We start from the raw sequence: 55,196 nt of genomic DNA on the forward strand, positions 1-55,196 counted from the left end.
AGGTCATTCAGAGAGAGATAGCGGGAGAGCTGGCCAAGGACGGCACGTTCAAGAGTTTTGATACTGGTCTGTAATGACATCGGAGGGATCGAGTGTAGGTTTTTTCAGAAGGGGTGCACTCTCGCTCTCTTGAAGACGGAAGGGACGTAGCCAGCGGTCAGGGATGAGTTGATGAGCGAGGTGAGGTAAGGGAGAAGGTCTCCGGAAATGGTCTGGAGAAGAGAGGAGGGGAAGGGTCAAGCGGGCAGGTTGTTGGGCGGCCGGCCGTCACAAGACGCGAGATTTCATCTGGAGAGAGAGGGGAGAAAGAGGTCAGAGCATAGGGTAGGGCAGTGTGAGCAGAACCAGCGGTGTCGTTTGACTTGCAAACGAGGATCGGATGTCTCGACCTTCTTTTCAAAATGGTTGACGAAGTCATCTGCAGAGAGGGAGGAGGGGGGGAGGGGGCGGAGGATTCAGGAGGGAGGAGAAGGTGGCAAAGAGCTTCCTAGGGTTAGAGGCAGAAGCTTGGAATTTAGCGTGGTAGAAAGTGGCTTTAGCAGCAGAGACAGAGGAGGAAAATGTAGAGAGGAGGGAGTGAAAGGATGCCAGGTCCGCAGGGAGCGAGTTTTCCTCCATTTTGGCTGCCCGGAGCCCTGTTCTGTGAGCTCGCAATGAGTCATCGAGCCACGGAGCGGGAGGGGAGGACCAGAGCCGGCCTGGAGGATAGGGGACATAGAGAGTCAAGGGATGCAGAGAGGGAGGAGAGGAGGGTTGAGGAGGCAGAATCAGGAGATAGGTGGGAGAAGGTTTGAGCGGAGGGAAGAGATGATAGGATGGAAGAGGAGAGAGTAGCGGGGGAGAGAGAGCGAAGGTTGGGACGGCGCGATACCATCCGAGTAGGGGCAGTGTGGGAGGTGTTGGATGAGAGCGAGAGGGAAAAGGATACAAGGCAGTGGTCGGAGACTTGGAGGGGAGTTGCAATGAGGTTAGTGGAAGAACAGCATCTAGTAAAGATGAGGTCGAGCGTATTGCCTGCCTTGTGAGTAGGGGGAAGGTGAGAGGGTGAGGTCAAAAGAGGAGAGGAGTGGAAAGAAGGAGGCAGAGAGGAAGGAGTCAAAGGTAGACGTGGGGAGGTTAAAGTCGCCCAGAACTGTGAGAGGTGAGCCGTCCTCAGGAAAGGAGCTTATCAAGGCATCAAGCTCATTGATGAACTCTCCGAGGGAACCTGGAGGGCGATAAATGATAAGGATGTTAAGCTTGAAAGGGCTAGTGACTGTGACAGCATGGAATTCAAAGGAGGCGATAGACAGATGGGTAAGGGGAGAAAGAGAGAATGACCACTTGGGAGAGATGAGGATCCCGGTGCCACCACCCCGCTGACCAGACGCTCTCGGGGTGTGCGAGAACACGTGGGCGGACGAAGAGAGAGCAGTAGGAGTAGCAGTGTTGTCTGTGGTGATCCATGTTTCCGTCAGGGCCAAGAAGTCGAGGGACTGGAGGGAGGCATGGGCTGAGATGAACTCTGCCTTGTTGACCGCAGATTGGCAGTTCCAGAGGCTACCGGAGACCTGGAACTCCACGTGGGTCGTGCGCGCTGGGACCAGTAGAGGGTGGCCGCGGCCACGCGGTGAGGAGCGTTTGTATGGTCTGTGCAGAGAGGAGAGAACAGGGATAAACCGACACATAGTTGACAGGCTACAGAAGAGGCTACGCTAATGCAAAGGAGATTGGAATGACAAGTGGACTACACGTCTCGGATGTTCAGAAAGTTAAGCTACGTAGCAAGAATCTTATTGACTAAAATGATTAAGATGATACAGTACTGCTGAAGTAGGCCAGCTGGCAGTGGGTGCGTTGTTGACACTACACTAATCAAGTCGTTCCGTTGAGTGTAATAGTTTCTGCAGTGTTGCTATTCGGGGCTAGCAGGCTAGCTAGCAGTGTTGTTTACGTTACGTTGCGTTAAAAGAACGACAATAGATGGCTAGCGAACCTAGAAAATCGCTCTAGACTACACAATTATCTTTGATACAAAGACGGCTATGTAGCTAGCTAACAGCTAGCTACGATCAAACAAATCAAACCGTTGTACTGTAATGAAAATGAAGTGAAAATGTGATACAACCTGTGAATGCGACCGGGTAGTTGAGTTCTATACAGAAGACGTTGGCTAGCGTTGGCTAGCTGTTGGCTAGCTAGCAGAGTCACCTACGTTAAGGACGACAAATAGCTGGCTAGCTAACCTCGGTAAATTAAGATAATCACTCTAAGACTACACACTCTAAACCTAAACAACACAATTATCTTGGATACGATGATACGATGATACGAAGACAGCAAAGACAGCTATGTAGCTAGCTGACACTAAACTAATCAAGTCGTTCAGTTGAGTGTAACAGTTTCTCCAGTGCAGCTAATCAGTGGACGTTAGCTAGCTGGCTAGTGAAGACTAGTGAAGACTACGTTAGGACGGTGAAATACGATAATTACGCAATTATCTTTTGATACAAAGACGGCTATGTAGCTAGCTGAGAAGAAATTGCTAAGATAAGACAAATCAAACCGTTGTGATATAATGAAATATAATGAAATATAATGAAAAAGTTATACTACCCGTTGGAGCGACGTGCAGATGCGACCACTCGCTCCAACCGGAACCGGAGAGTGGATAGCACATCAACTAAGACAAGGTGCAGCCAAATTAGACACCAGAAATAATATCTAGAATATTCTGTTTCTAGTACTAATGAGAGACAACACTGACAAAGCTCACATATGGAATTGTTTTTAGATGGTAATACCATGAATTTTAGGACCCCTTTAGGTTTTAAAGAAAATATTTAATTTGTCATTTAATAATATAGCCCATTGAAACACATTGAATAACACATCCAATGGAAAAAAGCATCTAGGATATATAAGAAAGCTCAGGAAATCTATATGTTGTTTTTTTGGGATACTTATTGAACTTTTTGTTTTACACATGCTGGCTCAAAGCTACCTCCATACTTCCATTCATTTGTATGGGTTACCTTCAGACAAGCATAATGGAGAAGACCATCGTGTACGTGAGAGTCTCCCCTTTCCACAGTGGGGTCATATTCGTTTGTAGCTCATACGGTTCGAATGCTACAGACAGAGGTTGGCACATCAGCATTGGTGACTTCAGATGAGTCCCGTGACACTACCGTGTTCATGACAGTCTCCCATTTGTTAATAGAGAGTCATGAGAGTCTCCCCACTGTTAATGGAGAGTCATGAGAGTCTCCCCACTGTTAATGGAGAGTCATGAGAGTCTCCCCACTGTTAATAGAGAGTCATGAGAGTCTCCCCTCTGTTAATGGAGAGTCATGAGAGTCTCCCATTTGTTAATGGAGAGTCATGAGAGTCTCCCCTCTGTTAATGGAGAGTCATGAGAGTCTCCCCACTGTTAATGGACTTCTTCATGGATACATACAGTGCATTCGGAAAGTATTCAGATCCCTTCCCTTTTTCCACATTTCGTTAAATTACAGCCTTATTCTAAAATGGATTAAATAAAAAATGCCTCATTAATCTACACACAATACCCCATAATGACAAAGTAAAAACAGGTTTTTAGACATTTTAAGACAGAAATACCTTATTTGAATGAGTATTCAGACCCTTTGCTATGAGACTTGAAATTGAGCTCAGGTGCATCCTGTTTCCATTGATCATCCTTGAGGTGTTTCTAGAACTTAATTGGAGTCCACCTGTGGTAAATTAAATTAATTGGACATGATTTAGATAGGCACACACCTGTCTATATAAGGTCCCACAGTTGACAGTGCATGTCAGAGCAAACACCAAGCCATGAGGTCAAATGAATTGTCTGTAGAGCTCAGATACATGATTGTGTTGGGGCACAGATCTGGAGAAGGGTACCAACATATTTCTGAAGCATTGAAGGTCCCCCAAAACACAGCGATCTCCATGATTCTTAAAATGAAGAAGTTTGGAACCATCAAGACTCTTCCTAGAGCTGGCCGCCCAGCCAAACTGAGCAATTGGGGGACAAAGGCCTTGGTTTGGGAGATGGTCACTCCGACAGAGCTCCAGAGTTCCTCTGTGGAGATGGGAGAACCTTCCAGAAGGACAACCATCTATTCAGCAATCCACCAATCAGGCCTTTATGGTAGAGTGGCTAGACGGAAGCCAGTTTGTCAAAAGGCAAAGGTCTCTCAGACCATTCGAAACCAGATTCTTTGCTATGATGAAATCAAGATTGAAGTCCTTGGTCTGAATGCCAGCGTCACGTCTGGATAAAACCTGGAACCATCCCTACGGTGAAGCATGGTGGTGGCAACATCATGCTGTGGGGATGTTTTTCAGCAGCAGGGAATGGGATACTTGTCAGGATCGAGGCAAAGATGGGTGGAGCAAAGCACAGAGAGATCCTTGATGACAAACCTGATCCAGAGTGCTCAGGACCTCAGACTGGGGCGAAGGTTCAACTTCCAACCGGACAACGACCCTACGCACACAGCCAAGACAACGCAGTAGTGACTTCGGGACAAGTATCAATGTAAAACTAAATACATGCTCTTCAACTGATCGCTGCCTGCACCTGCCCGCCTGTCCAACATCACTACTCTGGACGGCTCTGATTTAGAATACGTGGACAACTACAAATACCTAGGTGTCTGGTTAGACTGTAAACTCTCCTTCCAGACCCACATCAAAAAAAAGATCTCCAATCCAAAGTTAAATCTAGAATTGGTTTCCTATTTCACAACAAAGCATCCTTCACTCATGCTGCCAAACATACTTTTGTAAAACTGACCATCCTACCAATCCTCGACTTTGGCGATGTCATTTACAAAATAGCCTCAAATACTCTACTCAACCTATTGAATGCAGTCTATCACAGTGCCATCCGTTTTGTCACCAAAGCCCCATATACTACCCACCATTGCGACCTGTACGCTCTCGTTGGCTGGCCCTCGCTTCATACTCATCGCCAAACCCACTGGCTCCATGTCATCTACAAGACCCTGCTCGGTAATGTCCCCCCTTATCTCAGCTTGCTGGTCACCATAGCATCACCCACCTGTAGAACGCGCTCCAGCAGGTATATCTCTCTGGTCACCCCCAAAACCAATTCTTTCTTTGGCCGCCTCTCCTTCCAGTTCTCTGCTGCCAATGACTGGAACGAACTACAAAAATCTCTGAAACTGGAAACACTTATCTCCCTCGCTAGCTTTAAGCACCAGCTGCCAGAGCAGCTCACAGATTACTGCACCTGTACATAGCCCACCTACAATTTAGCCCAAACAACTACCTCTTTGCCTACTGTATTTATTTTATTTTATTTATTTATTTTGCTCCTTTGCATTTTATAAAAATAAAATAAATGTCCTTGAGTGGCCCAACCAGAACCCGGACTTGAACCCTATCTAACATCTCTGGAGAGACCTGAAAATAGCTGTGTAGCGACGCTCCCCATCCAACCTGACAGTGCTTGAGAGGATCTGCAGAGAAGAATGGGGATAACTCCCCAAATACAGGTGTTCCAAGCTTGCAGCGTCATATCCAAGAAGACTTCAGGCTGTAATCACTGCCAAAGGTGCTTTACTTATGTAAATGTTATTTTTAATTATATACATTTTTTATATATACATTTTTTTTTTTTAAATCTAAAAACCTGTTTTTGCTTGGTCATTATGGGGTATTGTGTGTAGATTGAGGGGGAAAAACAATTGTATCAGTTTTAGAATATGACTGTAACGTGGAATACTTTTCGAATGCATTGTATGTTAGGAGGTCCATGTGATTTTCAGAGGTAGGCCACGTTTGGTTTACACCTGCTTGTCCTCACAATGGCGCCCATGCTGATGGGCATTACATCAGTGGACATCAGTGGACAGAACTGAGCTGAGCTGAGCTGGAACAACTCATTTGTCTGCAGCTTCCTCTTCCGTTCTTTCCCAGATTAAATCCTGCTCTGACGGATGCCGTTAATAACCAAACAGCTTTCTCAACACACTCATTCACTAACAAAGAAGCCCATCTGTGAAACATTTCCAGTAAGAACCCACTCTTCCTTGATTCATCCCATGTGTGCATATTTGGTTTATAATGCATTGATTGGTCACTATTTCAATATGAGTAACACGTTCCTCTGACATTTTTATTGGATTTTCTTCTTACACCTGTTGTAGATTAGAGATGGAAATAGAAGTGATCGACAGTGTAAGACTGCCGTGATTCTGGAGGAAGACCTGGGAGTCACTCTATTGCGGAACACCTGCTCTCCATCTCCAGAGATGGGTTCATACACCATCAAACTGCATTGTCAGATGCAGGTGCTATTCTAATGAGCAGGAAGAGGAGAGGTAAAGAGACTGACTGACACATTCTGGAGACAGATCTCCATCGGGACATGTATGTTCATGTTTTAATAAAAGTTACTTTGATCAAAGCTTGCTCCAAGAGATTAGCTTGTAAAATAGTAGTGATATAAAATACCATTTGTCTTGGTTCCTTTGTCTTCTTCTCTTCCCCAGTCCCTTTGTTTCTGCACAGACAGTTGTATATTCTCAGTATAAGGAAAGATGCCTGAGATTTTTCCATTGACATTTGGAGGAAAAATAAGGGTCACTCTTGGAATGACATTCATTAAAGTGATCAATAATGATGAACACACTGTCAGTATTGTAAAACACTTGCTCTAGCTCAGTGAGGGATGGCACTTGGAATTTTATGAGAATGCTAAGTTTGGTAGATGGATCTCATGCAGTCTTCAAGTGAGTGAGAAGAAACCCTCTTAAATGAGTTGGTTTCTGTGAGCTGCAATCCAATGGGCACAGATGTCACTTCAACTTGTAGTTTTGATTTACATTTGGTTGAGTTGTCAACTAAAGTAAATTCAATGTGAAATCAACAAAACATTTCACTATGTCATTTGATTTAGGTTAAAACTTGGGTGAAAGAAAGACGAAATTCCCTTACATTGATGACTTTTTGCAAATCTAATCAGTTTTCCCATGTTGATTCAACATCATCTCATTGAATTTTGGAAACAAAGTTGATTCAACCAGTTTTTGCCCAGTGGGAAGCTTTCCAGTCAAAGCCGAACTGCTACTTTCTCTTAATGGCTTTGCGATATTGTCATTTATTTTCAATACCTTTCAATCCACAATATGCATTTACTTTTATATACAAAACATTTTCCAGGGATTTTTCCAGCTAGTAAAGCTAAAGCCAAGAAGAACGTCAGAGCACTCTCTATCTTTTCCAAATAGCTTTTTCCTGTGCTATCTTAAAATGCATAAGTGCAAACTATTTCATTCATTGATACAGGCCTACTGCACTTTCACAGTTAAACAGAAAATCAGTATAATCCCAATATAGGCAGGGTCTATTAGGTTTCTTGTTGGCTGTTAAAATAATAACTTCAGTGTTATAAGCGATTGACGTGAAAGCAAAATACCTACTCTAAATTGAACAAGGTGGTAAGCTATGGCATTACACATAATTTATCAGGTTACAGTCAAGTTATAACCTGGCCATTTCATTGTTGTCAGTATCACATTAACTCGGGCTCGCAAACAATGTTTTTCGTGTTTAAACAATAGAGGGTTATAAATGTAAGTCTTGTGTTTGACTATTTGGTGGATGAGAGGTTAGGGCAGGCCTGATGGACGGGAGGCTTCTAGCCTATACTAGGGCTCATGTATACCCATACCCTTTTAGAAAAAAAGCTAAGGGTTTCAAAACGGTTCTTCGGCTGTTCCCATAGGTTAACTATTTTTGGTTCCAGGTAGAACCCTATTTCAGGTAGAAATTGAATCAATCAAAATTGTACACATATTTATCAGATGTTATAGCGGGTGTAGCGAAATGCTTGTGTTCCTAGCTCCGATAGTGCAGAAATGCACAACAATACTCACAAATCTAAAAAGTAAAATAATGGAATTAAGAAATATAGAAATATTAGGGTTAGTAATGTTGGAGTCCAGAGTATAAAAACAGTACCAGTCAAAAGTTTGGACACACCTACTCATTCAAGTTTTTTAATTTAAAAAAATATTTTCTACATTGTAGAATAATAGTGAAGACATCAAAACTATGAAATAACACATATGGATTCATGTAGTAACCAAAACATGTAAATATATTTTATATTTGAGATTCTTCAAAGTAGCCACCCTTTGTCTTGATGGCAGCTTTGCACACTCTTGGCATTCTCTCAACCAGCTCCATGAGGTAGTCACCTGGAATGCATTTCAACTAACAGGTGTGCCTTGTTAAAAATTAATTTGTGGATTTTCTTTCCTTAATGCATTTGAGCCAATCAGTCATGACAAGGTATTGCAGGGTTGGTATACCTAAGATAGCCCTATTTGGTAAATGTCCATATTATGGCAATAACAGATCAAATAAGCACAGAGAAACAACAGTCCATCATTACTTTAAAGTCATGAAGGTCACTCAACAACTGTTCAGAGGAGACTGCGTGAACCAGGCCTCCATGGTCGAATTGCTGCAAAGAAACCACTACTGGAGGACAATAATAAAAATACACTTAAAATGTTATATCCAAAACATACAATATACTTGCTGTGAAGCCACTCACCAGGCCAGAAATTGTGAACCCGAACCCTCCAAGATCCTTCCACAGTCCCCCCTCCCCAAAAAAAGACAATTCATTCCATTCTCCACCCCCAAGAACCCCCCATTGCACCAACAACCAAGAAAATGAACTAAAGAGAAAAAATAAAGACTGAATTAAAAATAGATTTTTTTTTAGAAAAAAACAAAGGACATCAAGGACAACTAAAATCATAACAGCAATACCAACTGTATACGTTTGAGTGCATGTCTGGCACTATTACATGTGTGTGTGTCTCTGTATGTGTGTATTTGAATGAGAGTGTGTGTATATGCATGTGTACAAACACCTGCACGGCATCAGCCTCAGGCAAACCAGCATTAACTGTAAAAACACTGCCCCTCAATGTCATTCAAACTTACTTTTTATTATGTTTAGACTTGCTTGGGCCAAGAAACATGAGCAATGGACATTGAACAGGTGGAAATCTGTCCTTTGGACTGATAAGTCCAAAATTAGAGATTTTTGGTTCCAACCACCGTGTCTTTGTGAGACGCAGAGTAGGTGAACGGATGATCTCCGCATGTGTGGTTCCCACCGTGAAGCATGGAGGTGTGATGGTGTGTGGGTGCTTTGTTGGTGACACTGTCAGTGATTTAGAATTCAAGGCACACTTAACCAGCATGGCTACCACAGCATTCTGCAGCAATACACCATCCCATCTGGTTTGCTCTTAGTGGGACTACCATTTGTTTTTCAACAGGAAAATGACACAACACACCTCCAGGCTGTGTAAGGACTATTTTACCAAGAAGAAGAGTGATGGAGTGCTGCATCAGATGACCTGGTCTCCACAATCACCCGACCTCAACCAAATTGAGATGGCTTGGGATGAGTTGGACCGCAGAGTGAATGAAAAGCAGCCAACAAGTGCTCAGCATATGTGGTAACTCCTTCAAGACTGTTGGAAAAGCATTCCAGGTGAAGCTGGTTGAGAGAATGCCAAGAGTGTGCAAACCTGTAATCAAGGCAAAGGGAGGCTACTTTGAAGAATCTCAAATATAAAATATATTTTGATTTGTTTAACCATTTTTATGTTTGTTACTACATGTGTTATTTCATAGTTTTGATGTCTTCCTTACTATTCTACAATGTAGAAAATAGTAACAATAAAGAAAAACCCTTGACTGAGTAGGTGTGTCCAAACATTTTACTGGTACTGTATGTGATGGGATGTATAGACAACATGGACAGTATATGGATAGAATATGCAGTATATCTGTCGAATAGTATATGTACAGCAGAATTGTATTGTCCAGAGACTGAACATTAGGGAGTAATATACTCAGAAGCGATGGATGGATGGAACCCAAAAGGGTCCTACTTGGAACCAAAAAGTGTTTTTCAAATGGTTCTCCTATGGGACAGCCAAAGAACCCTTTTAGGTTCTAGATAGCACCTTTGTAGCAGTGAGAGGCAACATCTGAATCACATTTGTAATGGATGCAGCTCAAGGGAAAAGCCAGACATCCTGTACATGGTCAAAACCCACAGTTTAACTTAATGATTATATTATAACACCAACCAATAATAAAAAGCAGAGAAGTAACATCTTTACATAACCTGGTAGCATTTAATAACGTCGTAGCCTGCTGTTTCAGTTGACCAACTAGCCTAGGCCCTTACATCTGAAGTCATCTTTGATCATGTATCACAAACCAAGTCTGAACAAGTACAATGGCAACTGCTTACATTTAGTTATTATTTCACTTTTTCTCGATTGCTAAGACACAATTCCTGGAACAACTCACCATTTCTCAACTCTTCACACTCAATTTTAAGAACTCACCCAACGGTACAAACATCTAACTTCTGTGTCCCAATTCAAACTTTGCACTCAGACAACACACAAGCTGTCAAAAACACAGACTACATGATTGTTTGTTACACACTGGATGGATTCATTCAAAACACTGCTACCAAAATGTTTAGAATAGGTTCAGACAAATAATTTGGAACTTTGTAAAATCACAGCACTGACTATCCAGATAACCCTTTCAGGATACCCTGCAGAGAGAAATTCAAAACAGTACTGTAATAAATACCTCTTACAATAGTGAATAAGGGAATACTACTGTAAATGCTGTTTGGTCAAAAACCTCACCTTTGAAATGTCACACTGACAAAACATGTAAGGAAGAGTTCATGCTCAGTAAAATACTGCAATTTCCAAAAGCTTTATTTCCAAGTGCAGGAAATGTACAGGGTACTCAGCATCAACATCAGCGTTCATCATCTTGTCTCAGGTCTGGGTCATTCCATAATATCTCATCAACGTCATACATTATGTTTGCTCTTGCCAGTCAGCATGGGAAAAATGCCCTTGTGTGACTTAGAAAACCCTGGATAGACTCCACAGACACATCACCACAGGCGTCCACCATTGCCTCCAGGAGGTTTTGCTGTGCGTAGGGGTTGCGGTCATACACTCTCCACTACCATGCTGAGAAAAATTCCTCAATCAGATTCAGAAATGGGGAATATGCTGGAAAAAAAAGAATGGTGAACCTGGGGTGGTCATTGAACCAGGCGCAAACCAGAGCAGCCCGATGGAAACTCACTGTATCCCAAATGACAACATATTGGGCTTGCTCTGGTTGCCCTGGCTCCCCTTCCTGTTGAATAATTATTGTGCAGCTGATCTAGAAATTGAAGGAGTTGTGTCGTGTTGTATGGACCCACTTTGACATGGTGGTGGAGGACGCCACAATTTCTGATGGCTGCACATAGGGTGACGTTGCCTCTCCTCTGGCCAGGAACTTGTATGATGGCACGGTGACCAATGATGTTGCCTCTCCTCTGGCCAGGAACTTGTATGATGGCACGGTGACCAATGATGTTGCCTCTCCTCTGGCCAGGAACTTGTATGATGGCACGGTGACCAATGATGTTGCCTCTCCTCTGACCAGGAACTTGTATGATGGCACGGTGACCAATGATGTTGCCTCTCCTCTGGCCAGGAACTTGTATGATGGCACGGTGACCAATGATGTTGCCTCTCCTCTGGCCAGGGACTTGTATGATGGCACGGTGACCAATGATGTTGCGCCACCTTTTGCGCCTTTTGGTTAGAAGGTGAAGATGTCGTCCTGTGGGTCAGCCATGGCATCCAGCTCAAAGATTCTCTACAGAAGTAAAATATGTCAAATTAAAATTAAAACACACATTTTACTGTACTACAAATACAGTACTATAGTGTACTACTGTACTGGAATTAAATATTGTATACTGCATATACTGTAACACATTACTATACAGTACTGAATTGATATGCTGGAGAGATGGGTCCAACTCTACATACTGTAAAAATTCTGTACAGTATAGCAATTACCTGCACATATTGGAATCCTTGCTCCTTAACTCTGTTTGAATTCCTTTCAAAAGGCACACGGTACAGCTGCTTTGTCCTTGTGTGGTTCTTCTGAACAATCTGGTCAATGGTGGAAATACTGATGCTGTCAATTCCTTGGAAGACTACCTGGTTTTCAACGGTTTGGGTTTGAATTTCCCTCAAACGGATGGCATTACTGGCAATCACCATATTCACTAGAACAGTCTCCTGCTCAGCTGTGAGAAGTCTCCGCCCACCTCCAATAGATGGCCGCCTCTCAGTTCTGCAAAAATGACATTTGTCCATTACTGACCTATGGTCATCCATTACTGTGGTAAAAACTACACAAAGAACAAAGTGGAGATTCAGTCTATACGCACTACAACATTACATGTATCATAGTAACAACAAGGCAAATGATCTGTTTTCGCATGATGAACTAGGGTGGCACGGATTTCATCTGAGATGACTTGTCTTTGTTGTTGTCGTCGTCCTCTTCCTCTCTGTTGTCTTGCAACATCAGCATTGTTAGGATCCATTGTTCCAAAGCACATGGACATGCCTCTATGCCCTATTTATTGATCCTGCAATTCTAATTTATGTGTTAACAATTTTGAGGCTTAGTGTTTGCACCTGGAGAAAGGCTTGCTCTTTGAGTTTGGGTTGTGATGATTTGAGTTAATTATATTGAGAGCATGTGTTTGCTGAATGAATATATAGTGCAATGAATGATTTATTTAGCCACTTTTGTGTAAGGTTTTGCAGAAAGAGTTTTGAATTTTGAAACATGCGTGGAAACAAGTGAATAGTGTTTACGGTTATGGGAAATGTGTGTGTGTTTTTGGGAATGACGTAAGGGTATGGGTTTTTGTGCTACAGGAACCAGTTTTTGTGTTTAAGCAATCGAGAAAAACTGTAAGCCCTCACTGTTGGAAAAAAGCAATTCAACAAATGTTTTAATTGCTAATCACATTGGATCGGACAGCATTCAGAATAAACGCATGAACAACTAAAGTGGAATCCTTAAACCTGATAGCAATACTATTTCTCTGAGAAAAAAAAAAAGATTCAATCTTTAAGCTAAATTAGAGAACATCAAAACCCATTTGACTACAGCCAGGTGAAGACTGCCACTGTCAATTCTCTGCATGACTGCTTTTCTCGGAGCTTTGGCAAGCTTGTCTACACACTGACATATCATGAACACACTATGACTCTGTTCATATTGAGCAAGATGTTCCCAATCACAACTAAGTCCAGTCATCTCCTTCAAACAACATCAACAAACCAAACACACAAACACAATAATGCAAACAACAAGAAAAAGTAACCCTGGGTAGAGAAAGTTGAGGAACTGAAGAAATAAAGAAACAGTTTCAATCCTCCTCTTCACCCCTTCAGCCCAATCTGGAGCCCTCTACAGAGCAGCCTGCTTTACAACAGAGAAAGCTTGCTCCTTAGCTCTGGTCTTGGATCCACTTTCTCTTGTCCAATCAAAAGCTCAACCACTATTATCTCAAACCAATGCTTGGGTGCTTTTCTTCATATCTCTATAACCAGCTTCCTTCCTCCTACAGCGCTGGCTCACATACATGCCCAATTAGGCTCTGATTGCTGTGACATCACCACTCCTTGCTGTTAAAACCAACAGCCAATAGTGGTGGTGGACTGAGAGGGTGAGAGCGGGCTGGGAAACTGTGTGTCTGTGTGTGTGTGCGCGTGTGTGTGTGCATGTGTGAATGAGAGAGGGGTATGTGGTGTATGTGTAGTCAGAGCTTGTATCTCATGCTTGTGGATGTCTTTGTGCCAAGGGGAGGAGACAGGGGAGGGATTGTGCTCAATTTGTCAGCTTACTGAAACGTTGTGCCAGAGCATTTTTCATCATGTAAATGCACTGAGAGAGAGAGGGAGAGAAAGGAGAGGGGAGGTAAGGAGGGCAGGAGAAAAAGACTACGTCTGAGAGCTGTGAGGCAGAAGTGATGGACTCAGCACTCAGAAAGTGACATTCTTCTCCTACCGGGCTACAGAGAGCACAGTGACCTCTCACTGTCTCCTGCTTTCTCACTGCCTGTGAGGAATCTACACATTATATCTAAAAACAAATGTGGATTTAATGTATTTAGTCTTTTCAAGTGGATTTTTTCATCTTTGCTCAATGCCTTCAGTACAAAGGACATCTTCCCGACAAGTGCAGCTCCTGATTCTATAATGAAGGTGTTTTAATAACAGGCTTCAAACCACAGTCCACTTTTAAGTGACAAGACGGATGCAGGTGACAAAGAACAAGTGATCTAGAGAGAGGACAGCCCCAAACAGCTTTCACACAGACCGGTGATGACTTTCTTCAAGGGGACACTTCAATCAGTGTTGCCAGAACGGCTAGGGAACTGAAGGAATAACAAGCTAGAGTTGACAATTATCTGGTAAGGATTCAAATCAAATCATATCAAATCAAATCAAATCACATTTTATTTGTCACATACACATGGTTAGCAGATGTTAATGCGAGTGTAGCGAAATGCTTGTGCTTCTAGTTCCGACATTCAGTGGCATTTCACTTTCACTGCATTTTTTTTCTGTATTGAATGTCTATATGCAATAATCTAGCATGGCTTGCTCATACTTACATTTACATTTACATTTAAGTAATTTAGCAGACGCTCTTATCCAGAGCGACTTACAAATTGGTGCATTCACCTTATGACATCCAGTGGAACAGTCACTTTACAATACTTCTGTAAGTGTTGCTAGTGTTGCTCCTAAGTAGATCCTCAATATGAACTTTTCACTGATTTAATTAGCTCACTTGTCTAATCTGTTGATTATCAGTTGATAATTTAGTAACTTTGTTTGAAATTGACCACTGAGCTGCACAGTGTCAGACAAGCTTTGGCCACTCTGTGTTGAGTTAGCCAGAGATTCCTGCTGACCAGTTTGAAGCTTAGAACCTGGGTGCTATCTATATGAAGCTACAAGGAGGTCTGTTGTCCGGGGTTAATTCCCCTGTCTGGGATTAACGAAGCAGCTGGATCTGATATAGACTCAGAAGATAGGGGTCAACACAAATGAGAGAGACTAAAGTCATGGGCTTTCCAGGGCAAGGGCTTGTAAACTACTGATAAACACTCAGCTTGTCATCACAGAGGATTCCAAAGGTGTGCTCGAACAACAAAGATAGGCTGCTAGTGAATAGTGCCAATAGCAGGAGCCTGGGCTTTTTAATAGGAACATCTATGGGGCAGTCATGATTGTAAGCAGAGCCACAAAAAACTATGCCCTCATTTTCTGATATGGTTCACACCAGCAGAAGTTGTTTGTTTGAGGATGTTTGATTATTCATAAAAAATCAAATGTTTCATATCACAAAATTTCAAATTACAACCCAAGAAGCTTGCACAGTTTCATTTTAGTCTAAATGAGTTTGCTGTCATTTGTACATTAATGGATATAGATAGATATATTTTATTAAAATGATCCATAGAGTACTGGGTACAGCCTTCCCCTGCGTCAGGATGTTCCCCCATGCTGAAGTGGACAGGGAAGAAGAGAGCTGTTCTGTTGAATCTCTGCTTTGTCTCTGCTGCCAGGGCTGTGCTTGGATAAGAGGGCTTTGAGGGTGCATTTAGAAATGTTTTGAAACGGTTCCTGAAACCCCCTGCCTGACACCATCAGAGGAAATGTGACAGCCAAAACCACACCACACAACAACAAACAAGCCAGAAAGAGTCAAATAAAGCAAACCTACTAAATGTGGTAAATTACCATCAGAACTATTCTGTGCCATGGAAAGCCAAAACAATGGCGGCAGATTCAGACTCAACACAATCAGACCGAGCAGATAGTTTAGGCTGAGTCTGGGGCTGAGTTGAATTATGTCTACAGTGTTATGTGATGGGCTAACCAGGATTACATGCTTGAGGAAATAATGTGGTCACCATAGATAAAGTAATAACCCAGATTACCATGTACAAAGTTAACTTGATTCTGATCCAAACCATATTGCATGTCATACAACCAGCACTGTTATGGCTCACTATAATTGTTCCGAATTTGAGCATGTACGGGTGCCTCATTTTGCACAGTGCTCCAGTGCCGTAGTGTTGGAGGTGTTGAATTTATATATTGTGACTAGTAATAAACTGGTAAGATTGAAGTGCACTTGTATTAGTGGGGGTGGTAGTTGAGATAACAGAGCTTCTGATGTTTGTATGACTTGCTGCGGTGTTGTAGGGCAGGAGGCAGAGCTGACGTATAGGTACAGCAGAGTTGGGGCGGAGAGGAGGGGTCTCTTTCTCTTTCTTTCTCCGCAGATAACAGTGTGTCTGTCTGTAGTGTCTGTGGCAGCTCACTCTAAGGAGGTGGCTAAGAATGTGAGGAATGCCACACTCACTCTGAAATGAGAGGGGCTGGGGCGAGGGACATCAGCCGGGCTTGCCGGGCCGCTCTGCTCACCTACTAATTACTATGTGCTGAGCACGAACAAAAACACTGGAGCATGCTGCTGCTCACAGCCACACTGAACCACACAAAGCACTACCTGTCACACTATTAGATAAAGTCACTACCGACCTGTGAATTTGACAGACATGCTAATGAGCAAGACAGCCCTACTTAGGAACACTGTTCACCTCAAGGGCACTATCATCCATAAAGCTACTGTAGTTATTTGTCTACAGTATCACTGTCCTCTTAAACACCTATCCACTGAGTGTTGACACAGGTGTTCAGTGTCCTCTGAGGTGTCCTCTGAGGTGTCCTCCGTGGTGTCCTCCGTGGTGTCCTCCATGGTGTCCTCTGTGCCCGACAGTAAATGAAGCTACTCAACACCAGTAAATCATACACATTGGTCGTGGCCATGCAGTCAATGGCTGCTCATTTAAACAGAAATTATGTCACGACAATAATAAGGCCAGTCAGTCTGCTGTCTGTGTATAACTATGAAGGAGGAGAGAGCATGGGGCCTGCTGTCGTTGCCTCAGGTGTTAATAACAGGGTGATATTCTTGGGCAGATGGGAACCTCTCTGGTCCCTGGGAGCCTGAGTCTGGCATGTGGTGTTATTTGAATACACACACTCCCTCACTACAAGCTCAGGCATTTTCCTTCAGCTTTGAGGTGGCTGGGAGACTCCTGGCTAACCACATGGTATTGTGGGGCTCCTCTGCAGTCATGAAGTGGCTGGCGCATAACTTCCCTCAAACAGACAGCTCATGTTTCAGAGAGGGAAGCCACAGCAGTACCACAGTAGTCCCAGGCCATTAACAGAGTGGAGACCGTGACTGTTGTATTAGAACTGATTGGTCATTATCAAGTGTTGTTGTCCTCTGTTTCACCCTGAGGAATTCATTTTATTTTCTGTTTTACATCCCACAAAGAGCTCAGCAGATGTTCTTAATAAGGACTTATAGCCTGTGTTTAGATAATGTAGCTAAATCCAACCTTTACCATCTTCTCTTTGTCAATCAGCATTGGCTGTGATGATGTCATATGGCTTGATAAGTGATTAACTCCATTAAAGAGACCCACATACTGTATCAGAGGAGTGTTTCACAGTAAAACAAAACCTAACCATGGCTTCTTTTGAACTTTTACTGGTAGGCAAAAATAGACTTTTATATTCATGAGAACAACTTATATCGTTGATGTCTGATCAAAACTTCCAAAACAAACTTTTCAGGAAAGTAAAATAAATTGCATATTTTTTCTATTAAGAACATACAATTATGAAACTTCAGAAGCTATTTTGAATAAATGTTCTTGGTCCTAGAGTCATGAAATGTTTAGAGTACATTGAGGAGAGTTACTGCTTTCAATAACTGTAACAAATGAAAAATTGCCAAATCGGACAGCGACGATATAGAGCTTTAAATGTGTTAGAACGTTTACAGCTCAAACAGTTTTAAGTTAGTATATGTGTGTCTCTCCCACTCCATGTCTTTATCGCTTTCATACAGTATCTTCGACACTAATTTTCTTCATACCAGCCAGAGATCTCCAAGGGTCTTAATCTTGGACAGTTGCTCTCCGTCTATTCAACCTAATGGGCTGGCCCCATGCCCAGAATAGCAAGGCAAAAACAAAAGTATTCTCCCCTCTGATTCTGAAGGCTGTCTGGACATCTTGCACGTGGTTCTCCTTTTGGGTCAGACCTCTAGCAGTAACTACTGAGCAGGTAATGTAGTTACTCTAATACTAAATAGAGTCAACAGAATCAGGCCAGCAGCCATGCGCCTGCCCTGCACCAAGCCTCCCACTCTAGAGGTATGAGATCAGAAAGGCTTGTTCTGACTCTGGGGAGGTGTTGCACAGGGCTCCTCTGTAATCCAATCTGCAGCAGCTTTCAATTAAGGAACCCAAGGGGTGCAGGCCCTTGTTACCCTTAAACTGCGGTCACATTCTCCTTTGCACTCAGTGTCATCCCCCTCCTCTTCCAAAAGCACCACAGCCCCTTCAACTGCTGCTCGGCTATTTTTCTAATAAAAAGGCCCTTTGAAATCTGGAACAAACAGTCAAAGTGTCTCTTTTTCATGAACTCCTGTGATAATCTAAGCGTTGCATCTTAAAAGTTAGTTGTTGTGCACTAATCACACTACTTAAATGCAACCTCTGTCCAGAGATAAACTGTAACTGTAAGATTGTTATTAGACAACATTCCCTCTACACTGTTAAACAGAGCAATGTAATGGTCCAGAGTAGACTTAGCTAAGAGTTCAACATTCTTTCCAGGTTAAGTTTAGATTGAAATTCCAATATTCTAAATACATATAGGAAATAATATACAGTATAGACAATGATGTGTGCTTAATCTTGTGATTGAGCCGCATGACCTGTCTCTTGGTAAACGGTTCAGGCCTGATGCAATCTGATCAATATCTTAAAACAGGCGCAGGAATAGCATCAGCTGCTCTGTGTGTCAAACTTTCCATACGCAGTGTGAAACCGCTCCTCTTAACAGTGGCAGTCACCCAAGAGAGCCAGAGTCAGGACAGCTAGCTAAACACACTCACCTGACATCAAGTGAGATAATGGCGCCGAAGGGGATGGCTGCCGTTCTACGGGCTCCTAACCAACTGTGCTATTTTGTGTTTTTTTCTGCATTGTTTGTAACTTATTTTGTACATAATGTTGCTGCTAATGTCTCTTATGGCCAAAAAGAGCTTCTGGACATCAGAACAGCGATTACTCACCTCGAACTGGATGTAGATTGTTTCTTAATATAGTCAGATGCGAAGGATGTACTGCTTCTCAAAGACCAGTCCCAAATCCCTGTTATTCTCGTGAAGAAAAGACGGAAATACAGGGGGCTGGAGATCGGGTTGCTTTGTGAGAATTCGTTGGCGAGAGGGTAACCCGCCTCTAACATCTGTTCTATTGGCCAATGTGCAATCACTGGAAAATAAACTGGATGAAATCCGCTCGACACTATCCTACCAATGGGACATTTTGCATAGTCAACTTACACACAGCCCTGACACACACACTTATCCCAAAACACATGCCACCAGGGTTCTTTTCATAGTCCCCAAATCCAGAACAAATTCAAGAAAACATACAGTATTATATAGAGCCCTGATTGCATGGAACTTCCTTCCATCTCATATTTCTCAAATAAACAGCAAACCTGGTTTCAAAAAACAGATAAAGCAACACCTCGCGGCACAACGCCTCTCCCCTATTTGACCTAGATAGTTTGTGTGTATGCATTGATATGTAGGCTATGTGTGCCTTTAAAAAAATGTATGTACAGTGCCTTGCGAAAGTATTCGGCCCCCTTGAACTTTGCGACCTTTTGCCACATTTCAGGCTTCAAACATAAAGATATAAAACTGTATTCTTTTGTGAAGAATCAACAACAAGTGGGACACAATCATGAAGTGGAACGACATTTATTGGATATTTAAAACTTTTTTAACAAATCAAAAACTGAAAAATTGGGCGTGCAAAATTATTCAGCCCCCTTAAGTTAATACTTTGTAGCGCCACCTTTTGATGCGATTACAGCTGTAAGTCGCTTGGGGTATGTCTCTATCAGTTTTGCACATCGAGAGACTGAAATTTTTTCCCATTCCTCCTTGCAAAACAGCTCGAGCTCAGTGAGGTTGGATGGAGAGCATTTGTGAACAGCAGTTTTCAGTTCTTTCCACAGATTCTCGATTAGATTCAGGTCTGGACTTTGACTTGGCCATTCTAACACCTGGATATGTTTATTTTTGAACCATTCCATTGTAGATTTTGCTTTATGTTTTGATTTTGTCTTGTTGGAAGACAAATCTCCGTCCCAGTCTCAGGTCTTTTGCAGACTCCATCAGGTTTTCTTCCAGAATGGTCCTGTATTTGGCTCCATCCATCTTCCCTGTCCCTGCTGAAGAAAAGCATGCCCAAACCATGATGCAGCCACCACCATGTTTGACAGTGGGGATGGTGTGTTCAGGGTGTTGCTTTTACGCCAAACATAACGTTTTGCATTGTTGCCAAAAAGTTCAATTTTGGTTTCATCTGACCAGAGCACCTTCTTCCACGTTTGGTGTGTCTCACAGGTGGCTTGTGGCAAACTTTAAACGACACTTTTTATGGATATCTTTAAGAAATGGCTTTCTTCTTGCCACTCTTCCATAAAGGCCAGATTTGTGCAATATACGACTGATTGTTGTCCTATGGACAGAGTCTCCCACCTCAGCTGTAGATCTCTGCAGTTCAGCCAGAGTGATCATGGGCCTCTTGGCTGCATCTCTGATCAGTCTTCTCCTTGTATGAGCTGAAAGTTTAGAGGGACGGCCAGGTCTTGGTAGATTTGCAGTGGTCTGATACTCCTTCCATTTCAATATTATCGCTTGCACAGTGCTCCTTGGGATGTTTAAAGCTTGGGAAATCTTTTTGTATCCAAATCCGGCTTTAAACTTCTTCACAACAGTATCTCGGACCTGCCTGGTTTGTTCCTTGTTCTTCATGATGCTCTCTGCGCTTTTAACGGACCTCTGAGATTATCACAGTGCAGGTGCATTTATACGGAGACTTGATTACACACAGGTGGATTGTATTTATCATCATTAGTCATTTAGGTCAACATTGGATCATTCAGAGATCCTCACTGAACTTCTGGAGAGAGTTTGCTGCACTGAAAGTAAAGGGGCTGAATAATTTTGCACGCCCAATTTTTCAGTTTTTGATTTGTTAAAAAAGTTTGAAATATCCAAGTTCTTGTTCTGTATTATGTTATTCTGTATTATGTTTCATGTTTTGTGTGGACCCCAGGAAGAGTAGCTGCTACTTTTGCAACAGCTAATGGGGATCCTAATAAAATACCTAAATTTAAAAACTGTAATATCTTATGTTTCATCGAGTTGTGGCCGAAACATGGACGACATGGATAATATTCAGTTAGCAGGGTTATCCGTGCATCGGCAGGACAGAACAGCTACTTCTGGTAGGACGAAGGGTGGGGGTGTGTATCTATTTGACAATAACAGCTGGTGCGAGAGGTTTAATATTAAGGAGGTCTCGAGGTATTGCTCGCCTGAGGTAGAGTACCTCATGATAAACTGTAGACCATAGTATCTACCAAGAGAGTTTTCATCTATATTTTTCATAGCCATCTATTTACGACCACAAACTGATGCTGGCACTAAGACCGCACTCAATGAGCTGCATGAGGCCATAAGAAAACATAACAATGCTCATCCAGAAGCGGTGCTCCTAGTGGCCGGAGACTTTAATGCAGGCAAACTTAAATCAGTTTTACCTAATTTCTACCAGCATGTCACATGTGCAACCAGAGAAAAATCAACTCTAGACCACCTTTACTCCACACACAGAGACACATATAAAACTCTCCCTAACCCTCCAATTTGGCAAATCTGACCATAATTATATCCTCCCGATTCCTGCTTACAAGCAAATATTAAAGCACGAAGTATCACTGACTCGCTCAATACGGAAGTGGTCAGATGAAGCGGATGCTACGCTACAGGATTGTTTTGCTAGCACAGACCGGAATATGTTTAATAAGTGCATCGACGACGTAGTCCCCACAGTGACCGTACGTACAGTACATATTCCATCGAGGAGCCAGGGATTACAAGCAATATCCGCATCGAGTTAAAGGCTAGAGCTGCCGCTTTCAAGAAGTGGGACACTAATCCGGATGATTATAAGAAATTCCGCTATGCCCTCAGACAAACCATCAAACAGGCAAAGTATCAAAACAGAACTAAGATTGAATCCTACTACACCAGCTCTGATGCTCATCGGCTGTGGCAGGGTTTGCAAACTGACTACAAAGGGAAATCCAGCCGTGAGCTGCCTAGTGACGCAAGCCTACCAGATGAGCTAAATGCCTTTTATGCTCGTTTCGAGGCTAGCAACACTGAGGCATACATGAGAGCACCAGATGTTCCGGACGATTGTGTGATCACCTCTCCGTAGTCGATGTGAGCAAGACATTTAAACAGGTCAACATTCATAAGGCCACGAGCCAGAAGCTCAACACTAAGCTAAGGACCCTGGGACTAACCACCTCCCTCTGCAACTGGATCCTGGTCTTCCTGACTTCCCGCCCCAGGTGGTAAGGGTAGGCAACAACATATGCCACGCTGATCCTCAACATGGGGGCCCCTCAGGGATGCTTGCTCAGTCCCCTCATGTACTCCCTGTTCCGCCACAACTGAGTGGGTAAGCACGACTTCAACACCATCACTAAGTTTGCTGACAACACAACAGTGGTAGGTCAGATCACCAACAACGATGAGACTGCCTATAGTGAGGAGGTCAGAGACCTGGCAGTGTGGTGCCAGGACAACAACCTCTCCCTCAACGTGAGCAAGACAAAGGAGATGATCATGGACTACAGGAAATGAAGGGCCGAACATGCCCCCAGTGACGGGCTGTAGTGGAGCAGGTCAAGAGTTTCAAGTTCCTTGGTGTCCACATCACCGACAAACTATCATGGTTCTTGGTGTCCACATCACCGACAAACTATCATGGTTCTTGGTGTCCACATCACCAACAAACTATCATGGTCCAAACACAACAAGAGAGTCGTGAAGAGGGCACAACAACTCCTTTTCCCCCTCAGGAGACTGAAAAGATTTGGCATGGGACCCCAGATCCTCAAAACGTTATACAGCTGCACCATCGAGAGCATCACCACCTGGTATGGCAACTGCTCGGCATCCGAACGTAAGGTACTACAAAGGGTAGTGCGTATGGCCCTGTACATCCCTGGGGCCAAGCTTCCTGCCATTCAGGACCTATTTACTAGGCGTGTCAGAGGAAGGCCCAAAAGATTGTCACAGTCTCCAGTCACCCAAGTCATAGACTGTTCTCTCTGCTACCACACGGTGGTGGTAAGTCTAGGTCCAAAAGGCTCCTTAACAGCTTCTACCCCCAAGCCATAAGACTGATGAACAATTAATTACATGGCCACCCAGACTATGTACATTGACCCCCCACTGCTGCTACTCACTGTTTATTATCTATGCATAGTCACTTTACCCCTACCTACTAGGGCTGGGCGATATGGCCAAAATGTCATATCCTGATAACGATACATATCACGAGATATAGCACATTTTCTGTAAATTCAATGAATAAATAGTTTATGTAAAATGACCACATGGAAAGGCCTATTTCTTATTACATTTTGAATTATACTCAACAAATAAAAAGGTACTTACTCATATTTGATTATTTATTTTATTTAGAACTTGTGCAAATGTTCAATTAAGCATGTAACAAAATATAAAATATGAATGTATAAAATCTAAAAAGGTAAATAGAAAACATGTAACGGTCGTCGTAGGTGGAAGAAGAGGAGGACCAATGCGCAGCGTGGTAAGTGTCCATGTTAGATTTATTCGATAACTGAACACTGAACAAAAACAACAAAACGACAAAAAGAACAGTCCTGAACGGTGAAGCAAAACACAGAACAGAAAATAATCACCCACAACTCAAAGGTGAAACCAGGCTACCTAAGTATGGTTCTCAATCAGGGACAACGATTGACAGCTGCCTCTGATTGAGAACCATACCAGGCCAAACACAGAAATCCCAAATTATAGAAAAATGAACATAGACTGCCCACCCCAACTCACGCCCTGACCATACTAAAACAAAGACAAAACAAAGGAACTAAGGGCAGAACTTGACAAAACACTTCAAGTATAGCTGCAACAAAATAAATATAGGCCTGTTTTGCATGTTATTTTGGCATTAGTACATGTCACATATCAATTTGCATTTAGTACCTTGGGTCGAGTGTTAGCACCAACTCACGAAACCCCCGTTTCTCAACAGTGTATATTGGGGCCATGTCTTTGCAGATGTAAGTTGTAACGGCAGCTGTTATCTCCTCCTAAAAGCCTCTTGCAACGTCTGAGTCGGGGGTTTGTTTTGAGCACTCGACTGTACTTTTTGGGTCTCATCTGTAGACTCTCCCGGTAATGTTTTACATGATTCTTGCGTAGGTGGTAAAAGAGGTTCGTGGTGTTTGAGCCTGTTGTCAGAACCGGCCTGCGGCGTATTTTGCAGAGGACGGTTTTCTGGTCCGTGTCAGACTTTTCATACCCAAACCACGTCCATGCAACCAAAGTTGTCCCTCTTTTAGGTATGAGCTCAGTGTCATGTTCACTCTCTTCCATGTTTGTTTGTGTTGCACATGTGGAAGAAAGCGAAGCTTCGTCCAATTGACAAAAAATATTGCCGTAAAGAGTGTGATTTGCGACACAACAAAATAAACGATAGAGCATAATATGAAACAATAGATGTTTTTCTATTGTCATATTGCCCAGCCCTACAACCTACAGTTGAAGTCCGAAGTTTACATACACCTTAGCCAAATACATTTAAACTCAGTTTTCACAATTCTTGACATTCTGGTAAAAATTCGCTGTCTTAGGTCACTTAGGATCACCACATTATTTATTCACCACTTTAACAATAGTCGAGAGAATTATTTATTTCAGCTTTTATTTCTTTCATCACATTCCCAGTGGGTCATAGATTTACATACACGCAATTAGTATTTAGTAGCTTTGCCTTTAAATTGTTTAACTTGGGTCAAATGTTTCGGGTAGCCTCCCACAAGCACAATAAGTTGGGTGAATTTTGGCCCATTCCTCCTGACAGGGCTGATGTAAGTGAGTCAGGTTTCTAGGCCTCCTTGCTCGCGCACGCTGTTTCAGTTCTGCCCACAAATGTTCTATAGGATTGAGGTCAGAACTTTGTGATGGCCACTCCAATACCTTGTCTTTGTTGTCCTTAAGCCATTTTGCCACAACTTTGGAAGTGTACGTGGGGTCGTTGTCCATTTGGAAGACCCATTTGCGAGCAAGCTTCCTGACTGATGTCTTGAGATGTTGCTTCAATATAACCACATATTTTTTCTCTCTCATGACGCCATCTATTTTGTGAAGTGCACCAGTCCCTCCGGCAGCAAAGCACCCCCACAACATGATGCTGCCACTCCCATGCTTCACATTTGGGATGGTGTTCTTTGGCTTGCAAGCTTCCCACTTTTTCCTCTGAACATAACGATGGTCATTATGGCCAAACAGTTCTATTTTTGTTTCATCAGAGCAGAGGACATTTCTCCAAAAAGTACGATCTTTGTCCCCATGTGCAGTTGCAAACCATAGTCTGGCTTTTTTATGATGATTTTGGAGCAGTGGCATCTTCCTTGCTGAGCGGTGTTTATACTTGCATACTATTGTTTGTACAGATGAATGTGGTACCTTCAGGCGTTTGGAACCAGACTTGTGGAGGTCCACCATTACATTCTGAGGTCTTGGCTGTTTTCCTTTGATTTTCCCATGATGTCAAGAAAATAGGCACTGAGTTTGAAGGTAGACCTTTAAATACATCCACAGGTACACCTCCAATTGACTCAGATGATGTCAATTAGCCTATCAGAAGCTTCTAAAGCCATGACATAATTTTCCGGAACTTCTGACCCACTGAAATTGTGATACAGTGAATTATAAGTGAAATAATCTGTCTGTAAACAATTGTTGGAAAAATTATTTGTGTCTTGCACAAAGTAGATGTCCTAACCGACTCGTCAAAACTATAGTTTGTTATCAAGATATTTGTGGAATGGTTGAAAATTAGTTTTAATGACTCCAACCTAAGTGTATGTAAACATCCGACTTGAATTGTACATGTACAAATTACTTTGACTAACCTGTACGCCCTCACATTGACTCGGTACTGGTACCCCCTGTATATAGCCTCGGTATTGTTATTTTTTGTGTTACTTTTTATATTTTTTTACTTGAGTTTATTTAGTAAATATTTTCTTAACTCTAATTCTTGAACTGCATTATTGGTTAAGGGCTTGTAAGTAAGCATTTCATGGTAACCTGTTGTATTCGGCGCATGTGACAAATAAAGTTTGATTTGATTAAAACAGACTTAGCAACTAGAGAGATCAGTACTTTACTAGCTAAAATAAATAACATAGCATGGGTCAAAAGGGTTAGACTATTAAAACTCCAACAGCTTCCATTTAACACACCTGCATCTCACCCACTGAAGTACAGTTCACAACTCCAAGCAGATTACTTTACTGATAAGTAGAGGTGACTAAATACTTTCAATTCACACTGACAAAAAGTCACATTTTATGGTGTCTGGCTGTGTTTTTCATACTCAAACATACATTTTAAGATTCTGCTTTTCCTTTTGTAACACAGTTACCAGTGGTGTAAAGTACTTAAGTAAGAATACTTTAAAGTACTACTTTTGGGGTATCTGTACTTGACTATTTATATTTTTGACAACTTTTCCTTTTACATAACTACATTCCTATAGAAAATTATGTACTTTTTACTCCATTTTCCCTGAAATCAAAAAGTACTCGTTACATTTTGAATCTTAGCAGGACAGAAAATGGTCCAATTCGCACACATCCCTGGTCATCCCTACTGCTTCTGATCTGGTGGACTCACTAAACACAAATACTTTGTTTGTAAATTATGTCAGAGCGTTGGAGTGTGACCCTGGCTATCCGTAAATTCAAAATATTAAATAATAATTGTGCTGTCTGGTTTGCTTAATATAAGGAATTTTTAATTATTCATACTTTTACTTTTGATACTTATGTATATTTTAGCAACTACATTTACTTTTGAAACTTACAGTAAGTATATTTAAAATCAAATATTTGTAGACTTTTACTCAAGTATTATTTTACTGGGTGACTTTCACTTTTAATTGAGTCATTTTCTATTAAGGTATCTTTCCTTTTACCACCACTGATAGTTACATACAGTATACCTTATATAATACAAAGTCACAGCATCCTTATTGGGAAAGGCCTCCTTTTATGGTGGCCTATATTTCTTTAGCCCTAACAACCCCCAGTCTGCCCTGGATTCTGGGCTGGAATCTGGAATGAATAGAAGGTCCCAGGACAGAGCGTGTCTCCTCGCTGAGCTCTGTCTGCCTGGCCCCCTCGTGAAATGTAGACTAGGAAGAAGCCATCCTAAGGGACAGGCTGCCTCTGGTACCAATCAGTGGACTTCTGAAGCCTCCCATTGATGTCCTGTCCATGTAAGAGTAGACTCCAGCCCTATGGGTCTCCAAAAGGGGCCTTGGTGGACTGAACAGGCAGGCCAGGAAAAAGGTTTCATTATACCCAATCTAAGACAGCCAAAGCCAGCCATGCTCTCACAAACATAGCCTAAACCATCAGACTGGTGTCTGTTTAGAGACATTATGGCACACCAGCTTGGCCCCTTGGTGAAATTTAACCTGGCTCGCAGTTGAGATTTCCACTGTTTGATAATAGTGGGAGGTTTAATGAAACCCACTCAATGATATCACAAGCATAGAATAGGTGATGCCAGATCTTGTTGGAATCAGCATGTCATTTCTCTCAGCCTGTTCAGACAAGACCCATGGAAAACACACCATTACCAGGGTGACAATACCTGACCAAACAAAACCCTTTCACTGGAGACTTGCTAAACCCAAGATGTGAATATGAGAATTAGTTGAAATAATACAAAGGAAACAGTTTAGGCTTTATAACACATTCATCCATTTATTGAAACAATATACTGTGCAATTAGAGATAATTTGAACAAGATAGTTGACCTGGTTGGTGTGTCACAGTATTTGTGTAATAATTCAGTATTTATACCACAGCAATGACCTCCCTGTCTCTCATATCCCTCTGCCTCCTAAGCCTAAGGTGTGTGTGAGTGAGAGCCCTTCCCAGACTGATGGAGCTCCCTGCAGTGGTGCTGCTGTTCCTGGTGTATGGTCTGGTGTCTGGAGCCCAGCAGCCCCAGGGCCAGGGGAACCGCCAGGAGAGCAACCCCCAGGCCAGGAGCCAGGGCAGAACCTCATCCCAGGAGTTTGAGAGCAGTGAGGATGGTCTGGAGAGAGAGTTCCTGTATTCTGGGCGGAGGAGCAGACGGGCCCTCGCCGACTCCCAGCAGCCTGACGGGTGTTCATACACCTTTATCGTTCCCCAGCAGAAGGTGACAGGGGCCATCTGTGTGAACCGCAAGGAGCCGGAAGCAGTGCTGGAGAACCGCGTCAACAAGCAGGAGCTGGAGCTGCTGAACGGGGAGCTGCAGAAGCAGAAGAGGCAGATCGAGACGCTGCAGCAGCTAGTGGAGGTGGACGGAGGCATTGTCAACGAGGTCAAGCTGCTGAGGAAGGAGAGCAGGAACATGAATTCAAGGGTGACCCAGCTCTACATGCAGCTTCTTCACGAGATCATCAGGAAGAGGGACAACTCCCTGGAGCTGTCCCAGATGGAGAACCGCATCCTCAACCAGACCTCGGAGATGCAACAGCTCACTAACCGCTACAAGGACCTGGAGCACAAGTACCAGCACCTGACCTCTCTGGCCAACAACCAGTCGGTCCTCATCGCCCTGCTGGAGGAGCAGTGTCAGGGTCAGCCGGTCAGCCTCCCTCGCCCAGTCCCTGTACCTCAGCCCAGGCCTCAGCCCCCACCCGCACCATCACCACCCATCAACAAGCCCTACCAACCTCCCACCTACCCACGCCTCACCAACCAGATAAACAACGAGATTCAGAGTGACCAGAAGTCTGTGCTGCCTGTCCTTCCTACCATGCCCAGTGGCACAGGCAGCCCTTCTACCACCAACAAACCCTCTGGTGAGTCGCTCTGTTTCATTGAGCAGCCTGTATGTTTATAGTCACCTATTGAAATGAATATTCCTTGATACAGATCTGGTCTGAAGTTACATTTACAGTGAGCTCGGGTGCAGCGCTTTACCATTCAGTCACTTGAATTGTAAATAAGAATCCAATATATTTCTAAACACTTTTACATTCATCTGGATGCTACAATGATTACGGATAATCCTGAATGAATTGTGAATAATGATGAGTGAGACGCACAAATATTGATATTTGTGCGTCTGTAACTTTCTCACTCATCATTATTCACGATTCATTCAGGATTATCCGTAATCATTGTAGCATCCAGATTAATGTAGAAGTGTTTAGAAATATATTATATTCTTATTTACAATAAAAGTGACTTCAAAATGGCAGTACATTATTTACCATTCATTTCTATTGGGCACAAAATAATCTGAAACACAACCAAAACAAACAGAAAAGGCATCCAACAAATTTGGAGAGTCACAAGCTTGATGTAGTCATTGTGTGCTAGGAAAACGGGGATGAAATACTTAAGGTTTTACTACTTAATACAAGTGAATGACATTTGGCGCTCACTGTATATGAGGATTCAAGCGGAAAAAGAGAGGCTGGCAGGTTCTATGAACCCTCATCAGACTCATGTCAGACAGACTGAAACAGAGGGTTGTGTGTGAGACTAGTTTGGTCTTTCGAAATCATTAATCACCAGACAACAGCAGCTATCTATTCTTTATCCATCCTTCTCACTATTGTCTATGGGAATAATACGCCTCAAACATTCCCTGAGAAAAGGCCTCTAGGGGAAAACAGAGCGGATGTTGTTTAAAAGCCATTGCGATGCATATCATCTAATGGGCTTGATACTACAGTCAGCTGATGATAATCCACAAAGCATCTTAAAACACATATTTTGTATGCTCATGGATGGTTGGACTGGAGCCCTCTGGTATTGAGGCCACTGAAAGTGGAGCTGTCTGAAACCATCATCATTGATTTAGTACATTTAGAAGCTTAAGTTACTGGATGATTACTTGGCAACTTTAGTGAACTGTGTAGTTGACTGAATACAACAGAGATGTGGATGAGACTGAATGTCACGAAGTGTGTGTTGCGAGTTAACTATGGTCTTAAGATGATAATAGAAGTACAATAATCAGAGTGGTCTTCTAACAAAACCTGCCTAATAGCTACAGTATATCGTGTTCTTGTGATTTCTCCTCTTGTTCAAGTCTCATCCCTTTCACAAACCTTGCTGTATTTATTATCCTGCTCATATTTAACTGTTAACAGTGAGGTGTTAGTTTGTATGCCTGTGCCAGTGACTATTGCTGTTGGATGGGAGTGCTGAGCCACAGACAGACATGTGTCTCAGCAGAAACAGACACCAGATGAGGGGGAGTTTAGAGACAAGCTCTGTGTGGTCTCAACTCACCATGGGCTAAAAGCCCACTGCCGAGGGGGCAAAGCCAGCTTACACTGCATTTCATGGTCAATCTAACCCTGACCATGGTAAGAATAGCCTTCCAGTTATGAGAGGAAACCCCACCACAGGCTAGCAGCAGGAATTGGCCAGAGGATGTATAATAATGTATGGGACTCTAGGGAGATCTCTCAATCATCTCAAAGTGATTTGATTAGTATTTTCTTGTTAACAGATACTTCCACTAGATACCATGTCATTTGAATGTAGTAGGTCACATTGGCTTACGCTATACAGTATTTGACCATGGTAAGCTCTTTCCCTCGACACTGTGTCACAGTGTGCTTTCCTGACTGATGTGTAGACACTGTGCTCTGTGCTCTGCTAAATAATTCACAAAATAGCTACCCGGACAATCTGCCTTGACCCTTCTTGTACTAACTATTCTTGACTCTATGCGCACACACTGGACTATACACACTCACACATACTTACACTGACACTTCAACACTCACTCACTCACTCACTCACTCACTCACTCACTCACTCACTCACTCACTCACTCACTCACTCACTCACTCACTCACTCACTCACTCACTCACTCACTCACTCACTCACTCATCACTCACATATAACACGTACACATATTCGCTTCTACACTTCCACACTCATGACATACGCTGCTGCTACTGTTTATTATCTATCCTGTTGCCTAGTCACTTTACCCCTACCTAAATGTACATACACATGGCCATAAGTATGTGGACACCTGTTCGTCGAACATCTCCTTCCAAAATCATGGGCCTTAATATGGAATTTGTCCCCTCTTTGCTGCTATAATGACCTCCACTCTTCTGCTTTCCACTAGATGTTGGAACATTGCTGCAGGGACTTGCTTCCATTCAGCCACAAGCATTAGTGAGGTCAGACACGGATGTTGGGTGATGAGGCCTGGCTCACAGTCGTCATTCCAATTTATCACAAGGCGTACGATGGGGTTAAGGTCAGGGCTCTGTGCAAGCCAGTCAAGTTCTTCCACACCGATCTCAACCAACATTTCTGTATGGACATCGCTTTGTGCACGGGGGAATTGTCATGCTGAAACAGGGAATGGCCTTCCCCAAACTGTTGCCACAAGGTTGAAAGCACAGAGTCATCTAGAATGTCATTGTATGCTGTAGCGTTAACATTTCACTTCACTGGAACTAAGTTGCCTAGCCCAAACCATGAAAAACAGCATTTCCACTGCTCCAGAGTCCAAAAGTGGTGAGATTTACACCACTCCAGCCAATGTTTGGCATTGCGCATGGTGATCTTAGGCTTGTATGCGGCTGCTTGGCCATGGAAACCCATTTCACGAAGCTTCTGACAAACAGTTTTTGCGCTGACGTTGCTGCCAGAGGCAGTTTGGAACTTGGTAATGAGTCTTGCAACTGAGGAGAGACGATTTCTACACTCTAATAACTTCAACACTCCGCGGTTCCATTCTGTGAGCTTGCTTGTGTGGCCTACCACTTCGCGGCTGAGCCCTTGTTGCTCCTAGACGTTTCCACTTCAAAATAAGGTACAAAGGTACAAATCTGTCGTTCTGCCCCTGAACAGGCAGTTCACCCACTGTTCCTAGGCCGTCATTGAAAATAAGAATTTGTTCTTAACTGACTTGCCTAGTTAAATAAAGGTAAAATATATATATATATATAAAACAAAAACAGCACTTACAGTTGACCGGGGCAGCTCTAGCAGGGCAGAAATTTGACGAACTGACTTGTTGGAAAGGTGGCATCCTATGAGGGTGTCACGTTGAAAGTCACTGAGTGCTTCAGTAAAGCCATTCTACTGCCTATGTTTCCTATGGAGATTGCATGGCTGTGTGCTCAATTTCTACACCTGTCAGCAATGGGTTTGGCTGAAATATTATTTTATTTTTATTCTGCATCTTTGGGAAGGCCTTGTAAGTAAGCATTTCACTGTTAATCTACACCTGCTGTTTACGAAGCATGTGCCAATTGAAATATTATTTTATTTGAAGGGAGGCTAGCAATTTCCTGTCAGGGCCAACTGCAACTCACACCCCAAAGTTTATACAAACTCACCACAGTGGCAGGGTTCTGCCACAGTGGCAGGGTTTATCAGTAGTGCAGTCCTCTGGCTTATGTCTGAACAACACAGATCTTTCTAGAGAGGAGGTGGCTGGCTAATGGATTACTTCTCACATGCCATCTTAGCAAAATCTATTTTTATAGAAGTGACTATAGCCGTTTTAGCCTATTAGGTTACAATGTGAACCTTTGTTCATATGTCTCTGTGTGACACCTTGTGATTGACAGTCCTGCTTGGAATTAGCTCCATGTTTTCCTCCTTTATATTTTGATACAGCCAGGCTGTCAGTGTGGTCGCTTTATGAAAGCCTGACATCTCCCTGTCTAGTCTTCCTCTCTCTCCATCACCCCTCTCTCACATACTGCCTTTTCCTCATATTGCTCTCTCCCTACCCTGGCTGGATGCAGACCAGCCACTTCTGCCTCTGTGTGGATACCTCTCTTCCTCCTGTTTCTGTACAAATGTCCATTGTGTTCTAAACAGGGTCATTTGGCGAATCGCATCAGTGTAAACTCTTGAATAGGTTAACACTTTCACATCCAATTAAAAAAGTGGAGTCAGGAGTCCTATAGAAGACTGTTTCCATGTATGCGGACTAGAGATCTTCTGAGGGGGAGAGTAATGGCTAACAGGCAATACGCCAATTCCTGTTTTTACAGATATGAACCAGAACACCAAGACAAACGAATAAACCAAACACAAGCAGAAGTTAACATAAACTTCATTCCTCGTTCAATCATATACTGCAGAGCATTATAAAACACATCCTGCTCAATCTTTGGTTTCAGGGCATCCATCTTGGCATTTGGTTCTGTTAAAAAACGGAGTATACAAAACATTAAGAACACCTGCTCTTTCTATGACAGACTGACCTGGTGAATCCAAGTAAAAGCTATCATTCTTTATTGATGTTCACTTCAATCACTGTAGATGAACGGGAGGAAATAGGGTAAGGAAGGATCCCCCCTACTTACACGGAACATCCTTTACCCAAACACCTTTATTTAATCACCCCCACCCTCACCCTCCAGCCCCTACCAGAAGATATGTGTACTTCTCTGAGTGAGAAATGGCCCTTGCATCTAGCATATAGACAGCTGTATGTCACATTGTGTGGTTGTGAGTGGCATGTAGTGCCATGCTGTGTGTCCTGGTGAGAGGCTTCATTTCAAAGCCACACCACCCACATAAATGCACAAGTATTTTGATGAAGGAGACCACTGTCTCAGCAGAGTTTCCATGGATGATATCTGAGATTAGATTACCAGAGAATGGCCAAACTAGAGCCCACTGCTAAGAGCACATGCTATTTGAAACCCCTATAGTTCAGATGGAATGTCTCCGATCGCATAATAGCGCAACAGCTCTCTGGGTCAGTATAGTACAGGATATGGTTTTACCTCCACCGGGGTAGGTCAAAAACACCCACTGACAATAACAACATGGGAAACATGCATGCTAAATGGGTGAAATCAAGGAGAGGCACCTACAGAGAGTACCGTCTAAAGTTTGTTCCGTTTTGCTCAGAGGTTTACTATGATAGTTGCTGCATCATAAATGGGTTTAGGAAGACGTCAAATATTAGATTTTTTAATACTATATTTCAATGAAAGAGTATTTTCTTAAAGCCCGATGCCCATGATGTCATTCATCACCAAGGGACCGTTAGAGTACCTGCTGATCCATTTGCTACTGTTGCATCATTCAGCAATCAGGTCTCCCTTTAGCCATATGCCAATGTTGCTCTTGGCTGCACTGCCTGCAGCCATTTCGCTTGTGAGAGCAGCAGCCAAAGTCAACGCTGGCCTTAAGCTGAGAGCTTTTCCTACTGAAAGATGGTAGTAGCAGCATTACAGATGTAGTATCTTAATTTGAGCCACATTGCTAGAGCAGGAAAATAATCCTTCAGCAAGTGGAAATGTTAATTATTATGTGGATTATAATTAATGGACATTTTTTGTAGATATTGATACATTTTTCGTAAGTGGAAATCAACTCTGATATTTCAAAGTGGAAATTACAAACTTTAGAAGCCCTTTTAAAGCTCAAATAAGCTTAAAGTTTTTCCATTCCTGCAACAGGGTGATCACATGAAGATCCTGCATCTGTAACAGTAGATCATGCTGTAGTCAATTAGGCTACATAGCCTCTGTCTCTAATACTGTGATAGTCACACAATAATACTGTGGTATTCATTATGAATATATGAAGACTAAAGAAGCGAGTGACTCATATTATAGAAAAATATATCATTTGGCAACCTCCATTGACTCCACCATGGTTTATGTCTCCTGTCCTGTCCCATACAGGGCCATGGAAGGACTGCCTGCAGGCCCTGGAGGATGGCCACACGGCTAGTGGCATGTACCTAGTGAAGCCAGAGAACGCCAACAGACTGATGCAGGTGTGGTGTGACCAGAGACATGACCCTGGTGGCTGGACTGTCATCCAGAGGAGGCTGGACGGATCAGTCAACTTCTTCAGGAACTGGGAGACTTATAAGGTAGCTAAACAGCTCCACACTACGTCAAACTCATTTAGTAAAGAGGGAGGCAGGTTCAGTGTAGACTTGTGTCTGTATGTCGTGGCTGAGTGAAACAGGAGACATGTCTGGTGTGTCTGACGTTATGCAGATCTGTACTAATAATGAAATGTAATTCTTGAGGTTTGAGGAGAATGGTCCCCTGCACTGCCTGCTCTGCTGTGGTACCTACAGGGTTCTGTACCTGTCAGTCACACCACTGGCCTATGACTCATAACACCCGCCAACATGAGTTGGGTCTTTGTGAAATTAGTCCACATAGGACGCATACAGACTTAATGAGGAACGTGTAGACGAGAGGCTGCCATACTGGAAATAAATGCCACAATAAAAAAACAGCCCACTGTAAAATGGAAAAAATTATTTATATTTACGTCATGGCAATGGTTTATGATGAGGAAAAAGACATTGATGAATTCAGGCATTTATACAACTGTACACGGGCATTTATGAGGACAGCATGAAATACTAAGGGATGACTAATGCCAATATTGTTCCTGAGCCAGTAAAAGGATCTAAAGCACTAGAAAAGGGTGAAGCAATTGAAGGGTGAACATCGGAGGGCAGACAATTTGCAAGGGTCTTGTTTAAATCTTTGCCAGAGAACTTTCCAAGACCTTCCAATACACCTTAAAACACATGGGAAGTAAATGTGTACAATAGCCAGATCATCCCAAGAAACAAAGCATCTACAATGTAATGTAAGCCCTATAACATCCTATGACTTAGGCTGGCACAGAGCTGAGGCAGAACAGTCCAGACCAGCACACATCTTGTAACAAGCTCACAGATCTCCCATTCTTCTACACAGGCCATTAATACGTTTTTGATAAATGAAAGATAATGAAGAACTAACCACTGAATACTGGGCTGGCTATGGTGTAGTTGGTTCATGGGTCATTTGATGTTACTTTTTCTGACAATAAACAACACTCTAAGACAGATTCATATGGAGCTTAATTGTCAGGGCGTTCTAGAGGGACTGTTCCTCTCAGTACTTCAAGTACTTCAAGGGCTTTGAGTAGAGTAGAGCCTCTGTAGTTAAATAAAAAATAAAACATATTTTAAAAAAGAGTACAGCCTATGAATTATCCCCCAGAACTCCAGATCAACTGCTTACAGTTGACAGGACTTGTGTAAAGCCCATCATTTTGACTGTGTTGTATGTATCTTTTCCCCTCATAGCAAGGCTTTGGAAACATAGATGGAGAGTATTGGCTGGGCCTGGAGAACATCTACTGGCTGACCAACCAGGGTAACTACAAGCTGCTGGTGACTCTGGAGGACTGGTCTGGTAGGAAGGTGTTTGCAGAGTACGCCAGCTTCAGGCTGGAGCCTGAGGCAGACTTCTACAAACTCAGGGTGGGCCGCTACCATGGCAACGCCGGAGACTCCCTCACCTGGCACAACGGCAAACAGTTTACTACGCTGGACAGAGACCATGATGTGTATACAGGTAATGTCAAGATCATACAGTTGCATACACTCTCACTATAACAACAGAAATGTGAGATAAAAGCTTCAGTGTTCAGTGACAATTTGCCAAATTAACTGACATTGAACCTAGTGCATAGGCCGACAATATATTTTGATTGAGATTCAACAATGATGTCTAACTAATATTTGCGTCAACCCAGGTAACTGTGCCCACTACCAGAAGGGAGGCTGGTGGTACAATGCATGTGCCCATTCTAACCTCAATGGAGTATGGTACAGAGGTGGACACTACCGCAGTCGCTACCAAGATGGAGTCTACTGGGCTGAATTCAGAGGAGGGGCCTACTCCCTGAAGAAAGTATCTATGATGATAAGACCGAACCCAAACACCTTTCATTAAGTATCCATTGCAAAACTATTTCCTTTACACAAACTTAAATTGAAACAGCTCTTGAACTCTGATACAACGGAACCTCACACAACCAGATCAAGAGGACGATGACATAGAAAGTGCAAATATCTAAGCCTTGGAGAAGCAATAAAGGAGAAGCAGGGTGCATCATGTTGCTTCAAAGTCCCTTCGTTAAAAAAAAGAGGGTTTGACCAGATACAATGCGTTTTCACAGTAAACAAATTAGCAATGGCTTCTCAGCACGCTTATAGATAGGGAAAAGCATTCAACATGTATGGCACTTACACAAATGATTGATGACTGGCTGAGAGAAAATGATAATAAAAAGATTGTGGGGGCTGTTTTGCTAGACTTCAGTGCAGCTTCTGACATTATCGATCATAATCTGCTGCTGGATAAACACACTACCGTTCAAAAGTTTGGGGTCACTTAGAAATGTCCTTGTTTTCCATGAAAACATACAAGAAATGAGTTGCAAAATGAATAGGAAATATAGTCAAGACGTGGACAAGGTTATAAATATTGATTTTTAATTGAAATAGTAATTGTGCCAAAGAATCCTCAATTTGCAACAATTACAGCCTTACAGACATTTGGCATTCTAGTTGTCAATTTGTTGAGGTAATCTGAAGAGATTTCACCCCATGCTTCGTGAAGTACCTCCCACAAGTTGGATTGGCTTGATGGGCACTTTTTACATACCATATGGTCAAGCTGCCCCCACAAGAGCACAATAGGGTTGAGATCTGTTGACAGTGCTGGCCACTCCATTATAGACAGAATACCAGCTGACCTCTTCTTCCCTAAATAGTTCTTGCATAGTTTGGAGCTGTGCTTTGGGTCATTGTCCTGTTTTAGGAGGAAATTGGCTCCAATTAAGCGCCGTCCACAGTGTATGGCGTTGCGAAATGGAGTGATAGCCTTCCCTCTTCAAGGTCCCTATTACCCTGTACAAAGCTCCCAATTTATCACCAAAGCACCCCCAGACCATCACATTATCTCCACCATGATTGACAGATGCTGTCAAGCACTCCTCCAGCATATATTCATTTTTTCTGCATCTCACGAATGTTCTTCCTTGTGATCCGAACACCTCAAAACTTAGATTTGTCTGTTTATAACACTTTTTTCCAATCTTCCTGTGCCCAGTGTCTGTGTTCTTTTGCCCATCTAATTATTTTATTTTTATTGGCCAGTCTGAGATATGGCTTTTTCCTTGCAACTCTGCCTAGAAGGCCAGCATCCCGGAGTCGCCTCTTCACTGTTGACGTTGAGACTGGTGTTTTGACGGTCCTATTTAATGAAGCTGCCAGTTGAGGACTTGTCTGTTTCTCAAACTAGACCCTCTAATGTACCTCCCACTCCTCTTTCTATTCTGGTTAGAGCTAGTTTGCACTGTTCTCTGAAGGGAATAGTACACAGCGTTGGTATGAGATCTTCAGTTTCTTGGAAATGTCTTGCATGGAATAGCCTTCATTTATCAGAACAAGAATAGACTGATGTCTTTCAGCAGAAAGTTCTTTGTTTCTGGCCCTTTTGAGCCTGTACATGTTGCAGGAATTAATGTTTTAACACAGAGCCCAGTCTTAAAGTCAAACAGCAGCCTTTATTCACGAGAGTAGTGCTCCTTACACATTTTACAACAGGTTATAAACTTAAAATGACGTCATTAGTTTCAGTACCAACCCGTGCCATCTCCGCTCTAGTACAAAGGTTGTATGGTTCTCACATCGTCTCTCCCTATTAAGATGATATATGACTTGAGCTTAGGACAGCTGGTGTAGATAAGCCTTCTAGCCAGTCTGGCTATGAGTTCATTCATTTCTACCATGGTACAGACCGTCATTGTTCTAATTCTTGATTATATTTGCACACATTATATTCAGTACTAAGATTAAAAAGAAAATTCATACATATACAGTAACATAATAGTATTCTGATTATACATATACAGTAACATAATAGTTTTCTGATTAGTCAGTCCTGAATGAAATGTATACATAATTAGTCATCGTTGATAAAAAAAATCCCTTAACAGTAGTCAAACCCACAAATGCTGATGCTACAGACACTCAACTAGTCTAAAGAAGGCCAGTTTTATTGCTTCTTTAATCATCACAACAGTTTTCAGCTGTGCTAACATAATTATAAAAGGGTTTTCTAATGATCAATTAGACTTTTAAAATTATAAACTTGGATTAGCTAACACAACATGTCATTGGAACACAGGAGTGATGGTTGCTGATAATGGGCCTCTGTAAGCCAATGTAGATATTCCATTAAATTCAGCCGTTTCCAGCTACAATAGTCATTTACAACATTAACATTGTCTACACTGTATTTCTGATCAATAATTTGATGTTATTTTAATGTACCAAAAATGTGCTTTTCTTTCAAAAACAAGGACATTTCTAAGTGACCCCAAACATTTGAACGGTAGTGTTTGTGTTATGGCTTTACATCCCCTGGTATATTGTGGATCAAGAGTTACCTGTCTAACAAAACACAGAGGGTGTTCTTTAATGGAAACTTCGGCAACATAATCCAGGTATAGTCAGGCATTCCCCAGGGCAGTTATCTAGGCCCCTTACTTTTTTCAATCTTTACTAATGACCTGCCACTGGCTCTGAGTAAAGCCTGTGTTTCAATGTATGCTGATGACTCAACACTATACACTTCAATAGCAAGTGAAATAACTGTAACACTTAAAGAGCTGAAGTCAGTTTCAGAATGGGTGGCAAGAAATAAGTTATTCCTGAATATTTCAAAAACTAAAAGCATTGTATTTGGGACAAATCATTCACTATACCCTAAGACTCAACTAAATATTGTAATGAATAATGTGCAAATTAAGCAAGTTGAGACAACTGTTTGGAGTGATCCTGGATTGTAAACTATCATGGTCAAAACATATTGATGCAACAGTAGCTAAGATGGGTGAAGTCTGTCCATAAAAAAGTGCTGTTCTGTCTTGTAAACAATGCTATTAACAAGACAGGTCCTATAGGCCCTAGTTTTGTAGGATCTGGACTACTGTCCAGTCGTGTGGTCAGGTGCCACGCGACTGGACAGAACAAGCCCAGAACAGGACAGCACGGCTGGCTCTTAAATGTACACGGAGAGCTAACATTAATATGTCAATCTCTCCTGGCTCAAAATATAGGAGATTGACTTTATCACTGCTTGTATTTGTGAGACGTATTTACATGTTGAATGCACAGACACCCATGCATACCCCATAAGATATGTCACCAGAGGTCTCTTCACAGTCCCCAAGTCTAGAACAGACTATACATATTCCACATCAAGTAACTCATGCAAGCAGTTAAATCAGATTGAAAAACCCCAGATAAAAACACACCTTATGGAACAGCAGGGACTGTGAAGAGGCACACACACACATGATAACGTACGCACTATACACACACGTACACATGGGTTTTGTGTTGTAGATATGTGGTAGTAGAATAGTGGCCTGGGGACACACATTTAATGTGTTGTGAAATCTGTTGTGAATTGGAATGTTATGTTTTTAATTGTATATAACTGCCTTAATTTTGCTGGGCCCCAGGAAGAGTAGCTGCTGCTAATGGGGATCCATATTAAAAACAAATGTTGCTCCAAAGACAAACATATGCACTAGCACAGCTCTCCCTTCAAATTCTATTAAAATGTGTCTGTTAACTTTACACTGAGTAAGGTGTACTGCTGCCTTAGAACTAATGGAACGGCGTGATTCAGTTGGGATATAACGAAGATAAAAATAAAATGAGGAGAGAGTCCGTCAGTTCACAGTACTTACACAAAGTAGCTTGGGATTGCAATCTTATATTGAAGTCCGTATGTATTATAATGCAATAAATATTTTTATTAGAATGAAAATGACACAGGACATTATATCCAGTGACTAGCCTTATTTTGTTTAAAGCAAGCTCTTCAGGTGAGTCATTTATAGGAAACAATAATCACATTTCTTGGTACAGGTACCTGCAATTCATTCACCATTAGCCATCGTCTTTGTTAAGACATACAATCTAACATCCGTCTACCACGGATGTTGAAGGAGGCACAGATACAATAGTCTGGTACTGTCAACAATCATCACCTGATATGTCTTACAAACTCACAGTAAAAAATTATGTATATCATTCAACTATGCATAATGCTTGTGTGGCACAGTAGTCCAAGGTACAGGGTCCAGTAAAACCGAAGTACAGTCGTGGCTAAAAGTTTTGAGAATGACACAAATATTAATTTTCACAAAGTATGCTGCCTCAGATTGTATGATGGCAATTAGCATATACTCCAGAATGTTATGAAGAGTGATCAGATGAATTGCAATTAATTGCAAAGTCCCTCTTTGCCATGCAAGTGAACTGAATCCTCCAACAAACATTTCCACTGCATTTCAACCCTCAAAAGGACCAGCTGACATCATGTCAGTGATTCTCTCGTTAACACAGGTGTGAGTGCTGACGAGGACCATGCTGGAGATCACTCTGTCATGCTGACTGAGTTCGAATAACAGACTGGAAGCTTCAAAAGGAGGGTGGTGCTTGGAATCATTGTTCTTCCTCTGTCAACCATGGTTACCTGCAAGGAAACACGTGCAGTCATCATTGCTTTGCACAAAAAGGGCTTCACAGGCAAGGATATTGCTGCCAGTAAGATTGCACCTAAATCAACCATTTATCGGATTATCAAGAACTTCAAGGAGAGTGGTTCAATTGTTGTGAAGGCGGCTTCAGGGCACCCAAGAAAGTCCAGCAAGCGCCAGAACCGTCTCCTAAAGTTGATTCAGCTGCGGGATCTGGGCACCACCAGTACAGAGCTTGCTCAGGAATGGCAGCAGGCAGGTGTGAGTACATCTGCACGCACAGTGAGGCGATGACTTTTGGAGGATGGCCTGGTGTCAAGAAGGGCAGCAAAGTAGCTACTTCTTTCCAGGAAAAACATCAGGGACAGACTGATATTCTGCAAAAGGTACAGGGATTGGACTGCTGAGGACTGGGGTAAAGTCATTTTCTCTGATGAATCCCCTTTCCGATTGTTCGGGGCATCCGGAACAAAACAAAGCTTGTCCGGAGAAGACAAGGTGAGCGCTCCCATCAGTCCTGTGTCATGCCAACAGTAAAGCATCCTGAGACCATTCATGTGTGTGGTTGCTTCTCAGCCAGGGGAGTGAGCTCACTCACAATTTTGCCTAAGAACACAGCCATGAATAAAGAATGGTACCAACACATCCTCAGAGAGCAACTTCTCCCAACCATCCAGGAACAGTTTGGTGACAAACAGTGCCTTTTCCAGCATGATGGAGAACCTTGCCATAAGGCAAAAGTGATAACTAAGTTGCTCGGGGAACAAAACATCGATATTTTGGGTCCATGGCCAGGAAACTCTCCAGACCTTAATCCCATTGAGAACTTGTGGTCAATCCTCAAGAGGCGGGTGGACAAACAAAACCCCACAAATTCTGACAAACTCCAAGCATTGATTATGCAAGAATGGGCTGCCATCAGTCAGGATGTGGCCCAGAAGTTAATCGACAGCATGCCAGGGCAGATTGCAGAGGTCTTGAAAAAGAAGGGTCAACACTGCAAATATTGACTCTTGCATTGCATCAACTTCATGTAATTGTCAATAAAAGCCTTTGATACTTATGAAATGGTTGTAATTATACTTCGGTATTCCATAGTAACATCTGACAAAAATATCTAAAGACACTGAAGCAGCAAACTTTGTGAAAATTAATGTTTGTGTCATTCTCAAAACTGTTGGCTACGACTATACAATGACAACTGACTTGATCATAAGTCTAGATGGTAGAGTGATATTTTATCAAATATAAAGGTTACATGTCATATTTCAATATTGCTTTCTGACATGAAAACTGAATTTAGCTTGCAACCAAGGAACAATGTATGTACTGTATGAATGTATTGTTGGTGTAAAATGACTCAACACATTTTGTCTGTACATAAAATATAATTTGTAATATACTGTAACAAAGCTAACATATCACTATACAGTTGCAATAAACGATGTGCAGCTTCTTTGCTTTTCTTTGGGGGTTCTAGCTTTATGTACAGACACTACTGTACATTCTGTTGTATGATCTTGTATATGTTCATGTGTCTTGGATCTACTATTACAGGCCACACACACACACACAGAGATAGATAGATTGATTGACAGAGAAAGAGAGAGAGAGCGAGCGAGAATGTTTGAGAGGCCGAGCCAGACAGGGCATGGCTCCATGGAGATTAAAGCTAATTACAGGCAGTCTGCGATGAAGATGTCAGCTAGCTGCTCTCCTCTCCTGTGGACAATATTAGGCCACGTGTGACTAAGGAGACAGAGCCACTGTCTCAAGTCTCTGACGTAGCATTTATCAACCACAGGGCCAGTGGAACATGGGATGACAAATGAAACCTGACAGCCTGTAAAACCCCAGGCATGCTACAGTCCCTTACCCTCACAGCAGCCAGTGCTTTTATTTGACTGAACCAGGGATTTCCAAACCAGGGTGGAAAATGACGAGAGAGAGAGAGAGAGGGAGAGCGAGCAAGAAAGAAAGAAATATAGAAAGGAGAGAAAGAGAGAGAGAAGCACATTCATGGACTAATGGCAAACTGTTAAGCACGCCATTTGTAATGCAGTCTGAAAATATTTCCCTTTAGGAGAGCTGACAGGACATTCATGCATTAAGAAACTATAGCAGTATATCAAAACTTAGTAGATGCATATCCTTTCTCTAGAGATGGGCAATATCCATGGTTACACTGCAATTAATAGAGTTTCACTGACATTTTTACTTAATCCGATGACATGCATTTTTTGTTGTGAATTTACATTAGTTGACAACTCAATCAAATGTAAATCAAAACTAGACGTTAAACTGACATCTGTGCTCAGTGGGATCTGTTAACCAATGAGACGTGTCCAAACGAATAATTAACAGATTCAGATAAAAGCTTGATGTGTGTGTTTATTTATAACAGCTCTTCAGAATAAAAGAATCTAAAAGACGTTAGCACAGCCACCTAGCAAAATGATGATTAACGCCCTTTTGGTGGAAGGGCTGTTTGAACAGAAATTTCTGCCTGTTTAAGCTATAAGAAAGTAAGAGAGAGTAGAGAGTTCCAACCCTCTATGCCAATAACAGCTAGTTTTCTCCTTCCCACTCAGACTACTCCTAGACGGTCCTAGCAAAATCCTTGCTTGAGAAATTGCTCGTGGCGAAGAAGCTATTTTTCTTTGCTTTTGACCATTTTAATTGAAAACAATTTGATATTGAGATAAAAAAAACAGCTTAAGGTGAATTTCCTGCAATTCTACACATTTTACCATGGGGAGTTGCGAAAATGCTGCAGTTTTAAAGCAAGCTTTCTGCATTTCTACACATTTTGCTATGGGGCAGAGAGAGAAAAATGTGCAGTTTTTCAGCTAACAGTTGGTATTCGGCCATGATTACTACAAGTTTAGATAGCTGGCTAGACTAACTTAACAATCTAACATTTGATTCTGACATGGCTAATTGAGTGACTGTCAGTGACTGACATGACAAGAGAAAATCTCCTGATGCAGAACCACATTTTTTAATTGCACCTTGTGTATTCTACTATTCTAGTTTTGTATGATTACATATGTTATCCTCAAACAATAACAACCGTACATAAAACAAAAGACAAACAGATGCACACAAATTCCAACAAACGTCAATAACTTGACACCTGCACAGACCCACATGTTCCCACCTCAACTATACACATCTCATATGTCTCACAACCTCACTCGCCCTCATTCTTCATCCCCTGGAACTTTCCAGTGCTTGTAGCACTCTATGCCATATGGCCTCAAATTGTACTGTTCTATTTTTCTCTGTAGCCCACATCTTTTCAATATTCAAATGATAGTACATTTAACCCATCCACTGTTGTAGTGATGGAGGATCCTTTGATTTCCAGTTAAGTAGTTGAGAAAAGTATGGTCCATCCCATTGGGTATCTGACCGTAACCTCATATGCCATGTCTTGATATATGCAGCTAGACAGTTTAAAAGTAAACTTATATTGTGAAACTTCTGACTGCCAACATTCTAACTTCGCCCATAACTTTTTGACTTTATAGCACTCCCGGAAGGAATTAATTATTGAGTCCTTGTTAGTTTTACACTTTAGTTATGACTCTGCTGTTGTGCTGTAGAATTCGTGAATTAGGTTGGTTGTATAATACATTCTATACATTAGTTTATAATGGATTAAGCGTAGATTTTCATTAGCTGTAATTCATGTTTGTTCATTATGTTCCAACACTCCCTCCATCTTGTGCTAATATCAGTTATTTTAAAGTCTTTGGTTCCAATAGTTTATATATTTTCTAAGAGATTGTCAGTTGGTTAGGTTCTCTGTAAGGTTGTGTATATCTCATATGAGTATATTTTCTGACTCAAAAAAGATTTCCCTCAAAATGACTTTGATTTTCAAAAGCTTTCCGGTGAAAACTTAGTGATTTAAAAATGAAGTTGCATATTTGAAAATGGCTTCATTGGGCAGTCCAAAATTTATTTTGAATTCTGTTATGGAAATAATTGTATTTCCTATTACCATGTAATTACCACGGTTTCTATGCCGTTAGTTTTTCATGTGGGCCAATTTATCTGTGGATTTTGAAAAGCTATCCAATATTTACTCCATAGGGGTGTGTTTTTAGGGCGTGATATTGGTTCTTGTAGAATCCATTTCATTTTCTTCCATGTTGTTGTAGTGTTCTTCACTAAGTTGTTGTTCGTGTTCAAGATTCTGGGGATGAGCATGCACCTCGTCAATATGTAATATTAATAATAATACATTTTATTTGGTGGATGCCGTTCAGGGTACTCAAGGACATCTTACATTAAAAGTAGGCCTACATACAAGCAAGTGCAGTATATAAAATCATGAAATCATTTGCAATAATCAAAGTAAAATTTGAGTCAAGGACCAGACTTAACAGATAAAAAGAGGATGGACGGGTTGGGTAGCAAAATTGGTAGAGGATACGAACCCGGTTTCGGGTAAGGGTGTGGGTTGGGGGGACACATATATACATACAGCGCATTCAGAAAACATTCAGACCCCTTGACTTTCTCTACATTTTGTTACGTCACAGCAGTATTCTAAAATGGATTGAATAGTCCCCCCCCACATCAATCTACATACAATACCCCATAATGACAAAGCAAAATCTGTTTTTTAGAAATTTTGCATTAGTATTCGGACCCTTTATTCAGTACTTTGTTGAAGCCCCTTTGGCAGGGAGTACAGTATTGAGTCTTCTTGGGTATGATGCTACAAGCTTGGCACATCTGTATTTGGGGAGTTTCTCCCATTCTTTTCTGCACATCCTCTCAAGCTCTGTCAGGTTGAATGGGGAGGGTCGCTGCACAGCTATTTTCAGGTCTCCCCAGAGATGTTCGATCAGGTCCAGGCTCTGGCTGGGCCACTCAAGGACATTCAGAGACTTGTCCCGAAGCCACTCCTGTGTTGTTGTGGCTGTGTGCTTAGGGTCATTGCCCAGTTGGAAGTTGAACATTCACGCCAGTCTGAGGTCCTGAGCGCTCTGGAGCAGGTTTTCATCGTGGATCTCTCTGTACTTTGCTCTGTTCATCTTTCCCAACTAGTTTTTTAGCATACTGTATTATACTAAAATATGTACTAAAATAGTGTCAATTTTTTATAAACCCTGTTTCATTAATATGTATCAAGTATGGTAATAGTTGCCATTCTGATGCTTATGAGTTTTATCTTATTGTCGCAATTTATTACATTTCAGGGTCTATAATCTGCATGACACTTTTCCTGAAATAACTGTTAGATACATGGAACTCAGAAGCACTGAATAGAGTTGTGAATTGACTTGTGTTATTTAAGTAAATAGGGAAGCTACTTTGTTCCAGAATATGAAATACAATTCTATGGGAAAGCTTTTCTGAATGCAAAAGTTTTAACAGTGTCTAAAATTTTGGGGCGATTTCCATTTTTGCTGATAGTTGCTTCAGGGTTATTGAGTCTAAGGCGGCAGTAGGATCAGTCCAACTGTTATTTAATTCTGCTTGAAATATTATTAGTGTTGTTTCTAATTAAAGCATTTGGATTCTTGTCTTTGACAATTATAACTAGTTTGGCATGTATTGGTTTTGTGAGGTGTTTACCAGGTTTACTTCCCATTAAATAGTATGCTTTATTTGAGTTTAACCTGGAGTTGTTGGCCCTATTCAAAAGTAAAAGATCGTATTCCTGCTTAAGTTCAGAAATGGTATATTCTTCTTTACCTTGTAAAGATGTTTTACAGGCCTTTTCTAATATAGTGATTTATTTTTCTTCCATTTTCATTTCTAAATCAGATTGAACTTTAGCTGAGTATAAGATTATCATTCCCCGAATGTATACCCTAAAAGCATCCCAAATGTTGTCGGGGTCAGCTTTTCTTTGTCCTCTTTGTCTAGGTTTTTCGTTTACATATTTAAATGTCTTGAAAATGCTCATTCTCCATATTCTGTCAGTGTGTATTTTTCTGTTGGTGTAAGTATGACACAGGAGAATGATCCGATATCACTTTAGCATCGATTTTAGAACCAAGCATATTGTTGAGCGCATTTTTGGAGAAAGCAAATGCAGTCAATTCGTGAATAGCTTTTCTTACTTTGAGAAAAAAAAGAGACATTTTCGGAGTTCGGAATAATCTCCAGGTGTGCTGTGAAATATTTGTAGAGATGACATTTGTCAGCCTCTTTGGAGGTTCCATGAAGTTCCCTTTAGTATTGCTACGTCTGTCTAACTTGTTGAATGCTTGATTTAGGTCACCTGCTGAAATAATCGTATCTGTCTAGTTTTGATCTAATATAGCTTGAATTCTATCTACAAAATACCAGGTTTCCCCTGGGGAATACACAATGAAATCAATGTGTATTTATTCCTCATGTAAGGTACAATTCAAAATGAGAAAACATCTTGGTCCACATCCTGGGATATAAGGGAAAAGGGTGTATTCGTATTCATCAAGATGCCTACATCTCCGCTGTTACTACATTAGGTGGCAGCTTAGGCCTCTCCAACCCAGCTCCTCTTTAAATATTCAATTTCACCTTTTTTGAAGTGATCTTGCAGAAAAAACATCTGCTGACAAGCTATTTAAATGTTCAAGGCTTCCATTAAAGAACACCCTCTGTGTTCTGTTAGACAGGTAACTCTTAACCCACAATATAGCAGGAGGCCATAACGTAAAGCCATAACACGTCGCCATAACACATAACGTAAAGCCCCACAATCTTTTTATTATATATTTCTCAGCCAATCATCATTCATTTGTGTCAGTGCTGTGCTTGTTGAATGTACTTCCCTATAAGCATGCTGATAGTCTGCTGTCAATTTGATTACAGTAAAATAGCATTGTATCTGGTCAAACACAATTTTTCAAACACAAGTTCTGTGCAAACAGGTTGATTGGTTGGCTATTTGAGCCAGTAAAAAGGGGGCTTTACTATTTTTGGGTAGCTAAATTACTTTTGCTACCTTTCAGGCATGAGGGCACACACTTTCTAGTAGGCATAGATATGGCAAATAGGAGTGGCAATATCGTCCTCTATTATCCTCCATATTTTTCCATCCAAGTTGTCAGACCCCGATGGCTTGTCATTGTTGATAGACAACAGTAATGTATTTACTTCTTCCACACTCACTTTACGGAATTCAAAAATATAATTTTGTCTTTCATAATCTGATCAGCTTAACTTGGGTGTATAGTGTCAGCGTTTGTTGCTGGCATGTCATGCCTAAGTTTGCTAATCTTGCCAATTAAAAAAAAATCAATAAAGTAGAAGGCAAAAATCAGTGTTTTTTTTCACGCCTACTCATTCCAGGGTTTTCTTTATTTAATTACTCCTATAAAAATGGTAGACTTTCAGATACTCAACAAGAAGGTCTGATTTCATTACAACTAAAACAGGACCCAGGTGGTATAAAAGTATAAAAGTATAAAAGTATAAAAGTCCAGTCCATTTAAAAAAACTGGAGGCCTCTTACACTTTAATGTTGTAATGCAAAAAATAGAATAAAAAAGGTTTTACCAGATATTGTTTATCCTGATAAGACAGAGTTTTTTACATGAATGATATCATTGAGATAATATGCAACAATTACTTGATACAATTGAACATTATGAAACAACAAAGATACCAGGCCTGGTCTTCATAGCTGATTTCAAAAAGGTGTTTGATAAAGTATGACTAGAATTTATATATAAATACCTGGATTACTTTAATTTCAGTGAATCTTTTATACAATAGGTTAAAGTTATGTACAGCAAAGCCCAGATGTAAAATAGGAAATAATGGTTACTTCTCAGAAAGTATTGAGCTTTTAAGAGGAGTAAAACAAGGCTGGGCATTGTCTCCATATCTATTTATTATGGCCTTTGAAATGCTAGTTATTAAAATAAGGTCCAATAAGAACATCAAGGGGTTAGAAATCCAAGTGTCAATGTATGTTGATGACTCCAGTTTTTTCCTTGAGTCCGCAATCTTTGTCCCTGCACAGTCTCATTGAAGATCTTGATATTTTTTTTAGACTGGACTAAAACCTAAATATGACAAGTGTACCATATATTATGTATTAGATAGTTAAAGACACAGTGTTTACACTACCTTGTAGTTTACCAATAAAATGGGCACATGGTGAATGGTGTATACATACTTGGTATTCAGTTACCACAATACATTTCAATAGAAAGATTCTGCAACCATGGAAAGGTAGATACTTGTCTATGTATAGAAAAATCCCATTGATTAACTCTTTGGTCCTATCAGAGTTAACTTACCTACTAACGGCACTGCATACTCCAGATGACTCAGTTTTTTAAATTATACGAGCAAAACAAAAACAAAAATTATTTGTTACGCTAAGCCAGACAAAATTAAACATGTCTATTTATATAATTAATATGAGTTTGGGGGACTAAAATTATTAAATATTAAAGCTTCACTCATACTTAAGTTATACTTAAACCCAAAATGGTTCTCCAGTAGATTAAGAGACTCATCCTTTGTTAAAAGAATTGCCTTTTTGCCTTTATACAGATTACAACTTCTACTTTCCAACTAATTTAAAATGATATTTTGTTTAAAGTATCGTTCTTTCTTAAAGAAGCCATACAAAGCTAGTTACAATTTCAGTTTTATCCTCCAGAAAAGATAGAACAAATATTACAACAAATGTTATGGTTAAACTCAGATATACTGATTAAAAAAACATTCTTCATGGAAAAAAACCTATTATATTTACTAAGAAACGGTGGAGTTATGTAACATGTGCAGCTATCGAAAAGATATAGAAAAGTCTGCTCAATCCAAACTTAGAACCAAGTGATTGCAGCATTAACACAAAAATGGTGGAGAAAAGCGGAAAAGGGAGAAAGTAGGTAACTTGTTTACCTGCCATATATTAAAGACTAAAATTGGCTGAAAGGAATTGGCATAAATAGAAAAATATACCAGTTTCATTTGAGGACATAGATGTTGATAGCTATTCCACAAAGGTTGCAAAATAAATGGGAAGAGGTTTTCGATGTACCAATTCCATGACACATGGTATATGAACTGATACAAAAAAACTACACTTGATTCATAACTTCAAGTTGTTCCATTTAAATTATACAAAATGATTGCCACCAACAGAATGCTATAGGGCATACAACAGTCTCAGCTCTGTAGATATTGCTGCGAAGAGACATGATAATTTATTCTGGTATTGATCCTTTGTTTCTGGTCACAGGTTCAGGAATGGTTAAAAATCACAACATTCACTGAAAATGAACCTTACAAATAGCAATGTTGGGCGATTTGGAAAGCCATAGTCAGTCAATAAATAACATAATACTCGTAGGAAAGGTTTTCATCTTTAGCTCACAATCTGTGGACACTATACTATTAGAAAGGTTCAAAATGTATGTAAAACATCACAGCACAATTTAAAAATATATGGCACATGGAATCCAAACAAGGGTAGTTTATGGTGATAGGTGGGATGGGCTGAGAGTAGCTGAGGGGTGGGATAAAAGAGCGTATGTTTGGTAATGTGTTATTGTTATGTGATTGCTTTCTCTAAAAGTACCATGTATGCAAAATATGTATGTAAAATGTATATGTAAAATGTATGTATATGTAACAAAAAAGCTGTAAAAAACAAAGCTGTGTCCTCCGAAGAGGGGTAAAAAAAAGTATATTTTTAAAATCTAAGTAACATTAAAAAAAATCCACATTAAATTCCGTCAGTTTAAGCTGGAGATATCAGTTTTGCAGGGGCTGCGTCTCAATCCATCACATCCTCCTATGTCGGCCTCCCGCATTTGTCAGACCGTGAGACATCCCAAAAATCGAACACGTCTGGCCTACAAACTAATATGACCACGAAGGAAAGATGAGAAACCCACAAACATGACGGTGTTCTCCGTTTCCCCACGAGTTTCACGTGACTTGACCGAAGGTAACCCATACAAACGAATGGAAGTATGGAAGTAGTTGTGTGTCATATCAGCATAGACCGATGAGACAGGACAACTTAAGCCGAGCTCATCCTCCCCCTTTCATGTTCAGGTCTCTGCCAGAAGAGCACAAATACAATTTCTTATGTAACAGTCTATGTTCAAGGTGGACTGTAAAGCTGCTCTGACAGTGGGCTGGCTCTCAATCAGCTCTTCACTCACACTGAGTTGAGTCGGCACATCCAGCCTTACCCAGCCTGGTGAAGAACCAACCAACCTGCTGGGTCAATAATCTACTAGAGTGGCACTCAGAAACAGGCCTAAACATGTCATTTCTTCAACCTTAAGCAATAACTCATATGCTCAGGTCTAAGCAGATTGTTTAGCTTCAAAATATATCTCGGTAAGTGAAATGGTATAAGAGAGTTCCATTTATGGATCTAAATCTGAGGAGCGAGGTACTGTATATCATGGACATGAATGTGAGTGTAGCCTAACTGTCAGCTAAATATAGTGTCAGCTCATCAGCCAGCTTCAACTTTGCCAAAACAGAGTTACAATAGGTGTCTCATCGTCTCCATAAACAGAACAGCCACTTCGGCTGCCGCTGCGTCTGTTTGTGGAAACACCACAATGGAAAAACCCACTCAGTGAGGCTGAGTCCCCACCGCCACTGCATCCTCCCAAACAGACAAAACCATGTTCTAGTGTTGAATCTACAAATACACATATAATGACGCTGACTGACTCATATTGCTGTTCAGGCTCATTGACGCCAGTATCTCCCTGAGGTTCCAAGAGATCTTAATACCTCATACATAAATGGCTGTGGGCAGGGCATTGAGAGATCATTTCCATTAGATGCATTTCATGGCTCCCTGCAGTTAGTCTTTGTGGCTTTGGGCCTAAAGGCTATGTAGCAGGAGTGTATCAGTGCATGACTGTCTTTAGGGCAGTGTACGTGTAGTCAGGGTTGGAAAGGTTACTTTCTAAATGTAATCCGTTACAATTCCCTGACCAAAATTGTAATCAGTAAAGTAACTTTTGGATTACCCAAACTGAGTAAAGTAATCGGATAACTCTTCCGACATGTACATATTACCTGAATGCCGGTGCACATTGACTCTGTACCGGTACCCCCTGTATATTGCCCCAATATTGTTATTTACTGTTGCTCTTTAATTATTTGTTATTCTTATCTCTTACTTAAGGGCTTGTAAATTGCTGGCCATACATTTTACTGGGTTGGGTATGTAGGCTTCTTCTGACATTATTAAATTATATCTTTACATTAAAAACCAAAGTATATCAGAATTCCAGTCATTCCAGTAAATGTTATACCACTTAATCTTCAAGAATAGGACTTGGAAATATGGAAGTATAGATTAGCCAAATTGTTTAACCTGAGCATAACCCCAAAACGAAGGACCTATTAGCCAGTCCTACTCTGTTGTTTATGATTTTGTTGTCATGGAGGACTGATTGGGCTCATTGATTCTTGTTGAACAATAAATGCTGCGTTTATGGAATGGTATGCTTTGAGCACTACTGAAGTGCTATTTACATGTGTACAAATAAATGCCATTTGCTACATTTTCTACAGGCCTATGGTTGACCTTTTTGTTGGTGACACTTAGATATCTTGATAATATGAAACTGTTTAAAGGGCAAATCTACAGATGAAACAATAACAAAATGAACATCACGCCTCTGTTTTGACAAAAGCTGAAGGATGGGCCGGGAGAAATGTAACCACTAAGATTAATAGACAGAGCTATGGATACAAGGACTGACCTTACATGATATCAAAATGATTGTTTTAGCATTTTATGAGGCTATACAGTGATTGTTTATATTTAAAATGTTTACAAACATTGGAAAAACAAGCTTATATTTTGGGTTCTCATGAAGTGTAACAGTTTAACTAAGCTCATGAGGCATTTATTATATTTTTCAAGATTCAATGGATATATTTATAAACTGGGTGGTTTGAGCACTGAATGCTGATTGGCTGACAGCTGTGGTATATCAGACCGTGTACCACAGGTATGACAAAACATTTACTGCTCTAATTAGTTGGTAACCAGTTTATAATAGCAATAACGCACCTCTGAGGTTTGTGGTATATGGCTAGTATACCACGGATAAGGGCTGTATCCAGGCACTTCCGCGTTGCGTCATGCATAAGAACAGCCATGGTATATTGGCCATATACCACACCTCCTAGTGCCTTATTGCTTAAATAAGTCAAAAAGTTGCTATGGATATAGCAACTACATATTCCTCTTTTAAGTGTATCAAAAGTGTGTGAGTTTGAGCACGTTTCCATTAGGACTATGGATTTAAAAAAATTATCAGCATGAATTAGACTGAGTAATGAAAGCCCATAGGCTGGGATCCGCACTATACAGCTGTTGCAAGAGCTCATATTTCACCTGCTGTCCACTGGTTTCAAAAACAATGATTGAATTCAACCATTATTGGGTTAAAATAGACATTTAAATTTGTGAACAGCAATCCACAACAACCATAATACGTAAGGCGCAAATGACTAAATGAGAGAGCAGCAGTGTGATTCACATCAATGCGCTACGTAGACTGCTGTCATCCTTCAAATCAGAGACCACTATGAAATCTGTGGTTTTACATTGAATCCGTTACTCCCCAACCCTGCATGTAGTAAGGACAAGGAGTGGAACCACAGGATTATTTATTTTTAAAAATGTAATCTTAAACTAGGCAAGTAATTTAATAAAAAAATCTCATTTACAATGACGGCTTAGAAACAGTGGGTTAACTGCCTTGTTCAGGGGAAGAATGACGGATTTTTACCTTGTCAACTCAGCGATTCGATCTAGCAACCTTTCAGTTACTGGCCCAACACTCTAACCACTAGGCTACCTGCCGCCCCAAAATGGAATATATACTGAACAAAAATATAAATGCAACATGTAAAGTGTTGGTCCCATGTTTCATGAGTTGAAATAAAATATACCAGAAATGTTCCATATGCACAAAAAGCTTATTTCTCCCAAATGTTGTGCATAAATTTGTTTACATCCATGTTAGTGATTATTTGTCATTTGCCAAAATAATTAATCTATCTGACAGGTGTGGCATTTCAAGAAGCTGATTAAACAGCATGATCATTACACAGGTGCACCTTGTGCTGGGGATAATAAAAGGCCACTCTAAAATGTGCAATTGTTATCCTGACTACAGTCCACCAGAGCAGTTGGCAGATAATTTAATGTTAATTTCTCTACCATAAGCAGCCTCCAAAATCATTTTAGAGAAATTGGCAGTACATCCAACCGACCTCACAACCGCAGACCACTTGTAGCCAGCCCAGGACCTCCATATTTGGCTTCTTCACCTGCAGGACCATTTGAAACCAGCCACCCAGACAACTGATGAACAGGTGGTTTTGCACAACCAAATATTTTTGATAATAAACGGAAACCATCTTAGGGAAGCTCATCTGCATTCTCGTCATCATCACCAAGGTCTGGACCTGTCTGCAGTTCAGCGTCGTAACTGACTTCAGTGGGAAAATGCTCACCTTCGGTGGCCACTGGCACAGTGTGCTCTACACGGATGTATCCTGGTTTCAACTGTACCGGGCAGATGCCAGACAGCTTGTATGGCGGCGTGTGGGCGAACGGTTTGCTGATG

At 41.3% G+C, this 55,196-nt stretch overlaps 1 protein-coding gene across 1 annotated transcript; it reads left to right on the plus strand.

The window, feature by feature from the left end:
• Window positions 1–13,852: 13,852 nt before the first annotated feature.
• Window positions 13,853–37,406, plus strand: LOC124035191 (angiopoietin-related protein 2-like). The gene is made up of 5 exons (XM_046348619.1): window positions 13,853–14,371; window positions 28,134–29,080; window positions 34,923–35,116; window positions 36,341–36,611; window positions 36,793–37,406. Exons 2-5 carry the CDS (start codon window positions 28,171–28,173, stop codon window positions 36,990–36,992), a joined length of 1,575 nt encoding a protein of 524 aa, XP_046204575.1. The 5' UTR covers window positions 13,853–14,371; window positions 28,134–28,170; the 3' UTR covers window positions 36,993–37,406.
• The last annotated feature ends 17,790 nt before the right edge of the window (window positions 37,407–55,196 follow it).

This window comes from Oncorhynchus gorbuscha, linkage group LG05 (genome assembly GCF_021184085.1).
Source record: "Oncorhynchus gorbuscha isolate QuinsamMale2020 ecotype Even-year linkage group LG05, OgorEven_v1.0, whole genome shotgun sequence".
NCBI classification, from domain to species: domain Eukaryota; kingdom Metazoa; phylum Chordata; class Actinopteri; order Salmoniformes; family Salmonidae; genus Oncorhynchus; species Oncorhynchus gorbuscha.

Coding starts and splice junctions, on each gene's coding strand:
- LOC124035191 (XM_046348619.1), top strand. CDS start 28,171: ATGGAGCTCCCTGCAGTGGTGCTGCTGTTCCTGGTGTATGGTCTGGTG. Junction 29,081..34,922: donor TACCACCAACAAACCCTCTG/GTGAGTCGCTCT, acceptor TGTCCCATACAG/GGCCATGGAAGGACTGCCTG. Junction 35,117..36,340: donor GGAACTGGGAGACTTATAAG/GTAGCTAAACAG, acceptor TTCCCCTCATAG/CAAGGCTTTGGAAACATAGA.